This window comes from Drosophila montana, unplaced genomic scaffold (genome assembly GCF_035044405.1).
Source record: "Drosophila montana isolate Dmon_TW-CO22-7 unplaced genomic scaffold, ASM3504440v1 contig_3733_1, whole genome shotgun sequence".
NCBI classification, from domain to species: domain Eukaryota; kingdom Metazoa; phylum Arthropoda; class Insecta; order Diptera; family Drosophilidae; genus Drosophila; species Drosophila montana.
In genome coordinates this window covers 1,654,803-1,716,272 of record NW_026998620.1, presented here as the reverse complement: position 1 = coordinate 1,716,272, position 61,470 = coordinate 1,654,803, and the positions used below count along the sequence as shown (strand labels likewise).

The 61,470-nt window shown below is 42.8% G+C and overlaps 6 protein-coding genes across 8 annotated transcripts in view; 5 read left to right on the top strand and 1 right to left on the bottom strand.

The window, feature by feature from the left end:
- The first annotated feature begins 4,229 nt into the window (after positions 1-4,229).
- Positions 4,230-5,045, top strand: Vha14-2 (Vacuolar H[+] ATPase 14kD subunit 2). Its single transcript, XM_064694676.1, has 4 exons — positions 4,230-4,391; positions 4,470-4,551; positions 4,628-4,833; positions 4,896-5,045. The coding sequence occupies exons 1-4, from the start codon at positions 4,338-4,340 to the stop codon at positions 4,926-4,928; spliced, it is 375 nt and encodes a 124-aa protein (XP_064550746.1). The 5' UTR covers positions 4,230-4,337; the 3' UTR covers positions 4,929-5,045.
- Positions 5,046-36,046: 31,001 nt separating this feature from the next.
- On the bottom strand, positions 36,047-42,717 carry LOC135436447 (glutaredoxin domain-containing cysteine-rich protein CG31559). Its single transcript, XM_064694043.1, has 2 exons — positions 41,567-42,717; positions 36,047-36,698 (listed from the first exon to the last, which is right to left on the bottom strand). Exons 1-2 carry the CDS (start codon positions 42,533-42,535, stop codon positions 36,225-36,227), a joined length of 1,443 nt encoding a protein of 480 aa, XP_064550113.1. The 5' UTR covers positions 42,536-42,717; the 3' UTR covers positions 36,047-36,224.
- Positions 42,718-46,198: 3,481 nt separating this feature from the next.
- Positions 46,199-49,514, top strand: LOC135436302 (uncharacterized). Its single transcript, XM_064693875.1, has 5 exons — positions 46,199-46,824; positions 46,898-47,263; positions 47,329-47,817; positions 47,879-48,031; positions 48,090-49,514. The coding sequence occupies exons 1-5, from the start codon at positions 46,599-46,601 to the stop codon at positions 49,406-49,408; spliced, it is 2,553 nt and encodes an 850-aa protein (XP_064549945.1). The 5' UTR covers positions 46,199-46,598; the 3' UTR covers positions 49,409-49,514.
- A 3,696-nt stretch (positions 49,515-53,210) lies between these two features.
- Osi1 (Osiris 1) lies at positions 53,211-54,722 on the top strand. The gene is made up of 3 exons (XM_064694702.1): positions 53,211-53,661; positions 54,022-54,144; positions 54,206-54,722. Exons 1-3 carry the CDS (start codon positions 53,211-53,213, stop codon positions 54,607-54,609), a joined length of 978 nt encoding a protein of 325 aa, XP_064550772.1. The 3' UTR covers positions 54,610-54,722.
- Positions 54,723-56,788: 2,066 nt separating this feature from the next.
- On the top strand, positions 56,789-58,159 carry LOC135436121 (uncharacterized). The gene is made up of 2 exons (XM_064693603.1): positions 56,789-57,895; positions 57,961-58,159. The coding sequence occupies exons 1-2, from the start codon at positions 56,851-56,853 to the stop codon at positions 58,155-58,157; spliced, it is 1,242 nt and encodes a 413-aa protein (XP_064549673.1). The 5' UTR covers positions 56,789-56,850; the 3' UTR covers positions 58,158-58,159.
- Positions 58,160-60,808: 2,649 nt separating this feature from the next.
- Positions 60,809-61,470, top strand: part of NPFR (Neuropeptide F receptor) — a 7,427-nt gene continuing 6,765 nt past the window's right edge. For 2 of the 3 annotated variants that reach the window (XM_064694681.1, XM_064694682.1), the window contains exon 1: positions 60,810-61,155. In XM_064694681.1, coding sequence (XP_064550751.1) covers positions 61,153-61,155 — 3 coding nt within the window. In that variant the 5' untranslated portion in view covers positions 60,810-61,152. Of the gene's footprint in view, positions 61,156-61,470 lie in introns of all 3 variants that reach the window. The other variant, XM_064694683.1, reaches the window with a different exon arrangement.

Genomic DNA, 61,470 nt, shown 5'->3' with positions numbered 1-61,470 from the left:
ATAAACATTTGACATTCTTTAAGCTCGTCGAACACTGCAAGCAGAGTATTGCTTAGTCGGCTACAGTTGACTGCCACGTTCTTACAGACTGCAACTGCACCTACCCATAAGTAATGTCTATACAGTTAACTATACACACGCACACATACACGCACACACCGGATTTTTAGAATTGGCTTTAAAACGGTTTTTCCCTCTGCCACCTTTCCCCACTCAGCCAAATGTTGCATTTGTCGCTGTTGTTGCTGTTGCTGTCGGTTGTTGGTTTATTTTAATGTCATTATGCTAATTTTACAGTTCAATTGAATCGAACTACAAAAACAAAGCCGGCTGAATACTATATATATCGCATATAGACTCTTGCTGAGCTGCCAGGTGAATGGCAGGCCGGCATCTCCGTTCATATTGATGAGGCTGTTGTTGTTGTTGTTGTTGGAGCTAATGTCGCTTTGCTGTTATGTATTCTCTGTTCGGTGCCTGCATTTGACATTTTGCTCATTGCTTTCTTGCTAATGTTGTTGTAGTTGATGTTTTGCACGCCTCTTTAGCTTTCAATAAAAATTGTTGAATAATCAGCAGCAGCAGCAGCAGCAACCATCAGCAGCGGCAGCGTGATACGCGCATTGAAAGACTCGAGAAGAAAGCGTATTGCGAATTTTGTGTGACTTGATTTGCGTGATGTGCATACGACAACAACTGCGACAAAGGCAAAGGCAGAGGCAAAGGCAGTTGGCATGGCAGCAGTACTCCTATTATATAAGCCCGCAAATGTTATGCTATTTTCAAGCACTATATAAATAACAAGCGTGTGTGCCTTAAAAGTTCAAAAAAAAAAAAAAAAAAAGGAAAGGAAAGGGCGAAAGGCATAGATAAACAAGAGCAATGTGCCGGAATGAAGGCCCATACCTGACTGCATTGTATGTGGGGGGGGGGGGCTAACAGGTGGCTGCTTCAAAATGTTTAAATGTCTGCAACTGTTGGCAGCCATAAAATAAGGCAGAAAATAGTCTAACTAACTAACTCAAGCCAGTTTATGGCTTAATCATAAGCAGAACTTACTCTTGTATATTGGTGCGATCTATTACGAACATGCTTTATAGGACTTTAACTTAGCTCAGTCTAACTACTGAGAGCGAAGTTTGCAAACAACTTGAAAAACACACACTGAAGAACTAGAAAATTAAGCTCATTAGCTTTATCAGTGCGATGATTATTGCCTCAATTCATAATATATTACTTTTCTAAATACATTCTACTTCTTTCTTTACCTATTATGTATCGATATATATCGATTTATAATAACAATAAAACAAAATACTCTAAGAGATTAAAGAACTTCCATTAGGTATATATATATATGCCTCTTAAGACTCGGAGTGGACTTTCTGTTTATCCCGCTTATGCCTTATAAAGTCTTAATGCTTTCCGTTTGCCCGTCGATTAACAAGCAAATTCAACTTTAGTATTTCGATATATTTTATTTCAAGCAACATGGCCAGCCAAACATCCAAGTTAAGGTTCTACATCAACGTTTAGCACATGTTTATTCTAGGGAAAAAAGAGAAAACACCGACAACATGTTTTTGTCGTCACCCCTCGCCGCAGATTACTTCAGCCCCCCGCTCCAGCCCCTTGCCTGGCATATGCAGCACAATTTTCAACAATTTCGAGAGCTTGACCCAAAGCATTTAGCGCTTAAGAGGAAAATAGGCAAAACGTGCCGGGCATAAGTGAAAATTTTCTAGGCAGCACCATATTAGATGTCGCCATGACCATATTTAAAAACCAAAAGCCAGTAAAGTCACAGATTGTTGTTGCTGTTGTTGCTGTTTTTGTTGTTGTTGTTGTTCACTGCTGTTGTCAGTTAATAAACCAAAAACCGGTAGCATAAAATGCCGCTTGCTGTGCAGCAACAAAGTCTGGCTAGTTAGCTGAATGACTGGCTACTGCAACGTGTTGGCATATAGAAAGAAAGGAAGAAAAAAAAGGTCACGGGGCCAGCACTGAAATGGCTTTGGGGGCTAGAAATTGGGTCTTTCAATTGCTTTTCGCTGGTATTGAATTTGCAATGGCGCCGGCCAATTGATGGCAATTTTTGCGTCTGCCATAGAGATGGGCCTGGGCCGTGTTGCTGCTGTAAGCCTCTCCCACACGAAGAGCAAGATTCGTAGTCAGGTTACACTAATGTTAAGTTTTCAGACATAACAATAGGCTGTGATATCTGAGAATATTATAGAAGAGATATCCATCACAAATAAAAACAAATATATAAAAAGAGTGAGCAAAAACGATATTTATATTCTTAAAACTTCTCTCTCTCTCTCTCTCTCTCTCTCTGAAAAATTAAGTGCCCTGCTCTAGTTGAGTCGTCTCCCAAAACTCGGAACTGTCTCTAGTCTGCAACTTGGAAAGTCCATTTGCCGCTAGGTTAAGGCCCGTTGACAAGTCGAAAGGTTCAATGCACCTCAGGGCGCTGCATTTACTGCAAGCCATATCAATATATGTAAATACTCTATAGCCAAGCCATACTTTGGGCCAATTATTAATTAACTGTAAATGTCACGGGCTCACGGCGATACATTAATCATAATTAGTTATGCCACACGACAACGGCAAACAACACCAGACAGCAACAGCAAAAGCAACACCAAATTGGCCAATGATATGTAAACAATTAGAGCTGATTTGAAAAACCGATTGGAGTTCAAAATTTTGGAGCACAAAGTGGCAACAGAGGGCAAAGCGTTATTGTTGAAAGTTTGTACAACGATTAGCAAAATGTAGCGCAAAGGTTTTTCGGGTTTGTTGTGCATCTACGTAACGCAAATGAGTTAACAACAACAACAACAGCAAACATAAACAACAACAGCGAAAAGGAAAGGTATAATGGTGCACATAACCGGCTTTGGATTTTAAGCGATTCACTTGCCCAGAGAGACAATGCGGCGTATGCGTAATGTGGCTGGCTGCGTGTGTGTCTGTATGTGTGTGTGTTTGTGTTTGTTGTGTTTGTTTGTGTTTGTTGTGTTATGTTTAACCCTTTTGAGGAGTTATCTAATCCAATTAGGAGCTGTCGCAGCATTAAAGTTTTCGAGCGCAGCATTGCGTAAATAGCACAATGGGCGTGGCACGGGCCAGCGGGATTTGGTAAGGGTGAGACAGGGCGGGGGCGGGTGGCGGTGCGAGGGGTCATCGAGGGCAGCTGGGCAAAACGTTTTGGCACCAATTCGTTGTTGTTGCTGCTGCTGCTGCTCTCGATTAAGTTTTCGTGCACCAACTGACAAAATTCGTTATAAAATTGCATTGCAATGGACGTTGGCAGCAAACATTTTAAACAATTATAAAACTTGTTTTACGCTTCACAAAACTACACAAAAAAAATGTAATAAAAAAAAATGCAGCAGCTACAACTGCAACAGCTAAGTGCAACCAACGATTTGCCATCAAATGCGCCGCAGCTGTCAAGTGCAGCGACGCCCGCCTTTTTTTTTCCTTTCTGTTTTTCTTTTTTTTTTTTAATGTGTTTTTTGGGAAATGGCGCGTTTCGCATTTCGCTGGAAATATTTCAGAAATCAACGCTGAATAGATGCTGTTCATTTTTCAACATTTTGACGATGGCTGTCGAGGCGATTATTCAATTTATGTTTTTGGATTATGGCATTTGTTGTTGAATTTTAAGCAGGTTTCTGCCGAAAGCTAATAGTTTTATTGCGAATTATCAGTCTCAATTTTCATATGCTCTAATTGGAAACTCGTATTATGAGCTATCAAAAGGCGCGCTCAACAAATATTAAAAGCTGCTTTAAATATTTAATGATGCGGTTTTAGTTAGTGTATTATTATTTCTCAAATTGGAGCTATTTTATTATCAGAATAAACATAATTCTATTTCCTATAATATTATATATTATATATAAATATTATATTTAATATTTTTATAAGATAGTTTAATTTGTAAATTAATCCGTCTTCGATATATATTTTTTTAAATTATATTTTAAATCTTATTAATTCTAATTAAAAGCTTACATGAGAGTATTTTTTCTTTTATTTTCCTACTAAATATCTTGAAACGTAACAAATTTGATCATTTTAGACTTTATATTAATTAATATTAAATTAATAATAGTTAATAAGTTGTTCTGAAAAAGACAGTTTTGAGCATATGATTGAGCTTACTTTTTATTTTGTATAAAGAATTCCCACTTCCATATAATTATTTTTAGAAAAGAGAATTATCAGCATATCATTGAATTTGCTTTGAGTACAAATTAGTAAACATCTTATTTCTGGAAAAGCTATTTTTACGCAGTGCGCATATCAAAGCTCCAACTAAAATGTCAAATAGTTCTTTTGAAGAGGGTAAACTAATGGCTGTCATAGGCGATGAGGTGGCTGCACCCCAAGCGCGTTTGTCGCTTAAGATTTCCTAAATCGGGTTTTTTATTCTTATCTCTGTCTTCCTGCAGGACACCTGCGTTGGCTTTCTGCTTGGCGGCATTGGCGAAGTCAACGAGGAGCGTCAGTCGAACTTTATGGTTGTCGAGAAAGGTAACTTTGGCAGCAGTTGAATAATTTTCATTTTGAGTTTCCCAAGTAATCGGAAACTTGTTGTTCTGCCTGGCAGGCACCAGCGCCGCCGCGATAGACGAGTGCTTCAAGCGCTTTGTGGCACGCGAGGACATCGCCATTATAATGATCAATCAGATATATGCGGACATGATACGCGCAACCATCGACAGGCACTTGCTGCCTGTGCCCACCGTGCTGGAGATACCCTCGAAGCAGCAGCCATACGATGTCAACAAGGACTCCATACTGAAGCGGGCGCAGGTGAGTTGCATTTAATTCAAATATTCCCTTGGCCCAGGTATTAAAGCCTGCGCTACTCCCAGGGCATACTCAAGCCAGTGGTGCGTCGTCGCTAGGGCTGGCTGTATAGTGAAGCCCTGCACAATACGATCTCATGTTATACGAATTGTTGTATTAAATATGATGCATATAGCAGAAGCTTTGAAAGGCTTTTGTCATTGTTACAAACTCGATGCGACAATTGATTTGAAAAGTTTCGGAAAATAGAAAGAGAAGACAAGAAAAAAGGCAACGGGCACCACAAATATTTCGTGCAAGTTTTTCAAGTTTGCTTTTTAAGGAAATTGTCGAAAAGAGCATCAGGCAAAATGGCAAAAATCTGTGGCAAAGAAGGGCGGCGCGTTGCACGTTGTTGTTGCACGCTGCAAGTTGCAAGTTGCAGTGGCAGCCGCAAACAACAGCTCAAGCCACAACAAAAGTAACAACAAAGTGAGCGAAAACGATACAAATAAGCGTTGAAAATGCCAATACATGGCAAAACCTAGGGCGGAAACAAAAGCACGAGCAGACCAGGAGAAAGAGAGAGTGTGAGTGGGAGAGAGCGGGAGGGAGAGGGAGTGGCAACGCAACGAAGACACAACAAAAAGTTGCTGCAAACTCTTAAAAAAGACAGCGCACATTGATACAATTTACGTTGCAAGAGAGTTGAATTACTGTGCAATAGGGGCGTGGCTAGAGGGGGGAGGGGGGGGAGTTCCATACTGTTTCCTCGAGCGCTTAGCGCAACAAAAGCATGCGAAAACAATATTTGCGCAAAGTATTTTACAGCAAACTTTTCGCGCCAAGAAGTTAGCGCAGAGGCATTCAAAAAGTTGCGACAACTTTTTGGCGCCTTCTCTCAGTGGCATGTCGCGCGCCTCGCTGTGGGCGTGCCGGCAGCAGCCGCCCCGAAAGTAGGCAACGCCACGCGAGCACAATTCGACGCCTGAAAGTAGGCAACGGTAAATTCTAGCCAAGCAGCGTGCACATCATGCGCGCCCAGCACCGATAGCATCCATTGAAATTTAATGAGCCGTGCAATTTGAGAGCAACCAATTGGCCAACTGTCAAAAACCAGCGCTGCTGCAGGTACAAAATGCTGACAACAAAATGGCGTGCTACGTTTTGAGGGCCTAATTAACCGCACAGCTGTCACAGTCACACACACACACACACACACATACTCGCCCCCAGCCCCCAGACCCCACCCACTTGCCGTCCCGCACCACAAAGCGGCACGCGGCGCACGCTGCGTATGCGTAATCGCATTTCGTTTGATCTGCCAAATGCATTCGACTGCACAACTCAACTGTAAACGCCACACCAATGCGCAACCCCTCTCCCCCGGCTCCCCGCCTTCCCCCGCCCATGGCTCCTGCGAGGCGTAACCAAATGCCGGCAGATAAATAGCCTGTTTAACAAAGGACATTGAATCTGTGGCGCTTGCAGCGAGTCCTTGAACAGCAATAAAAACGCATTTCATACATGTCCCTGCTCCGAAATACAAATGATCCAATTTTAACTTAACGTTTCAGCGGGTGCTGCAACAACTTTCGATAGGCACTCGATATCGATTGTTTTTGTATCGATAATTATTCCAACTGCCGACCTTAACATAGCTATAAATATCGAAAATCTATTCAAAGTTATTGCTATTAATCATTTAGAAATTTTGACACTACTTAGTCCCAGCTAAAAATGTATTTGATATCAATTTTACGTTTGCAGTGTAAAAAATAGTTGGCAACACTTTGTTCTACCTTGACCTTTAAGATTCGAATATGGTGGGACTTCGAGGGATTTTATCTTTTTGAATTAATTGCAATGCAAAGGCCACTCGTCCCATCCAAATAAGAAAATTCTCTGTTTTCATGTTGGATTCAAACAAGAACAATGTTGGTTTAAGAAATAGTTACAAAGGTATCGTAAAAACACCTTTTGAGATTTATCGATAAAAGTAGAGGCAAATGCCACGGGCTGTGCTAGTTGCTATCGATTACTGAAATTATCGAGTGCAACATTCTTTTATTGATTTACATAAAACTATATCTTATAACATTTTTAGCAGATCAAAAGCTACGAGTTAAGTATCCCAATACAAATATTCCGGTTATAATAGATAACATTGGGAACGACTAACTACTGACGAAAATGTCGAGTGGATTTTAGAACAATTTTCCTTGTAAATTTTCTCCTTTTGGTAATAATTTTACACACAAACGACCTTTACTTTAGATTTAAATATGCTTAAGAAAATACTTGAAGCTGCCGTTAGTATCCATGCGACTTTTGAATTAATCGAATATATCCATTATCGATACCAGAAAAGGTCTAATTTGAGTTGAACAGAACTCCTGTAGGCACAGTTAACACCGTTTATTCTGCTTTGCTTCCAACTGCTTCAATAAAGTCGAGTGTTTGAAATTAAATTTGTATTTTTCACAATAGAAAGATAGCTAAGAGGTAAGAGGCTGGCAAGCTGGGTCTGAAAGCAAACAAATATCCGCACCTTTGGCTTGCAAATTATATTGTGTTGCAGGGGGCCTTTGTGTGTTGCACAAATGCTTGCAATAGCGTGCAGCCAGTTTTAATTAAAATACAAGCCGTGCCAGAATGCATCCACAATACACAATACACAGACAGAGGCATCAATTGGCTGGGCGGAGGATAACGGAGGGACGTATCACTGTACTTTTGACATATCGCAAGAACTCTGAAAGGCAGAAGCAGAAGCAAAGAAGGAAAGCTAAATAAATAAGTGAATGGCAAAAGTCGAGGCAACTCCAGGGCCGCATAGAGGTTGGGTGCTGGGAAACTTTTGCTTTTGCAGGAGAGGCTATGGAGTGAAAATAAATAAATAAAATTATTCAAAAAGTAGTTTTGAATTCTCATGACAGCGCTTAAAAACAAACAGCTGAATGCAATTTCCAAATGAGAGAATGAAAAGCGGCTCACAATAAAACTGGAAAACTGAAAAACTGAGACAGCGGCTGCCAACAAAGAGCCCGAGAAAATACAATACTTAGCCAATGTAAATGAGATGCATAGACCCGAAATATTTCTGAGCAGCTCGACGAGCACTTCAAGTGCTAATTGAAGCTAGCAACTGCAATGGGGAACCACATTTTCAACATTCCCCTGTCAAAGGAAACCGAGAAGTCCATTTAAACGAATAAAAAGTCTCTGGTCAGCAGAGCGTGACTAGCAAATACCCTGTACGCTGAGTACTAAGAACCATGGATACAAAACAAGCTGCGCTCTCAATAATAGAACGACCGCCAGATGGCGGTAACAAACATAACTTTATGACACAAAAAATACTAAAATCGCACTAGTTATTTTTCTCCTTATTTTCTTTTGATGCAAGAAAGAAAGGTTTCCTTTGGCACGCCCAGAATTATATACTGTATATATTAGGCAGTTAAAGCTCGTAATTGCTTAGTTTGTTCAAGGTATCTTGAAAAACAGAACATATTTCCAACAAAAGCTCATTTTATCGATCGACTTTTCATATAAAGCCAATTAATATATAAATAAAATCCAAGTTTGGTCCAGATATCTTCTTAAGAAGAAGGTATATATACACTCAAGAATATTTTCACTCTATGAGGTCGAAGATGTCGTCTTCTGTGCGTTTTTCGTCTCATGGCAAAAGTTTTTCTACCCTGCAGAATAAAAATGGATCGTTGCTCTAGCGACTAAAAAATCAGTGGTTCCAATCTTGTTTGCCTACAGATTCTTTGCTTTTACATTTATTAATACATAATTTGTATTGCTGGTCAACTGAAATTATTAATAATTTACACTTAATACATGAAAGCTGCTCGTAAACATAGTAAAAATTTACTTCTAAATTCCACTATGCAACTTAACTATATTTTGATTGGAAAACTGCGAGGCACGTTTTGATTGGGATAAAAACATGATCAGCGTAGGATATGCTAGAGCTAAAGTTCTCATAGCCTCTGAGGTTGGCTCTATTAAGCATGAAGCGATAAAAATGGATATAGCTATAATAGATCGCCAGAGTTTTTATATATACATAGGCTTACACAGTCTAATCAAACCCTTCATATAATAATTGAAAGCGTGTACAGGGTATTTAAAAGACGAGTACTTTCAACAAATTATCATACTGAAAATTGGCCACAAAATGCTTGCAATATTCGTAATGCAAATTAACAAATGAAATTGGCCCACAGAAAATTAACTGGCAGCTCTCAAGTAGATGGACGAGCAGCAGCAGCAGCAACAACAACAACAACAACAACAACAACAAAAAGTGGAGGAGCAGCTGGCAAGGAGGAGTCGTAAAATTATTGCGTTTGGACGTTGCCAGCTTCAATCAGTTGCACAGACAGCAGAAAAGACGCCCCCACACGGACAATTGCAGGCACTTGACACTGTGGCAGAGTGATAGCAAGAAGCAGAGCCAGAAGATGTAGGAGAAGAAGAAGAGGAGGAGCATAAACGAGCTGCAGGATTCGATGTGCTCGAAAACAAAGTTAATTAAATGATCTGATCTCCATTATTCCCAAGAGCTAATCTCAATTACAAAATTGAAATGAGCAAAAGCACACGAGTGCGCTGGACACTGACACACACACACACACGCACACACACACAAACAAAGGGGTTGGGTGGTTTTCCCTGGAGACTTTCAACCTTGCCTCCCACACACACACACACGAAACTTGGCCAAAATGTAACTCGAATGTCAAAGAAAACAAGGAAAGTGATATGAACGCAGAAGATTGAAGTGCAACTGCGCAGCCGGAGGCGAGCAGCATACCATATACATATACATGTGTGTGTGTGTGTGTGTGTGTGTGAGTGTGTGTTTCAGTTATACTTATGTGGGGGCTTGGGTTTGCCCGGGGGGGCGTGGTGATGCAATGCAATCGGCACAGCACAAAGCGTTTCATTAACAATTGCAAATTGGTATCAATTCATGACAGACATTCAAATGTCTCGCTGCGTTCGTGTGTGCACACACGCACACACACAAGTGCACACTTGTGTGTGTGCGTGTGTGTTGAACTCAATTCTCCGATTCAGTGAGCTAAACAAAATCATTGAAACTGCCATTGCCTGAGCTGTGCCTGGCAGCGAGGCCAAAGCTGGAGCCAGGCATCTGCCTGGTGTGAGATATTGATGCATAGAACTGAGCATTTGGTAGATGTTAAGACCTTTATGGGGCTGGGCCCCAGACCCACAAATTGTGCGTTTAATTAGCTTAAGCAGCGATAGTTGTTATCGTAGCCCCCCAATCAACATGCTGCACAGCACAGTGTATGTAGACCTATATTTATTCAGGTTAAGCTAGTTGACAGATGGCTTCATTGAGGTGCCTTAGCAGGCTGCCTGGAGGGGCATGTGTATTAGCAATTGCAGCTGCAGCTGCATCTGATTAATTAGTTTGAATTTAAATTAAGTCGATTTCGGCAATGAGAGCGTCGACAAGAATGTTGTTGTCCTGCGCATTGATTGGAGGCGTGTCGATTTGCTTCTGCATGTCGTGGGCGGCCCTCGCTTTAGCTAATTTGTATTCAAAACACAGCAGCAGTAGCAGTAGTAGTAGCAGTAGCAGTAACTGTGGAAGACACTGCCATGGCGTTACAGTTACATTTGATTGAATGCCTCCCTCCATGCCAGAACCAGAACCAGAAGCAGATCCCACCTGCTCTAGCCGGAGTCAAAGATTAGGCAGCAGCTGAGCAGCTTTTAACTGTGACGCGTGCTTGGGGCTTTCCAAGTAATTGACATCGAGTCCAGTTACGTGTCGCACGGATTAACAAATTAGATAATCTACTCCATTGCAACCAGCTGCAATCTTTCTGCCACGGCGGCTCTGGAGAGGAGCCAGCGTGTGTTCTCCTTGGATTTGCACATTAATTAATGTTGTGAATTGATAGGAGCTCGCAATATCCGTTCAAGATTGTTTGGCAAATATTTAATTAACATGAGACTAGAGATGGGACGAAATTCCTGCGGATTCCAAGTTTGAATTAACTTGGAAATTATTGAGGAAAATGGAAAACAGGTTGACTTTATTCATGTGAAAAAGACAGACGGAATGATAGGAATATGTTTGAATATTCTTTCTCGTGAGACATCGATGTTGAGAATCGGGGTTCGAGTTTGTTTTTTTTTTCTGACTTTTATAAAAAAGCAATATCTCGTTTAAAACCGACATCATGTTGAGGAACTAAAAGTCGAGAGCTAACTTTGCGGTGCCTTTGTAATATAATAGTTAATTTTGAATAGTTTGGCATATTAGTTTATGCATTGTGTTTTTGTTCTGTTGGCGCCAGCGGAAACCGCACTCAAGCGCTCCACTAATTTGGCAACCATTTCGAGTGCACCACCAACCACCAACACAACCAACAGCATAGCACAGCTATGAGAGACAAGAGGCAGGAATGCTTTTGTTGTTGCCGCAAGCCAAAGCGCTGTTTTGGTCTACTTCATATGCATAACAAATGAATGGCTTTTGCATTGTGTTCTGTGAGAGCTAGAGCCGCAAAAAAATAATAAAAAAGTAGATACATAAACAATTGAAATGTGAAGCATATAAATAGTAAACACAATTGTGCATATAGAAATAGATAAAAAATAAATGGTAAGAATAACAATTGCAAATATTTAGTTAAAATACAAATAAAAAATGCGAACTTTTTAGCCGCAGGCAAGACGCGGCGCCGCAAAAATGTGCACCAAATTTTTGTATAAAAATGCCTGTGTAATGTGTGCCACACCCACACACAGACACACTCACACACACACACATGCAGCACAATAAAATGGCGTAGGGGCGGCCGACGCCATCATTTTTCGGGGTAATGCAAAATTACGTTATAACGGCATAAATTTAAATAAATGCCGGTCTCGGGATTTTTATGCATTTTTACCGCATAACAAATACTTGTGCTGGCCCCGTGCTATCGCCCTAATGCGCCTTTGTTGCCTGACACGCCCCCTCCACACACCCACACACACACACAGAGCGAGAGACTGCCGCCCACACAGCTCCTAACTATTCCCATGACTGCTGCCGCTGCATTTGGCTAGTGAAATTTCCTTCCGTTTTCATTGGCGCACCCGCAATCCAGCCAAAGGCTGCTGCTGCTGTTGCTCTTGGCGTGTGTGTGTGTGTGAGTGTGCGGGTGTATTGCAGGGTATCGTTGCCTGTTATTTGTAAGCCTCTAAAATTATGCAAAGTAATCCTGTCCGCTCTGCTCTGCTCGGGGCGCTCAGCGCTCTCATTTCGCGCCGATATTCGCAATTGTTAACGTAATAAGCGCTTGCAAGTGTGAGCTGCACCTGTCCAAGTCCTCAACCTGCCCCACCCCCCCTCTCACTCCCTCCCTCTCTGTCATGGCGACTGCCTTCGTCTGAGTCGCGTCTGTTGCATGAGCAAATATTTGGGTACCTCAAGCGACAGCAGGCATCGGCTGCCTGCAGCGGTGCAGCACAAACTTGGCCAATTAAATGGGCAACCGCTGGCACAGCCTGGGCTAGCTCGGGCTGGCTCTCGCTCAGCTCCCAGCTGTAGTATTTCTTTGCAGTGTAGCTGTAAGCACTGTCTGTGCCACCTTTTGCAACCGCTGCGCCCACTTTTGCCTCACCGGATGTGGCTGCGCCATGCTTTTCGGTTTACGTAGTAAATTAACTTCCGTTTTATTTGTAAGATTTCCTTTCGCTCTGCTCGTTGTTCGTTTGCCTTTTTTTCCCTTCTTCTTTTTTTTTACCGCCCTGCTCCTGGTCCTGACCGTGGCCCCGGCCCTGGCTCTGGCTCTGGCTTGTGTGTGCTTTGTTACTTTATTTTTGGGCAATGGGTGCTGTGGGTCTGGCTGCTGCTTTTGTATATTTTTAAGCGCTTTTTCATTCAATTTGCGAAATTGAAGTGGGAATTGAGAAATAAATTCCGTTTCGTGTGTTTCGCCGTTTCCACATTTCCACGGCTCCCAGTCTCGACTTTGCGTGCCTGCACACGAATGCAGCGGATGTGGCCAAGGCCGGGTAGCGGGAGGCGAAGAGGGGAAGTCGACTCGACTCGACTCGACTGGGCGGAATTAGGTGAAATGCAAACGTTTTACTTAATGAAATAATTGAGGCATCTGAAGGTCGGCAACGGCCGGCGAACGGCAACGGCAACGGAAATGGGCGCATTTAAATGCTGCATAAAGCGCATTTCCGTTTGCTGTCCCTCACCTGCACCCGCACCCTCCACCTCCACCTCAACCTCAAGCTCCCTCTATGTCTATCTGCTTCAACTGTGCTCCACTTTTGGGCTGCACTTGAAATGCCCGAGCAAGATAAATAGCTGCAACCGCAAGTGAATCCTATGCAAATTTTCCTGCCTGACATTTATGCAAGCGGCAAAGAGCAAGGCTTGGAAAAGGCAACAGCGAGATTTGTATGATGCTTAGAGCAGGTTTATCTCCGATGCAGCAGACGAGCTGGCACATGGAGTCAGTCAGTCAGTCAGTCAGTCAGTACACCGATTGCCCAGTTACTGGTGAGCCATAGATACATCTGGGCACTCATTTGGGCAGCCATTCGTGTATTCATAGTGCTGCTGCTCTCGCTGTCACGGGCAACCTGCCTGCTTATCACAAGTGCGGCGTCTTGATTCTTTGTGAGCGCTTGCCATTTTTTGCTCCACAGCAGCCTCCTTTCGGGCTCCTCAAGCGTTTTCAATTTGTATTAAAAGCTTTTCGCAGTCGGTTGGCCAGTCGGGCCAGTCGGGGGCAGCTTAACATATGCATTAAGACGTGCGCTTCATGCCAAAGAAAGTAAGAATCTACACAGCCCACACTCTTTCCCTCTTTCCCTCTCTCCCTCTCGCTCTCTCGCTCTGCCTCTCGAAGTTGTCGTCCAATTTGGGTTGATAATTTCACGGTTTGTTGACAACTCAGGTGGACAAAACGTTGTGTGTCTACTGATGTTGACCCCGACTCAGATTTGTCTGGTTCATGGCAATGCGAGTAATGCTTTTGAGTGCTCTGACCTACCCCACACCCCCCTGACCTGCCCAGGAGCCATTGTCATGGCATTTACATGCACTACTGACTGCCACTAAGCACTAAGCCCCAACTATGCGTCCCATACTAAGCCATTAGAGCAAGTGAGACACAAAGCAACTATTTAGCAGGACCTTACTTTGATTCAAATAGCCGAGCTTTTGTATCAAATGATTGCCTGGTCAATTGCTTTATGGCTCAGCGTGCCAGCCAAATGGATTTGCAGCATTGAATGGCCCTCAAGTGTGTGCTACACAAATGCAGGTTGATCAGGAGAGCATGAGAGATTTATGTTGATAGTGCCAAGTACTCCCAAGTACAGGTAATAGAAAAGATTATTGGATATTAACCCAAGCAATTCACCGCAAGGATTGAACCATAAAACCATTTGCACGATATGACACGAAATCCTAGTATTTCATTCAATAAAATACTATGCCCCTCTTCTAAGATTAAAGATATTGTATTAGTATTGTATTTTTCTGTTCTTAGATAATAAGAAACATAATGACAAATATTTGATGAGCTTGCAAGGACTCCTTCATAATTTCAACTGGTCAAGAACTCTTTAAATCTCAACAACAATAACTAAATAAGATTAGTTAAATGATTCAATATATCAACCCTCTTTTTTTATGTGCTCTGAATTTTCGACTAATCTATCTATGCATCGGCTAATCCATCAATCTTGGACGCAACACCTCTTAAGTGCTCGGTGCGACAAGAACTCCTTGAAAATGCCACTAAATCAATAGCTCCGCTGTAAATTTCATAGACTTGCTCTCGAATCGCCAGTGTTGGGCTGCCCAATTTTGCTCCCTCCGCACACGATATCTCATTACAAGAGCAACATTTTTATTTAAACCGATTGAGTGATTTATTGTAATTTATTTCATTTAAATCGTTTGTCTGACACAGCGCACAGCATGGCCCATGAAAATAAGAGCAATATACAAGAAAAAAAAAACAAAATGTAAACCCACACAGAGTCAAGCCAACCCGCCAACCCGGCAACCCGCCAACAGGCGAGCCGAAAAAACGCGTGAAATTTACAATACATTTTACAGCTGGCGGTGGAGCACGCACCGCTGACCAGCGACAGCAGCGGTGCGGGGCGGGGCGGGGCGGGGCGGGGTCTGATACAAGTCCCAGGCCGGGCGCCCACTGTGCGCATTTAAATGTTGGTTGGCAACAAAATCAGACAAAAATACAAATGGAGAGAAGTCCAGACATGGACAACATTGGACATTCGGTCTACGTCGCTGCTGATGGGCCGATGATCTGTCGCTGGGCGACAACTCAGCTGTGGCTGCCATTGGCTACCCTGCAGAGCGTGTTAAACAGGGTATAACCAGTTAGATAAAGTTAATATGCAAAGCTATAGACAAAGCATTCAATGAATACAAGTTAAATGCTTAAGAGATGCCTAGTTTGACAGGGTATCTAGCAGTCGAACTATTTTGAATGATATTGTTTGCCTCTCGGAGCTGGACTCTAAATAGTAAGCTGCTTTAACAGGGTATCTTCTAGCTGCGCTGTTTTTATTGTTCAAGGTCTGCTGTCCCTTTTTATTTTTTGTAGATTTTTGCGTGCTCAGTTCAGTTGCTTTCGCTTGTATTGACTTCATTTTAAATTGGCGGTTAAATCTGTTTGAAATTGTCACGCAATCACACAGCAACACACGCGCACGCACACACACACACACACACACATACACACGCGCAGCCAGACATCAACACACACACACACACAAACCGATAGCGACTGACGGGCCTCAGCGTGAATTCTCGGTCGGCTGCTGTTTTTAGTGATTTTACTTTTGCATACTTTTTCCATTGCATACTTTCGTGCGCTCTCTCGACAGCGACTGCGACGCTGACTACGACGCTGGCTGCGACGACGACAGCAGCCGCACTCGGCGCAATCAACGCAACGAGGCATTAATTTGTTGTACACTGTGTGACATAATTGGGTGACAGTGCGGCAAAAAACAAGTTGTGGCCCAGCATTCTGCTGAGTGCCATTTCTGGCAACTGCATGCCCCTGCTCCCCTCCCCTCCCCTCCCCTCTTTCCTCATCCCCTTGCCCGCCCACTTACTCTGCCTGTGCTTTGCAATCGCATTGCTCGCTTTTGCTACCGCATTCAAGTTTATTAGCCTATGAAAAATTTGTTAGGTGCTGCGCTTTTCACTTGGCATTGCATTCAAATTTTTAATTAATGCAGTCACACGTCAACCCCCTCCCCCTCCCGCTGCTCTGCTCCGACCCAGCCGCCTACTGCGTGTTGGCTGGCCTTTTTGTTAGTTTTCGGCCCGAGCCTGAATTGATTTTGACACCTCGGCGTCGGCAGCTTGAAATGCAGCCGTCTGCCACTCACATTCTTATTTGCGTGCGTCGGTCAGGCTCACTTTGCGGACGTCTATATATACATATGTATATATATGGGTACATTTTTGACCCTGACTCGAACTGCAACTCGGACTCGTTTCTGGGCAACCGCAACAACATTCTTATGTTATGCCCCTGCCGGCTGTTGCTTTTGCCCTTTTGGCCAGTCTCAACGTTGCGGTCGTCAGGGTTTCGTTTGTGTGCTCAAAAGGCACATGCTGCAGCATATTCTCTTGCCTGTCCCAGTTCATCTTTTTTAATTTTCGCCCGGCACTCTTTGCGCTCTTTACTCTCACAAACCATTTGAGGTTTGGGGGAAATGAGCAGAGTTCTGTCCATGCACACTTGGTCAGGTAATTATGTTTTTTTTTTTTTTTTGTGGAATTCTAATTTTTCTTTGTGGCACATTTTAATGATATTTTGCCTTCAATGGTCCGATATAATTATCGCTTATTGTACACAATAAAACTTTAACTATTGCAATTAAAATTAATTTCAATTTTCAATTGTATCCTCTGAATTGTGTAATGTATGCGAATTCGTAAAATCAATTTCAATAACTACCTTAAATTAGAATTAAATAATTATTAAGTACTTCGCTCAAAGCTTTAAATTAGAACTATTTATTGTTCAGTATATGTAAAAAATATACAAGCTAGCGAATCGTTGAATGTAATTCAATTCAAGCCTCTTTAAATTTAATATTTTACAGTGCAATTTTAGCTAAAATGCTTGGCATAGTTTTATAATATGCTTTTAGCCTCAGATATGTTTTATTATTTATGATTTTTGATGTTATATAATTTTCTATTATTTTGGTATGTGCTGTAGTTTTATTGTTAGTTTTCTTATTCATCAATAATATAGTTCGTTTTTCATATATATTCAGTTAAAACTGAATGCTATTTGGATGCATATTTATTTCATTTAAGACTGCTCCTCAGTAGAAGTTTTGTTTAGCTTATTTGAATTATACTGCTTTAAGAGGAAGTTCAATATTTGTAAACAAAACAATAAATATTTCTTGAACTAACCTTCAGTAAATGAAACCTGTAAACTTATAAAAAAAGAAGTAACATTTGTTTTAAAGATTTAGGAGAATTTATTTGTTTGAAATTACTTCAAACGAATACCTAAAGCAACACTAAAAAGAATTTGTATACATTTTTCAAAAGTTTCTTAATTGTCATAAGTACTTAAATATTTAAACCACTTCGATATTCCCTCATCCCATTGAGTAGAGGTAGAAAGGTTATCATGCAAAAGGCACTTTATCGATCAGGACAACGAGCTGCGTCCATCTAGCTATTTGCGTATATCCGTCCATCTGCCTGTCCGTCTTTCTAGGAAATTACAAAAGCTTGAAATAATAAATATTATTTCCCCTATATGCAAAACGTGTTGTTCGTTTTTTGTCGATATCTCGCCCCATTTCCAAAATACATATTTATAAATAAAAATCGATGCTTTTCCAAAACTTATCTCTAAAGTAATCAAATTTTTCATGAAGCCTTTCGCACAGCTTAGACAGATTAAGCATACTTAAGATTTGGAATGCTAATTTTGAAGATTTTTAGAGCATTTGTTTCATGCACACATACGAATGGCATTTTCATAAAGATCGGACCATAAGCACCGAAGATAATTACGAACGCATTTTCGATAGCGTGAGACTAAGAAGGGAAGCATAGGCACAGCTACAGGGTGTGTGTATCATGTTCAAATACTCGCTGATCTATTCAAAAGCATGTCGTGTGGTTTTTCAAATTTCATATGCCATTGCACTACACCGTCCACTGAGGACTCGCAAGGAACTTGACTGGCGAGTGGAGTGTGCGTGGTATTTATTTATATAAAGTTATTATTGGTTATTGAAAACGAAATGAGTGCGTAAAAAAACCACAATAGAGCTGTGAATATTGGAAAATTTACACGCATTTAACGGAAGTGTGTGTGTGTGTGTGTATGTGTGTGAGTGCGGACAGGCACTTAGCCTGGAAACAATAGCCAACAAAGTGCATGAAAAACTAATTGAAATTTTGTGCAACAAAATTGAAGTGCAAACAATGCGCATGGAGAGTGCATATTAAAATAAAAATTACGCTGTAAATCGACCAGCAACAACAACAACAGCAGCAACAACAACAACAACAGCAACAACAACAACTATTTGACAGTTAAGGGAACAAAGAGCCCAACGGCAATGCCTGCAACAACACGCTGCATATTAAAAATTAATAAAATGCATAACTTTGGCCGTACATTTTATTATTTACATGCAATAAATAATTGATTGAAATTCCATAATTTGCGCGAGACCAAAAAAAAACAAAAAAAAAACGAGTACGTATACGTATATAAATATAAATAAAAATAAAAATGAGCGAACGAAATGTGGCGCCGCTTTTTATGGTCGCGCGTCAAGCGGAAGCGGCAAGTACAATATTTTAATTGTTGCCACGTTCATTGATTTAACATTTAACGGGGACTTTATTTCGTTTATTTTTTATTCAATTTTTTTGTTTTTATTTTGTATCCTCGTGTATGCGGCTAGCGCGCTAAGCAGCGCGAGGCGGAAACCGGAAGTGGCGAACGCCATTTGCGTCTGCTGCGACGCGTGTGTAAATCAAATGCGTTTGTGTGTGTGCCTTTGACTGTGTATATGTATATGTATATGTATATGTTTATATGCTGCATGACACGAGAGGCCATGTTGCTGGCCTTTATCTGCCGTTGGGCGCATTCGCTGCTGCAGCCGCGTAATTGTTTAACCACAAACTTGCGCTTTAACAGCGGGTTATTGAAAAGTATCAACAGCAGCAGCAGCAGCAGCAGCAGCAATATGCACTGTTGATATACACTACATAAAGCCGTAATGATGATAACAACAATTACAACAACAATAACAACAACAGCAGCTGCAACAGCAGCGACTGCATTGGCACCGTGTCGCGTGCGCAACAATTGAAAATTCAATTAAAAGTCTTTATTAAAATAAAATGCGCTATAAACTGCCTGCGGCCACGCCCAGGCTGCCCAAACGGCCTTTAAATGCCTTTGCTCCGGGCTCTTATAGACCCCCCCCCCACACCCTGCACGCCTCTGGCTAGCATTCTTGGCGGTTGCGCCTCTAGTGCCCACCTGCTGTGCCACGCCCCCTCCAATAATCCAGCCCCTTTGCCGACCCTAGCTAACGATGTGTTGTGGTTTCACTTCAGTTATTTTTTCTTTTTTGGCGAATCCGAAGCTGTTGCAAAGTTAATTTGGGTTTTTGTTGTTGCCAATTTTAAATGGTTGTTATTGTTGTTATTATTGCAATTGTTGTCGTTGTTGTTGTTGTTGTTGTTGTTGTTGATTCGGTTTGGTTTGGCCCGTGCTCGTAAGTGATTTTAATTAATTTAAATTCGAATTAAAGCGGTTTTTCCGATTAAAACTCAAAAACACTGCAACAATGATCGGCAACATAATTAAAATTTAACAACATTTCCCATTTGCAACGCCATTTATACAAATTGTGCATAATTTAAATTGGGCAATAAAATGAAAAATAAATAAAACCTGCAGGTCATTTCATTAATTGGCCATGCCAATAAAAAGAAACGTCCCAAAAGCAGAGCCCAATTGCATTCCAATGCAGTACCCTCTGTATACCCTATAGAAAGCTGAAAACTCATGAACTTGCTCATATAGTTCATTGTTTATAATATTTTATGTTATTTAAAGATCGTAAAATATGCAGAGCAATTGCAGTTAAGATTACAAATAGCGACTATTTCATTAGATTGGAGAAAAATTGTATTATGAATCACCTACAATATATTCTGTTTATAAACTTTAGGCTTCATCTGAACATCTACATATTTATTTGATGCAATGGGAGAGCGTATCGCTGTACTCCAGCAGTGCGGAGTCTAATTTATCTCTGTGGATGCATTGCAAACTTCACGACTAACTTATTATACTCTCTGCAGGTTCAATGGATTTGCACAGGACTCCCCAAAGCTCCGGCTAAGTCGTTGTTATTGCATTCACAAGATAAATGAGGCTCCATGCCAGTTGCTCCTGCTGCTGCTGCTGCTGCTGCTGCTGCAGCTCCAGCTCCGTGCTCTGAACACTCTTGGAGTCCGAACAGCAGCTCCGTAGCCTTCGTCCAGTGCCAAGGTAAACAAACATCTCGGATTAACAGTCGACGCTGGTCAGTGGGGCAGTCGAGACAGCATTAGGTCGGACGGGCAGTGCGGACCACCAGAACATGGACATGGACGTGCTGCCCCTCCTCCTGCTCTTGCTGCTGCTGCTGCTGCTGCTGGTGCTGTGTGCTGAGTACACCTTGCACTTGGCCAAGCGCCCAAAGTTGTTTACACTTTTTGAGCAGGACATAAGAGGCATGACAAAACACGAGGCAAACAAAACTAAAGCTGTAAATAGTGGACCAACAGCAGCAGCAGCAGCAGCAGCAGCAGGACTCGCACCCAAACCCAGATCCGGACTAAAAAACGCAACGAAAACTTCAGTCAGCTTCAGCTACAGCTACAGCTTCAGCTTCTCCATTAGCAGCGGGCAGTCGCCGTGGAGAGGCGCTTGACCAAACTAACTAAAGTTGACTAAAAGCAGTTTATCCGGGCAGGGGGCTGGCTGCCGGGCGGGCGACTGGCGACGGGCGACTGGCGCGAGTGCAAGGCGTGGCTGTGTACGTGCAAAGCAAAGCGCACGTGTATTTGGCACTTGGCCATTGTTACCTTTACCTTTGTCTCCACATCTTTGCTCTGTGACTGAGTGACTGTGTGAGCGAGTGTGTGTGTGTGTGTGTCTGTGTGTGGACTTAAAGAGTAGCTAAGCTAGCTTTTGTGGTGCCGCGTTAAACAAGAAGTGGACAAGCCAAGGCACTTGCCGCACGTCAGCCCGCCCAGGCGACGGCCATTGAATGGCAGCCGGGCCAAAAAACCAAAAGAGACGCCTGGCATAATCAGCACGCCGCAGTCGCGCGTTTTGGTCGTTGCAATTGCCATGGCAATATCGCATTTATAATTCGCCAAAAGCAGCCCACAGCAACCAGAACAGCAACAACAACAAATTACTCTAATCGGGATTGCACGACTAACAGCTGCTCTATGCCCATAACATACCCTAACAAGTTTTATACAGACACACACATAAACACACACACACATGGCTGCTGAAGAGCTTCTTCTTTTCCAAATTTCAGACTATTAGTGAATTAGTTTTTGATCATTTTCAAGTTATTATTTCTTAACTCGAGCTTAAAGCACAACATGCGAAACAGGAATAAATGGATATTCGACATCGATAAGTTTATTGATAAAATCGATTACTTAGCGATATCGCTCATAACAGGAATAAATCGATGATCAATATCGATAAGTTTATCGATATCGACATAGATAAGTTGATCGATTATATCGATAACTTATCGATGTCGATCATAACAGGAATAAATCGATGATCGATATCGATAAGTTTTTCGATAATACAGATGTCGATCATCAATTTATTCCAGTTTTAATTCGATTTATTCTTGAAATGTCTGTTATTGTATAGTTTATGCAGTTAACTTAAGATTATCGATAAGTTTATCGATAATTTCAATATTAATAATATTTCAAATGCTATTGACTCGTCGACGCACGTCCTGATCGGGCACATATGTGTTCCTGGCGGAGTCGGGATCCTTTTGCCTGTTACATACATTTGCCCTGCCGCCATGCAACCCTTTTTTTCCAATCCATTTTGAATGGGTACAACAAAAGGAGTCAAAGTATTGCTGGATTGCTGTTGGGTTTCTTGCGTAGCCATTAGACAGCTCCTGGCGGAGCTTCCGCCGCCGGCATAAGACTTTAGACAAGTTTTCACGGCTGGCTGAAGGCGAACCTCATCCGACACCCTGTCCGTCCGTCTCCCTTTGCCCGCCGGGGGTGGGGGGGTGTAATAGAAATGTTCTTTTCGTTGTTTTATGCCTATTTACGCTTCTAACAGGACATCCGGCAAAACGGGGCTACAACTTAAGCGGCTCCACGACTCTGGCTCCTGGCTCCTTGCTCCCGGCTCCTGCTGCCCCTTTGTTTTATATTTCTCACACGTTCCAATTACATATGAACGGCAGCCCAGCCCCCTCCCCCGGCCAATGCCTTTGCCTCGGCCGCAAAATAATAGCGTGCCAAAGAGCTACTTCATCGTTCAGCGGAAGTGATTGAAGGTGTGCCCGTGTGTGTGTGTGTGTGTGTGTTGGTATTTTCGCATACAAAAGTGCCAGGCCAAACGTGGTGAACTTTGAGTGCAGGTCGCTTGGGTCGCTCAGGTCGCATACATTACAGCAAATAGCCTCAACACCCAGCCCTCCCCACTGCCCCCCATCCCCCTGTAGCCGCTTTGCGGGGCAGCGTTTTGATTTCTTAGGTGGCACGGAGAGCGTCGAGCTAGACGACGGCCAGCCAAAGTGCTAAACTATGTTGCCCGGCTTTCTAGTGCGGTACTGGCACCTTTTTGCAACCCTCTGTTACGCATCCAGGCCCAGCGCATGTGTGTGTGTGTGTGTGTGTGTGTGTGCGACAAACGTTTTCAATTAGCAGTTCATGAATTTTTAAACCGTTAATGAAATATGCAAAGGCATTTTAAATGTGTGTGTGTTGTAAAAGTGAAAGTTGCAGCGCGCGCTGTTAAGTATGCAATGCCCCCAAAATGCCTGAAACTGTGGCAAGGCAAAGGCAAAGGCAAAGCCAGGGCAAAGGCAGGGCAAAGGCAGCGCCATGTCAAGCCGGAAGTTACTTCGATTGGCAACGACTTCCGTTTGACACGTTCCCCTAAACAGCTTGTGCCATGTGGCATGTTGTTGCTGCTGCTGCCTTCGCTTGGCATGCCGAAAATTGCTTTTGGCACATAATTAACGCTCTGGCTGCTCAGCTCGCAACGCAACTGCGACTGACAACAATTACAAATGTAATAAATGTAACAGCAAAGTGCAATTGCTGCTGCTGCTGCTGTTGCTGCTGTGTCGACAACTTGAAAAGTCAACGAACTACATGCAAAGCAAGTCACACACACACACACACACAGCCAGAGACACCTACACACCTGCATACCTTTGCACCTTGCCTAGTTAGAAGTTGCTGAAGTGTTGCTGCTATTGCAGTTGCCGCGGCACTGCAGCAATTGCTGCACATTTGTAGCATAGAGTGTATGTGTATATCTGTGTGTGTGTCGAGTCATACAATTTCATTTACATATTTGTGCTCGTTCTTTGGCCAGACGACGTCGACGACGAAGTCAACTTTTTCTTTATGTAACATTTGTGTTTGGTTTTGGTTGCTGCGGTTTGTTTTTGTTGCCACCCTGACTTCCCCCCTCGCCACCCTTTCACATACTCTATACGCTCTCAGTTCTGTGTGTTGTGGCTTTTCTACACACAGCACTAGCTACACACACACACACACATCCAGCGCTCATTTCATTTAAATTTTAATTTTAATTGTCGAAAAATGCCATACGGAAAGCATTGAGAGCTCGGCTCAGCTCCGTTTGGCCTCGGTACGCTTTGCTGCCTTTCAAAAACTTGAAAAAAAAATAAAAAATAATAAGTAAAGAAAAACTTCGGGCAGATTTCTTCGGGCGCAAATTTAATTCAAATTAAAGCCTGGTTCAAAAGGCGGCACGAAAAACTATGCCACACTGACATGAGACTGAAAATGCTGCATTCCTTTGCCTCCAGACAACAAGATTGAACAAAGCGAAAAACAACTTTACGTGCAAACACACACACACACACAGACAGGCACAACCTCGTTTATGCTTTGGCCTTTTAAATTGCAAAATTTAATTAAATCTACTACACACGACGTTGATTGCATGCTTTGATAATTCCCGAGCTGAAAGCCAAATATTTAATAAATTACAACAAAGTAGCCAGACCCAATTTCAGCAGGTATAAAGATTTATATAAGCACATATAAATTTTGATTTAAGCGGGTTAAGTGCGTCAATTATCACACTGAAATAAATTGAAAACAATTGAACCGGCCAAAAGAGTTTATAATTGACATTCGTATTTGCACATGCGATTAACTGGCATTACTTGGAATTTATAGAAATAAAAATAAAAAAAACACAATGTCAAATTAATTGATTTACAAATAGGTATTTGACCGACAGGATTTATTCATCAATAAAGTAATATTAATTGGCTAAAAATTGCATACAAACATGTAATTGTGATTGATTTAAAACAATTGAAACGGGTCCTTAAAAAATGCAAGTCTTGAAGGCTTGAAACACAAACTTAGATTCAAGATGCGCTATGTCTATAATAAAATCATATGAAGTACATTTTATATATATCTAATATATATACATCTATACTCAACTGAACTTATAGGTAAATACATCTCGAGAAAGCGTTTCTTGATATACAAAATATATATTGTATTGTAAAGTTGTAAAAACAGAATATCATTTTGATACATTGGCTCCTTTATTCTCCCAGTCTCCATGTGCTTGAGAATTTATGGGAATGACTGACAAGAAAAGTATACGAGTCTGGGTGTCAATTTCAGGACGTTCAGTCTTTAACAGATGACAATATTTAATGTTTCCATGTCTTTCTTTTACTGATATGATTTATGAGAGGGTTCCACTTATTATTATACAGGAATTAATTGTATATATTAAAATTAACAGGCTTATCAATTAATAGATATACCATAAAGCACCAAACTTATCCAATTTCTAGTTGTTCTCCCTATGCAAAAAAGATACTCACTTTTCAAAGAGCTTTAACAAAAAAAATGTTGAACAAAAACCCCGTTGATTTAACAATGTATTCCTCTTTTGTACTTAATGCACAATAAGCCACTGAATAATTAAAAATAATATCTCTTTTGTGCTTGTTTTCAGTAGCGGGTATATATATCTCTTGATTTCGTTCGTTTTTTAGTTAAATAGTTGTATATTCATTTCAAAATGCTTGTCCCTATTCAAGTATAAAGCAACATTATCATATTTCCGTAGGCCACAATTGAATTACATTTCATGAATCAGTTTTTGACTCGCTTATTTATATTTATTAACACTAAGGAAAGTTACATTTAAAGCTCCTTGCCTCATGTCTCGTTATATAAGAAATTATTTGATCCCTTTCAAGCTGTGGAAAATTTGTAATTTGTAATTAATTAACTTGCAAGGAATTCAAAGAAAATGCTACCTTTGAAATACATCTGATGGTATATGTATGGTATGTTATTGAAGCTCTGCAATCCAGGCTAATTTTCCTGATAAAGAGTTAAAACACGGAACTACCATGAAATCTTACTAATTGTTTTGATTATACAGCTTCCGAGTTGACTTCCCACTTTACCATATTGTTCAGTTTATTCACATCTAACATTTCGCTTTATGTTTTTGTATGTTTTAATAGGCCATTAGCTGGCCAGCAGTTGGAATTAAATGCTAATGTTGTTTTAGCTGAGCTTAATCTTGAGTTAGCTAAGCACTGCCTAATGCAGAGTTTAACGTAGAGTCTTTAAAAACCCAACACACAAAGACCAGGCCCAAAAAGCTTTTGGCCGACAGACAATGTGCAAAGAATAATGAATATTACATTCAAATTGTACGAGTGCCACTTAGGCACGCGCACACACACAAGCACACACATGTGTGTGTGTGTGTGTGTGTGTGTTTGTGTGTTTGTGGGTGTTGCTACATCTTCATATGTTGCAAAAGTCAGGCAACTTGCATAATGCCTCTTCTAGCCATGTTTATGCCACTTTATGCAAAAATAATTGCACAATTAGTTTGAAGCTGCCGGTTGCCGGGTGCCGGTTGCCACTGCTCGCTGGCTGAGAGAGGGTATCGGGCGTCGGCTGTGCCCCTTGTGCCCCCTGTGCCCCCTCTGACTTGCGCCTTGCGCCTTGTGCCTGCTGCATCGTGTGGCTGTGTGAATGTTGGTGCTGGTGCTGGTGCTGCTTGTTGATGCCGCACATTGTAAAATTGGTTCAAGCGTTGCTGCCAGCGCCGTCGGCAAGGTGATGGCAGGCGGCAGCGCTACCGCCCCCCCCCCCCCCTCTCACCTGTTCGACCTGCAGCTACCCCCACACACACATACACCCTCTGCTCATTAGTAAGAGTTCTGAATGCTATTACAGCGTCATCTACTCGACTAATGCCACTGCTTCGCCTCGAGCCCCTCTCACTCCCCCCACCTTTTCTTACTGTTTGTACACATGTGCATAAGTGCAATGCAAACACACACACACACACACACACTCACGCACACGCACACGCTCAGACACAGATACTTGCCATGGGCACTTTACTTTTTGCGCACACGTAGCTCTATGCTAGATTTTTGCCTTGTCACGCCCCACCTCTCCTCTTGGCCCACTGCAACAAGCACAATAACAATTGGGCGGCAAGCGGAGTGGAAGGCAAGACAATGCGCTTCAAATTGGTCAGATTAGCTAGAAAATTCGGCATAGCTGGCGCTTAGCCCAGCCATTGCTCAGCTGTGTAGGAGCCCTTTGACATTTGCAGATTTACCTGCGCATTACTAGCTGAACCTTAACATCTGTGACAGCTCCACAGTTGGGCGAACCCAGCAGCAGCACCCACCGATACCATCCCACCCAGCAACTGGCTTTTTAGCGACCGGGCAACAAAGTTGCTCTTAAGTACTCGCTCTTGGGGCTGACATTTAATTACTCCACTTAATATGCATTTTACAGCTGCAATCCCCAAAAAAGAATCCCCGCTTTATATGACAAATGCAGCTGTGGTTATTCTCCAAGTGTGACAGACGTATAAACTAAGCCCCATTTTGTGAGGTGTTGTTAAACGTAGAGTACTTTCCTGCCAGTTATGTATATGTGGGTTGAGATGATCTGGAGAGGAAAAACATCATAACTATCAAAAGATGAATAAGACAAAGCTGATTCGTGGCTAACCAGTTGAGCCAGTCGAGTTGGGAGCAGAGCAATATCTTCCCGAGTAGAAAACTTTGGTTGATTATTAATATTGTAAAATGTATTGTTTATAATACTTACTGATTTTCCAAATTCCAAATTTATTTTATGTATATCAAAATCTCTTTGCAGGCGAAACGTAGATATTACGTTAGAAGAGCCAATCGTAATAGCAGAATATTGGAATTCATTGATTCTTTAAAGGAAGAGTTTTATCCTCAAAATTACCCATGGAAGATCAGAGTAAGTTCAGGTCAACTCTTTATAATAAATATTCTCAAATGACAAATATGTACGTTGAGATATGTGGAAAATTAAAATTATTCGGAATTTATTTTTATGATGAATAATAATACGAGCTTCTGCTGAGCCAAATAGAAAAAAGAAAAATTAAAAAAACGTTCAACCATATTTAAATAGCAAATATTATTTCCGATTCGATCCAATACTCAGCCGGCTTGTTTTAAATTTTAATCAGAATGGTTGTAAGATAACAGCAATTCCTACAAGATTACTTACCATTGGGCCACAAATTTAAAAGATTAACATTCTTAAATGTTGCCCTTCTATGCAATTCTCATGAATGCACGTGAGGCTTACAAGTATTCATGGCGTGATGATAAGTGCTAAATCAGCAAGTTGTATTTCTATAGAAGCCAATTTATAAACTGTTAAAAATCAGATACATGATAATTAAAGCGAATTCACAGGAGATGGAGACACAGCTACAACACGACAGACAATCAATTTGTGTGTTGGGTGTAACTAATCAGTTGATTGATATTAATCAACAGCGCCCACATGTGGCACATGTAAATTCGGATCATTATCAACTCTTGTCGCAGCAAATCAATCAATAATCATATTAATTACAAAACGTGGCATTCGACATGCCCAAACAGAAGGCTTTTGTCAACACACTTGACATTTGAGATGTCACTGCCAAAGCACTGAGTACGTATGTCTTCATATATGTAAAGATATATATACACATATATATACATACATATATTGATGATATGCTGAGAAAACTGCTCTTAGGGATTCCATTTGGCCTTCTGCTCTGCAAGTTGTCAACAGGCGAAGGCAACGAGTATGACATGGCACTTATAGAATCAATTTGCGTAATATTTTCCATTACGACAGGTCGCACACACGCACACACGCACGTACGCACTGAAGCATTTGTGGATTGCATAGAGACAGACATTGGGTTTGTTTTGTGTCACAACCTCGTTCGCATGTGCTTGTGGCTGCTTGTAATTACTTTAAATTGATATAAACACTTTTGAAATGAAATCGATCTAAGCTTCTTGTTAACAGATTAACATGCACACTAGACAGGCGAAAGAGAGAGAGAGACAGACGGACAGACTCCCATTCAGAGGGCTTGTGGCTTCCAGTTTACAATTATTATTTATGCCCACAATGTGTATACATATGGCTGATATATACAGATCTGCCGCCCACTGTGTCTGCCTTTGTGGCAATTCATGTAATTGTATGTGCGCCTGTGTGTGTGTGTGTGTGCGGTTTGATAAGAGCTCCATCTGTGTGCGTGTGTGCGTGTGTGTGAGGCGCACACAAGTAATCCTTGAAACATGTTTTTGATTTGCAATTTAATCAAGATAATCAAGTTTTATGTGTTTTAAGAAAATTGAAAGTGTGCCTTGTGCCATGTTACACATTGTTTGCCTTTGCCTTTGCTGCTGCGGCCACTGCTGGCAGCTGGCAGCTGGCTCTAATCTTTAAATCGCCCATTAAATTTATTATTAAATGCATTTTAACAACCAAACGCCAAAACTGTTAACCACAAAGAGCGCTGCAATTAGTTAGCAATGGGCAATTTCTATCATAAATATAGCCCGATTTTAAGGGCCCGAATATGCCAATCAACTCTCCTTTAAAAATAATTTGTTTTCGTATTATATGGGGGAGCTATTAAATATATTCCTACATCTGAGTATACTAGACGAGAATCCACATGCAAAATGCCTCCTATATTTTTCGAGTTCGGCTTTAAAAACCTTTTATCAATATTATGGAAACAGGAAAAGATTTCGAGCAAAAAAACGGTTCCCGTATTGAATATACATATTTCAATTTTCAACTCTTCTGAGACGCGCTCACACAGCGGATGGAAAGGCGGATGGACTAGACTAGATTGATCAAAAATATACATTCAAAAAAGTCAGCTGCTAATTTAGCTTTTGTTTAAGTTATAGAATACTCTATGTAGCGCGATTGTGCAACATGACGGGAAGAGTATTTCATATTCCTCATTCGGGTGTCTTTCTTATGGTTTTTCGTTGTGGCATATGCAACGAGCCACAATTTTCACACATTGGCAATTGCGTTGGCATTACTTTTCATCGAAATGTAATAGTTTTTCATATTTTTCCACTTGACAAAGTCTTTATGCAGCTTGCATAATAGTTTTATGGCCATCAGGGGTAGAGCAAAACTTTGCTTTCTCGAGAAAATCTAACGTCCCCCCTCCCCCTTCCCCTTTCGCCATGCCTCTTGCAGCCCTTTCAATAACCATTCAATTTACCAGAGTTGCCCCTTCTGCAACAATCCGTCCGTCCGTCCGTCCATCCATCCGTCCGTCCGTCTGTTCGTTCGCCTGCTGCAATTGCAGTTGATGGCTTTGATTTTATTCGTGGATGCACTTTTCTTGTTGGCTGCCCCCTGCTCCCGCTCCTGCTCCTGCTCCGGCTCCGGCTCGGACCCGGTAACCAGGCGCATCTATTGTTGCCCTGGCTGTCCCTTTATGCGCTGCGCACTGCTGTTGCATGCTCTTATTATTAATATTTTTCTTTGCTGCGCATTATTTATTGCTGCTGAAAAATGTTTACCCACAACTCAGCGCAAACTTGACTGCAACTTGTACAGAAGACAAATTTTATTTTACTCGCTGCGTTCGCTGACTTTTCTTTTGGCCCTGTGCTCTGTGTGTTGGTGTGTGTGTGTTGCCAGTGCTGTGTTGGCCAGGTCATTATGTGGGCTGAGTGCACAGTGCGCGCTGAGTGCTAAGCTTTTAGCCATTGGCTAACGCGGCGTATGCGTAATCGTAATGCGCTTACGTGCCGCCCATGCCAAGCAGCAGCAGCAGCAGCAGCGGCAGCGGCAGCAATTTGCGGCATATGTAAATAGAAAATTTCTGCAGCTAGATTCAAATCATGTTTGTCCACAAATACAAGACGAATTCCAGGCAAAAGGTTTTCGGCAAATACCCAGCAGCCTATTAGGAGCCCAAACCGTTATCAAATATACGCAGCCAGGCTATCGCCGAATGGCAATCTAGACATGCCCCAGCTTTGGCTGTTGCTCCCAGCCTCTGCCTCGACCTCCGCCTCGCCCCTGCCACTCCGATTGGCAGCTAATATCGTTTAATACACAAAAGCAAGAGCTCTCCGAGAGGAACGGCCGGATGGTTGTACGCATGGACTCGAGCACTGGCTAATTTTGGCGCCGGATTGTTTGGCCAAATCTCAAGGCGCACATCATCTCATGTGTGTGCCCAGGCACACACACACACACGTATACACACACACACACATTTTGCATAAATCAAACAAGCAAATCGGCATGTAAACAACAATTTTTGCCAATTCAATTGAATTTCCAGTTACAGAAATGAAACCAAAACCCATGCACATGGGCCGCAAAGGTGGCTGGGGCTGCCCTAAAGGCTGGCCCGGACTACACGGCACAATCCGTACAATTTTCGGCCCGGCACGGCACACGTGCCAGCCGCAACAACAACAACAGCAACGACAACAACAACAACAACAACAAAGGCACGCACACTCAATTATTTGCTAAAAGCTTATGTAAACGCCTCCGTGTCAAGGGATTTTATTAACTGTTTCTTTTGGCCTAGCTACTAGCTGGCCTAGGCCAAATTTCGAACTAGCACACCTACGCCAACACACACACACGCATCCCACACACACACACCCTCACACACACACATACATGCACATAATGACAGTGGAAAATTTGCACACAAATCGCTCGGCAGCTGAGAAACGTCCTAGATAAAAATCGCAACAAAAAACGAGAAAAAAAGGAGAAAAAAAATGAGAAAGAAAAGAAAGCACAGGGAAAATGAAGGAAAAGTATTCAATACAAAGAAATTGAAAAATGCTACAAAATGAATCAAAGTGAAAAACGAATGTGCGAAGCGAAACAGCAGCCAAAGAAGCGCTGTAGGTGTGTGTGTGCTAGTGTGTGTGTGTGTGTGTGTGTGTGTGTGTGTGTATTGCGTTCGCCTAACGAGCAAATCGTGTTCAATAAATATTTGCCAGTCAGCCAGAGAGTTAAACAGAGACAAACTGAGCAGCAGATATAAAGCGAACAAGACAGAGAGAGAGGGAGAGGGAGGGAGAGGGAGAGAGCTAGATAACGAGAGCTAAAAGACAGCGTAAAGGAGTGAGGTAGGGCATGCGGGCAGGTGAGTCCGCTGAGGGCGCCTGCTGCCAAATCCAAATCCAAATCCAAACTCAGACGCAATCCCAAAACTGTCCGAGAGCTCCTGCCACGGAGCTAATACAGGCGAAACAGTTGGTTAACGGCTAGCAACGGCTTATGCCAGGGTTTGGGGAGGGGGGGTAGAAGGGCTGCCCGGACGGAGTACTCCCGGAGTATCTGCATCTGCATCTGCGTCGGGTTACGCATATACGCAGCGTATGAAATATTCATTCATTTGCAACTCCCCTCAGAGAATTGACTCATGTGCGGCTGCTCGCAAGTCGCGCTTCAAACTCAATTTATGAGCGCCCGGTGTGTGCTTTAATAGTTCGCAGCTGAATTAATTGACTGCAGCTGCGCAGGCAGGGGCAGAGGGAGGGATGGGGAGGGGGCTGAGGAGGCGGTTGAGTGGGCGGAAGAGGCTAGCATATTGACTGAGGATACATTTACCATAGATCTCTCACTTACCATTAAAATAATTTAATCAAAATGCTGTTTACCCAGCCGTACGCACACACACACACACTCACACACACACGCACAGGTTGAAAGGCAAACTTTGGATGGGCGGCGTCTTATATCTATATAGAAATGGTTCGATTGCGTGTGTCTATGGCTCTGTGTGCGGTTCGAGCGGATGAAGTGCATAAATTTTAATCAATTGTTTACTTACTTTCAGCTTCTTCTTTCTCTTTTTTTGCTTTCGTTTATTTTATTTTATTGTATTTTATTTTATTTACTGCGCGGCAACTTGTGAATTGTTTTGCACTTTCGGCTGCTCGCACTGGGTATAAAAACTGTCTAATGAGGTTCGTAACACAAATTGAACAGAAACTTACTCTAATATATTGGAGTAACTTCCAAAAAGTCTCAGAAATATATATGTACTAAGGGCTGTGGTTGTCAAATCGAGGAGAATGGGCACAGTATACGCCCAATAATAGAAAAAATAGTTAAAAATAAGGAGTAACAAATTAAGAGAAAAGTTGGAACGTAATGAATTTATAGGAATTTTAGAGTATTATAATAAAATCAATGACTTGACATTATTAAATTCTAAGTTTTCAAAACAATGAAGAAACTTTTTGTTTGGGTACAAAATATTTATTATAAGAATTTTTATAAGTCAAGCGTGAAATGTAGTCCATTGAAGTACCGAATTTCTTTGATGATGTACAGGACTCCAAGTCTTATATATTGCAGTTTTGGGGCTCAAAGAGAAAAGATAATGAAAAAACTTCATTTAAAGATAAATCAATTTTAGGTTTAACTTGAGTTTGATTCGGGTACACAATGCGTGTTTTTTCTCTGAATAATAACTTTAAATATTTATGTTCTTAACGAAAACCAATTATTAAACAGCAACAACTCAAAATAACTAATTATGTTTAGGGAGTGCCTTAAAGTCAAAGACTTTTGAAAGAAAGAAACTGTGAGATCTTCAGTGAAAAACTGATAAAGGAACCCGGGTCGGGCATATATCAAATACAAAATAGAAGCTTGGGAAACAACGTGTAGAAAAGCAAATGTGTCCCCAGGGCTCCCCCCTGCCATTGAGTGCATATCTTAACAGATGGTAGCCCTGGTGTGGTGGTATGTGTTAAAAGCTGCCATTATCGATGCCACAGGCTGTGTTAACTGAACAAAGGGCCAAGCACAACAACGTTTAGTCTCTTGCTGGCTTCTTGGGATTGAGCATTCGGGCTTCAGTGTGGTTTCCACTGTGGCCTTTTGTCTTGCAGCAGCAGCAGCAGCAGAAGCAGAAGCAGCAGCAGCCACAACTGCAGCATCAGTTGAACCACAGAGCGAACGAAGCCAACAGATTGTAACAAAGGCAGATTAAAACTTATGCACACACTGAAAGCATAAAAGTCTCTGGCTGACTGGGCTGTGCCATAATGTGAGCTATGTTAGTTTTATAGCAGACAGCAAATGGGTTAGGGCAGTGCCACAAGCAGCAACAACAGCAACAACAACAACAGCAACAACAACAAGAATGGTTTGACAATAAAAAACGTAACTAACCGCCGCTGCTGGCGGGGCCAAGAGCATTGTGAATGCTTTATGAGCCTTAGGAGTGCCATAATTTTCACTTAATAATCCGTTGAGTAGCTGCCCGTGATTTGTGGCCCAAGCCCCAGTTAATGTAATGAGCTGCTGGGCGCACGGCGAATGCCCAGTAAGTAGGCGGCGGGGGGCGTGGCGCATGGTATGGCATGGCAAAACAATTTCAAAGTTTTTGTCGAAAACATAATGTGTTCCTAATTTTATTTGTCGCCAATTGGGAGCACACGGCCCCCCTGGCCCCAGCCATGCCCAAATTTATAGTGTGCGGGCCGAACAAACACCTGCGCCGGAAAGTATGCAGCATTAACTGTAAGCTTCGACGTTTTGGATACATATTGGAGCCGCTGCCGGAGAGTATGCCAAAATAATAATAATGCACACAGCAGCTGGAAAAAACAGCAACAACGAGAACAACAACAACAACAATATTTAATGACCGAAATGCACATGAAATTGCGCGCATAAACTAATTACCGCGGATAAAGTTAACAATGGCAGCCCATGGCAAAGGTGGAGTCAATGGAGTTGGAGGAGTTCGCTGTGGCTGTGGCCCGTCGTCTGCCTTTAAAAGGTTTAACTGCCAGCAGTTGGGCGAGTCGACGGCGACAGCTACTCTGACTGCCGTGTGTGGCTGTCAGTCCAACGACCCCGCTGCCCTGCTGTGGCCACAAGCCGCTCATATGCTGCCGTTTGCCAGCATTACCGGCATTTACAATATTTATTTTAATATTGCACGATTTTTTTTTTTGGCAATCGCCCAACTGGTCCAACAGCCCGCGAAGCCATCAGGCAGCAGCTCCCTTCCCACTCACGCCCAGCGGCATATTCTGTGTGTTATTGTGCCAAATTGTTTATGAAAAATTGCGTATGACGAGGACGACGGCGACGACGGCGTTGCCGATGCCGACGGCGTCGCTGCTGGCGCATAAATCAAGCTGCCTTGGCTTGGAGGATTTGGGCCAGTCGCTCGACGGGTCGCCCGGACTGGGCGGGCTCTGGCTGGTAATTACAATGTAGCCGCCTGTGAGTTTAACGATCCGGGCCGCAGTGCCAACAGTCGCCAACAAGCAAATGCGGAACGGAACACAACACAACAATTTTTACCACCCGCTGGTGTAAAGGGTTCGCTGGTGGTTCGCTGCTGGCCCAGGGTCAGTTGGCCTGGTCAGCAGCGAGGGGTTGCGGGCTGTCAGAGTGCGTGTGGGCGGCATGTTAAACACAAGTGTGAGCCAAGTGGAAAATAACATTTAAAAATGCCATAACAATAACTAACAAAGACACCAAAAGCAAATGGCAATAGCAAATGGTTCGGCTGGGCAGTCCGAACAGGAGCAGGAGCTGAAGCCGGCGGAGGCTGAGGCTGGCCAGCAGGCCCAAAGGCCAGACGGTCAGGCTGGCAGAAATTAAATGGCGCGAGAAAATTGCACGGTCAGTGCGAAGTCTGAGTGGAGCAGGTTTACATAATTGCCAAGCAAAGAGGAATAGATGAGCAGAGGGAGATAGCAGCACTCAAAGAGAGAGAGAGAGCGAGATGGGGAGAGAGGGGCAGAGAGACTGCAAACACCATCAGACCTGACGAACTCTATTGTATGCACACCTTGACCCAGCACATAGAATAAAATTGGATTGCGAACTCGCACAGAAAAAGCCCGTCTGGGCAAAATAAAGCCTCAACATAAAATATCGGACAGGTTATAACAAATATTTACAATTAAAATGCTTTGAATCAAACTGTGAGATTTGTTTTTCAATCTCAGTGTAAGCTGGGTACGAATTGATCTTAAGATAATATTGAAAAAGTTCTTAGAAAGTGTGAAATGGAAGATTGAAAAACTGAAGAAATTTTTTTTGAGGTCTTCTGAAAGTTCTTAAAAGAAAGAAATCTGCATTTTTTTGGCTAACAGTTTTTAAATAAATATATATAGAAATCCATTCAAAAATTTAAAAACAAGCCCTAATTCATCTTAAAATCAAAAATCTCAATCTGCTGAAAGATCAATTAACATATTTCCTATGAAGCTCAAGCATTGAGATATTCTCGGGGAGTCCACCTATTAGAACCTTAAAAAAAAAACCCCTACATAGAAAAACTCTTAAGTTCAGGCATCAATTAGGTCTCTGGCAGATTAATAGCAACAATTGAAAAATTATTTGAAAATAAATAAATATTTGTAAAGCACATGTACTTATCAAAATATAATTAATCGGCATGCCATAAAATATAATACACATTATCATCAATCCACTAAAAGTCATAATAAAACGCAAACATTGCCATTTTGAAACTATTTACTACTTAGGTCTAGACTTGGTTAGTTAGTATGATCATGCTTGTTGTGGTTGTTGTTGTTGACTAAGTTAAACAGGGCTTAGATTAAGCGGTTATACAAAATGCAAATATACAAATATATGTAGGGTCCAGGTCCTCACAGCATCTACGTTCATCCCGTCAGCAATTGTGGCACTTGACCAGCCCCACCTCGTCGCAGTTCATGCATTTGAGCGCGACAAACTCGGCCGTGAAGTGATTGCGATGCACGGACTTCTTGGAGCCGTTGCACGAGGGGCACGGCAGCAGCCGATAGCCGCCGCAGGTCTGGCAGGTGTATGTGCTGGCGATGGACTTGTAGGGCTTGAGCAGCTGGCGCAGCTCGCCGGACTCGTTCATGCGCTCGACGGTCTCCGCGTCGCCGATGAGCTGGCCCTCCACATAGAGTTGGGGCACGCGTATCTGTGAGGTCTGCATGCGCTGCCGCATCTCCGCCTGATACTCCACGCTCATGAAGACGTCCCGCTCCTCGAACTTGACCAGCAGCGTGCGCAGAATCTGCTTAACATTGGCACATTTCGCATAGGTGTCCCGTATGACGCCCATGCTGGTCGTATACAGCACCACCTTGCCCAGATCTTTCTCCATGTAGCACTGCGAAACAGAAGAGAGAGAAGAGAAGAGAAATGAAGAGAGGCAAAAGATTAGACCAAGTTTAGTTCCAGTTCTCCAAGTGTCTGCTGCAAAAGCAGGTCACCAAAATAGTAAAAGAAAATAGCTTGAAATTGGCACAGAATTCGCCACAGTGTTCAGATTTCGGTTACCGCTACGAACATGACCGACGCCAAAGAAGATCAAATGGGGCTAAAACAAAGCCATGACCAAATATAAGCCATACAAAATGCAGCGACATTTTCCGCTTTCCATAGCAAACAAAAATTGTATTCCAATTTGGGGAGAAATCTCTGGATGACAGAACCAACAAAAAGACAATCAACTTTGGTATGTGTGAACACAATATGAAAAGACTTGGCTTGGCTCGGCTTGGCTCGGCTCGGCTTGGCTGAGAGTCTCTTTGGGCATTCGATGGAGTGTTTACAACAGGTTGGGTTCATTAGCTTTTGTCGGGCTCACGTAACCAAACGACTCTGCATGTCACTCAAAATCCTATTAATCAATTTAATTAAGCAATAATGGAAAAACTGCTAGCCAATTGGCAGCAGCTGTGACTCCAGCACACACACACACACACACTCGCTCGCACAATGGAAATGCGACGTTTTTCCGACTATTTATGATGGCTTATTTTGTAAGGCCCCCCCCGGCGAACCGGTTCGGGTTCACTCATTTCATTTGACAATTAACATTTCCGTTAGTTGGCCAACTTTGGTGCCGTCTGCTTTGCTGCTTTGGCTAATGAACCGCTTTCCAGCTTTCCAGCTAGCCAAGCCGAGCCAGCCGGAGCCAGCCGGAGCCAGCCCCAGCCAAGTGGTATCAATGAACTGTACAAGTGCAGCCACAACCGTGCGGATACTCAAAATAAGTCGCTAATCCCCCGCTTCTCAAACCGGTGTAACGAGAATTCGCCAGCTAAATGCATTCAGCTCGAGATTAGACCGTTAGAGCACATCGCACTTGATCAAATTCGAGCTGCAAGTGTGCGGAGTGTTAAACTGGGGAGCACACAGAGCTGTGGGCAAGACCTGTTCTCCCATTGGAGAGTGTGCTCCAATTGAGCGTGTTTCTCCGCGTGACACGAACAGACACGAGCACGTTCAAAAAATATACCCTCAAGAATTTTGATTATGAAAGAAGGAATGTTAGGGTTAAGATGTAATTAGATGTGACATTTAGACGGAGTTTATGTTAAGCCTGATAACATTGTGGTTCCTCTTGAGAGATCGTGTTCTTCGTGTTGGTGAGATATGCACGGACCCGTATTTATCACGCACGAGTGTGTGTGCCCATCCCTAATTTCTATTATGTATTTGAATATTTTCAAAAATTCTACTAGCAAAAAGGCGTAGTTGAACCTCAGCTACCCTGTTGCATCTGAAATTTAGCGACTCTTTTCAATACTGTGCGACGTGATAAATATTAATGCGGGTTGTGTGAAAAACAAAGAAGTTCAAAGACTCGTAACACTAGCCAAAACAAGCTGCGGTCAAATGGAAAGTCAACTTTTGCGACGCGGTGAATGTCGTCGCTCTGTGAGATGTCGCCTGGCGGTTTTTCCAATTCCATTTGCCGCAATTGTCCCTGGTGAAAACACGAGGATGCCCCACCATCCCACTCCTCCTCCCTCCCAGATGCACCGCACTCCGCACACCACACATCGCTCACTTCTCCAGCTCTGAGGCTGATTAACGCTTTGGCCTGCTGCAGCTCATTGTCAACCAAGACTTTTATTTGTGTTTTGTTTTGTGTTTCGTTTTTTTGTGAGTTGCCAAAAAACATAGACATAGACAAACAATTAACACACGTGATTTGCACGGCTAACCTCGCAGCAGTAGCTGTTTTTTTTCTCAGTGTATGTCAAGCTGCAGCCGCAGCAGAGACGGAGACGGAGACGAGACGAAGACGCAGACGCAGCCGCAGCTGCATGAATTGGTAAAAAGAGAAAGCAGGTCACTTGTATTGGCCAGCAAGCAGGCAGGCAGGCAGGCAGCAGTCGGTTCGAGTGATTGGCAATCGAAGACGAAGAGTTGAGCAACGCCGGCTACGAGGCTAATGCCAATGCTGACAGCAGTCTCTTCATGTCTCCAGTTATTATTGTTGTTGTTGTTATTGTTATTGTTGTTGTTGCTGCCTTCTCGAAGGTGACAAAACGAAGGCAACATCTTTGATTGTTGATTTTCATTGAATTTTTATTTGTGGCAACAGCAACAATTTGGCAGCAGTTTTGCTCTAATTATGGCTTAAAGCCACAAGACATCAATCAAAGGGCCCGCAAAGCCGACTAACTGCCTGCCCCCGTGCTCGGCGCATATTAAATCCTACACTCAACAAAAAAATAACATACAAAGGCCAGCCTATTTTCACTTTCGATTCAGTCCGAACTGACCTGCATGCTGTGGCTGCATTGTAATTAGCAGCATCTGAGCTGGTTTTTCTTCTGTTATTTTGTATTGTTATGCAGACGCGATCGCATTGTTAGCCTTAACTCCTCGACTTCTTTCGATTTGGCTAATTTGCATGAGCGCCGCCGCTATAAGGCCACAAAACACATTTCTTTTCTTTGGCATTTGGCTAATTTATGCTCTTCAGCATTCCATCAAATTCAACATCAAGCCCACAGTCAAGCTCTGTGGCTTTGAAAGTGAAAAGCAACAACAACAACAACAACAATTAAACTGATCTCGAATCTAAGCATTAAAATAGATAAAGGGAAATTTCCTGGTCTTCTGTGGAAGTGAAATGCGCGCAACTGACTAGCTCAATAATAAAAGTTAAAGAGCATAAAAAACAACAAACCCTAAAACTGACTATATTCATGTGTCCATAACATTTATATGATTGCAGACCAAACCGAAAGTTTCAACAAGTTCATAGATGAACTGATTTTTATGCTCGATAAAATGTAGATAACCGTTAACGCAAATATCTCTGGTATGACCAATATTTATAATGATTGAAAGCAAACTTGTCTTGAAGTCTTGAGAAACTGTGCTGATAAATGAATATTTTTTTGTAACGAAACAATTACAAGAGGTGCTCGACAACCGGGCCCAAAATAAATAATACTTACTTTTATCTATATTCAAAATAACTCTATTTTAGAAAAGACAAGTTTTAAATAGTGAACATAAAAATGGGTTTAAATTGTTATGTTCTTGGAATATATGTTCTACAGAAGAGAGATTAGAGATTCATCTGCTGGTATATAGAACAGATACTTAGTATAGATTTAACTGCTGGTGGACCTTGATAAGCTCTACAATAAAGATCAATTTTGAAATCTTGGCATTGGAAATGGCATCTGCGAAGTCTTAAAGTATTTATATTCTTCATCAACATCAACAGGCGAGTTGATTAAGTCATGTTCGTCTTAACTTCCGCCTTGATCTGAAAGTTTTCTGCGAGAAGAAGATATGTCTGAGTCGACCTTATCAGCTGACTATATATATAACATATAGCAGCCATAGGAACTATTAGTTGATAACTGAGATATTGAACTCAATTTGTGATATGTTAAAGATATGTTAGATATGGGACACTGGCAATAACGAGTTATACTTCCCATTTATAAGAACTTATTTATTCCGAGGCGTGCATATATCATATAAATACTATCCAAAACTAGACTCTCAGTTTTTGTGTCGTCGTGTATACAAACTTATCTCAAATCAATCTAATTTAATTTATTTCTTCTTCGTACAATATATATACCGGTTTCTTTTGTTAACTTTACTACATTGTCTAGATATGTGTGGGCATATTATAATAACAATAGATCTAAAATCTAAGTTGCCTTCGAAGTCAGGGAAATATGTGATCATAGTTATGCGATATTTTCTTTAGTTTAATTAACCTGATGATCACTTCGAATGGGATCTCAGCACACGCCCCGAAGCAAATGTGGGCAATTCCACAAACAGCTTCGCTGACTTTCTATGATTTATTTAGCTGTTGTTTAAGTTTTCTAACTGCACAATCTCGAGCGAGCTGCGATTAGTAACTCAACAAACGGCTCAAGCTAAATCATTTATCTGGCTGGGAGCAAAGAAAACCAACAAAAAACAAATGAAAAAAAATGGAAAGAAAAAAAAAGTGGCCAAAGCACAAAACCAACCAATATCTAAATAAGCCAAAGCCAAGCGCTGTGTGAGTGGCGACAAAATAAGCCACTTAACGGTATTTCATTAAGCATGCGAGTGTGTAATTGCACGCACACACACACACACACACATACACAGAGAGAGAAAAACTCACACACAAATGGGCAGCACTGGAGAAAAGACGCTGTGTGTGCTTAGGCTGTTTGGCAGTCTGGCAGAGACTTGCGGCTCATTAGATTACGAGCAGCAGGCGGCCAGACATAAATACCAAATGTGAAAGATATTGAAAAGCAACAACCAGAGCAACAACAACAACAACAACACCAACCGCAACAACAACAGCATCAGCAACAACAACAACTAACGGCAATTGTTTGGCAGCACTTTCTCCCATGGAGCGTGCAATTGGTAAACAATTCGCCAAGATGCGCGCCACGATTGCATAATTTGGCCAACAAGTGACTCAATGGAAGGTACCAGACACACTCACACACATACAGACGCACAGAGAGACACTCACACACACACATGGATAGAGAGGAAAGTTCATGTTGCCACATTGGAAGTGCAACACCTTGCAACACTTGGATTACCATCACGTTCGGCTGCTGTTGCAGCTGCCAGAACGTGGCTATTCCACACACAGACACACACACACACAGAGAGACACACACACACACATGGATAGAGAGGAAAGTTCATGTTGCAACATGGGGCAAATGCACGTTGCAACACCTGGCTTACCTTCACATTCGGCTGCTGTTGCAGCTGCAAGAACGTGGCTATTCCATTGCGCACACGATTCTTGACGCCTCGCACGGTTCCCTTGGCGGAGCGTATTGTGGACTGTGTGGAGCTGGCGCTGCTGCGCACGTCCCGATAGCCGGCGAACACGTCGTGATCCTCGTGCATCGCCGCCTCGTCCCGCTGCCCGTCCCGCTTCCCGTCCCACTGCTCGTCATGCCGCGCAAAGCTCCTGAAGTTCTCGTGCTCGTTTATGTGAAAGCTGTAGTACTGATCGTCCGCATACTTGTAGTTGCCCCCGCTCACGCTCCCCCCGCTCCCGCTCCCGCTGGTGGCTGCTGCAAGTGGCGGCGGCTGGTCGCCTCCGGTTTGCACAAAGTTGGCCCGCTGCACCGCGGCGCGCAGCTCCTCGATGCTCGCCTCGTTGAGCGACTCGCGCGACAGGCGCCGCGACATTGGCCTCGGCTCGGACCCGCTCGCTGGCTGCCGGTTTGGCGGCTTGTCCTTGACCGCGACTGCGTCGGCGACCGCGTTGGCGTCGGCGACCGAGTCGGCGTCGGCGTCGGCGACGGGGCTGGTGAACTGCACCACGTACTCGGCGCTGCGTCTGTCGCGTATGTCGCGCAGCAGCGAGTCCGGCAGCAGGTTGCCGAGCATGCGCAGCGATTTGTGGCGCTGGCGCAGCTGGCCGCTGGGCTTGGCCGCCGCCTGACGCACGTACTCCGTGCTGCTGCAGTTGAGGCTGTCGCTGTTCAGGGAGGACGGCTCGCTCTCCTCGCTGTCGTCGGTCAGCAGGAGGGCCGCCGCCTGCACGGGTCCGCCGTTGCTCTCCAGGTCGCTGCCATTGCCGCTGTCCGCGGTCTCGCAGTGTGTGGCATATTTCTGATATTGTTGCATGTAGCAGTTGTCGGGGCTGTCTGCCACGGCTGCAGCTGGCAGTGTGGGCGTGGCCGCCTTTTGCACAACCATCTTTTAAGCCAGAGAGTTGTAGCTCAGCTTGGCTAACACTAGGTGCCACACGCGGTCTTCAAGTCTGAAGATCTGAAGTTCGTTTCTAATTTTTTTATTTATTTATTTATTTACTCGGTTTTTTTTTTTTGGTTATTTCTTTGTTTTATGCGCTGCGTTCACTGACTTTAGCGGCCGTTGCACCCGTCCTCGCATGTCTTTATGCTTCAGCTCTTGTCGTTAGACTGCGTTGCGTTTTTTTCTCGCTGCTCTAACAAAGCTGCCAAAGACCGCAGCCACAGCCACAGTCACAGCCAAGCAGCTAAGCAGCCCAGCAAGTAGCGATCCAAGCAATCGCTCTCCAGCTCTTTCAGAGCCACACTCTCTCTCTCTCTCTCTTTCCCTCTAGCTGCCTCTCACATTTCACCTAGTTATGCATCGCATTCAGCGCTGAGATATTCAGCAAACGCTCGCAACTGCTTTCTTTTCTTTGGAGCGCTTCCCGTTTAAACTTTTGCAATTTCGCGCCCGTTTCTGTTGCTGTTTTCTAATTGCTGGCCATTAGCGTCCCAAAGAAGCTTCTGGCTGCTTCTAATGGCATCGAGAACAGCTGCTGCCACGATCGGCACGAAATCTTTATGTCAAAGTAAATCGACCAAACTGCAAATGCTGCTTACTAAGAACAGCAAATGACAGTTGCCAAATGTTGCTGCTAAAATAATCAAACGGCCAAAATAATAACTGTTCATTGCTCCAAAGAACGATTTTCTTGATGGAGATTTACGCGATTCTGAATTTATTAGTCGGTTTGTTAAAGCTCAGCTGAATTTGGCGTGATTGTGTCTGTTACCTTAATATATATTATGTATACATTTTTGTACACATTCACATGGGTTGGAGTCATCATCCAAGCAAGACAGCTCATATAGACATATTTATCCTGAGGATAAAGCCTTTTTCGTTTACTCATATTAATTGTGGGGAACTATTAAGGTGTTAAGTGTGTAATTTTAATTGTGAATAAATAAATTTATTATATTTGTTGAAGGAATCATCTAGACATGAAAGCTCATACAGGCATATTTATCCTGAAGATAATTTCCTTTTCTCCTATTCAACTACATTTTAAGGAATTGTTAGTCTTGACTATACAATTATTATTGTGAATTGTGTTAATATACTTTTGTGTTAATTTTCTTGTAAGCATCATTTAAACAAGAAAGACATATTTATCCCGAGGATAAATTCAGTTTCGATTAATAAATTTCATTGAAAGAAACTGTTTAAGTCTTGAATATGCAATTTTCATTGTAAATTGTGTAAGTGTAATATAAAGTTGTGTTAATTTTCATGTAAGCAACATTGGGCTAATGTGGATATATTTATCCTGATGATAAATTTATTTTTATTTATTAAAGTTCGTTAAAAGGAATCCTCCTAATTATACAATTTCAATTGTACATATTGACAAGATGTCTGGTAACATTTTCAGTTAGCTTGCCAGTCAATTTGAGATTAAATAAAATTTGACATCTATTAAAAACGCATTAAAAAATTGACACGAAGATACAGCCCTGCTTCTGGTTTGAGTTTCAAGTTTAAGCGCAGCTCTTAAAACGCAAATTGTTTTATTTGAAATGTATTCAAGATGAATTCGCCGGCTAGCTGAGGCGCTAAAAGCATGTCCATTTATTGCATGTTTGTTTCTTTGCAAACTGGTATCGATCTTTTTTTTTTAAAAAATATGCAGACGAAACTTGCTGCTGGTGACTTTTTATTGCAGGTAATACGTCAATGCAGTTTTATCAACATTTGTCACAATATTAATTGCTGTCATTGAAACCAAAAAAACTTGTTGACTTTAGGAAAACCCACTTCCCCCCTGCGTTATAAAGCGAGTATATTCACTTTATTATTAAATATTTATATTATGATTAAAATATACTTTATGAATATGCCATACCCCAACATGAAGCATAATTCCTATCTTCCAAGTTCTTGTCTCTTTTATATGTAAAGTCTACCTCAAGGTAAAACCAATTATCTATCTCCGCATCATTCACGTCTCTTGAGCTATAGATAAAATTGATAAGCAAAATTAAAGCGTATCTATACATTTTGCTGAATGAATGCGTTGGGCACTTATCGGCCGGATATTAGAGAATTTCCATTGCCGATTGCACGAAATTCATTCAGCGGTAAAAAAAAGTGCTCGTATGTATTTATATATACATATATAAAGTATATATACATAGCTGAAATTCAGGTAGTTGTCGGGTGCTGGGTCGAGTTTATTGATACGGCATGAAACGCGCAGCAAGAGCAAAAGAAACGAGGGCTGTCTGCGGTTGGGGGCGAGATAAGAAGCGTTCGAAGTGCTCCACAATCAGTTGGCAGAAGTGCGGAAAAGATAGTCGGATAGTCGGATAGTCTGACTACAGACCAAATACTAAATACTCACCACTCACCATTCGCATAAGCCATCAACTTTTGCACAATTTGTGCACAATCAATGCAAATGCCAAGTTCGGCAGCAACTGCGGTGCTTGCGGCAACGCCAGCAAATGCGTCGTCGTCTTATCTGGAATCTCGCGGCGTTGCCAAAATCAGCCAAAAATCACGTAGCACGTGCCGCAACAAGATTCTCACTCTACAAACAAGCAAAAGACCAATCGAAGCAAATCTAATTGACTAAATGAAAACTTATGTCAACAGCTGCAAATCTGATGATTAAATAGACAGCATCATCGTGTTTTAGGCAAGGATGATTCTAAACCTGGCATTTGAAACATTTCGATTGATTATACGCAGAAACTCGACCCGTTCATATGCTCAAATGAAAGTCGAAAAGGATAACTAAGTCTAATCATATTTAAATATTTTTGTTTGAATCATTTATTCTATTGTTTATATATTCTAACCATCAGAAATGGTTAAGAGGGGTATACTCATTTTGAGCAAGTGTATGTAACAGCCAAAAACATCTCTCGATTAGGACGACGAGTCTGTCTGTCTATGTGAACTTCGAAACTACAAAAGAAACTTGAAACTTTTTTTATTTATATTTTTTTGTTTGTTTTAACTCGTTTTTTATTTGTAATCTGTCTTAGGCCAATAAACAAATTGCTTAGCAAGTAAAGATATAATAACAGGATGAACTCATTGGAACTCAAACAATATATATGACGTTATAGTTTGTGTATTTAACTTAATTTATGTGTGGAAGATCCGGTACGTGTAATTTTTTAATCGTCGTGTGTCCAAACTACTGTCTAAGAGATCCAGAGCCAAGTTCTTTTGTGATTGTGTAACCTATTTATACACCTCACAGTCCTTCGACATATTTCACTTCTGACAAAGGGCATGTTTAGGTCTTTATGTATATGATAGTTGCTCATATACCAGGGAGCACCTGTGAAAGTTCATAGGGTCATAGACTAGTACCTTTGCAGGATTTCTATGTTGAGCATAGCTCAAAGATTATGGGAGCTAAGCACCATATTTGGTGCCAACAATGTTAAAAAGAGATTGGAATATAAACTATTAATTTAATCCTGACTGCGGGAAAGAAAAAGCACAGTCGCTGCGTAAAGTAAACCTGTGCTTGTGCTATACATGTTTCGAAGAAGGAGCAGTCGGGCACTCCCGACTAGAGTGCTCTTTTTATGCCCTGTATTGTTTTATCTGTTCTGTCATGGCGCTAAGTTTAAGAACATGTAGTATTTTAATACTACTAATTATAATAGATAAAATATTTGAAAATATATAATCAAATGAAATGCGACTAAACGAACCACATTTTCTGGCTTATTGGAGTTGGAGAAACTAAGCCCGAATCGAACCCAATCCGCAAGATAATCAAACTAATAAGTTTGGGCCGAGATGGCAACAGTCATGCACAACATATATCTACACACGCACACACAGCTCGCTGGCGTTGATTGTGCGTCGCGATTATCACGTGTTGACAACAATAATTTTTGGTATCTGCGACGGCGCCATGGGTCACGCTTTGATATAAAAGAGCAGAATGCATCTCGAGTTGCATTTAGTTTCGATTCGAGTATTGCACTAGAACACGAGCATGACTGCGATGGGAAATAGGAGACAAGCATGGCTGCTGGCTCTGCTTGCTTTGACTGCAACTGCAACTCTGACTGCAACTGCGACTGCAGTGGATCACGAGACGATGCTGTGCGCCAATGATGACACGCCCATCTGCGGGCGCAGTCAAGGCGCGTATTTGCTGTTCAAGAACGAGTGTGATTTGAGAAATGCGCAGCGCGAGAATCTCATGGGCGGACCACTGTGTAAGTGACTGGGACTAGGATTGGGATTGCCAATTATATAAACTCGATCTCTATATAAACAACTGACCCTTAGTTGATGTCGCGCTGCACAATTGTGTGCCCGGCTGCGACTTCGAGTGCGATGCGGCAGTTCAGCCCGTTTGCGGTGTGAGCGTGGCTTCGGGCGAGCGCAGGAGCTTCAGGAATCGCTGTGAAATGATGCGCGCCTCGTGCCGCAGCAAATCCGACTGGCTGGTCCAGATGTGGGGCGCCTGTCCCCGCGGCCAGCGGCAGCCCAAGCAGCCGGCGCACACGGTGCTCGTGGGCCAGCGCAGGCGTCGTCGCCGGCCCATACCCTGCACGAACGTGTATCGTCCGGTGTGCGCCAGCTATGCGGGCGTCAAGTCGACCTTCTCGAACGAGTGTCTGGTCAACGCGGAGAACATACGCACCAGAAGAAGTAAGCCCCAAGCACACATAACCTAACTTACCAGCAGCACTTACGACGGCGTTGCGCTCTTGCAGATTGGCGCATCATCTCGGAGGGCATGTGCGGCGAGGACAGCACCAAGATGAAGCACAATCGCAAGTGGAAGCCCAAGGCCGAGGCCAAGGCCAAATCCAAGTCCGAGTCGCAAATGGAGCGCAGCAAGCGCAGCCACAACCAGCTCAATCAGCTGGAGGACGACTTCGAGCTGGCGGAGGATGCGGTGCAAATCTTTGCGCCCTCCACATTTCACACGCAATTCATCAGCAACTCAGGCACCATGGAGAAGAGCTACTCGCTGCCCGCCCGCCAGCCCCATCCAACAGCCTGGCCCAAGGCCGGCCGTCTCTATGGCAGCACAGCTAAAATCCGCAATGGATATGCTAGCGCGGCGGAGGGGCAGGAACAGGCGAGTTCAAAGCCGTGCGTGTTCAGTAATGAACCCGTCTGCGGCAGTTTCAATGGCGAGAGCCGCACGTTTGCCCATGTGTGCGCTCTGATGGAGCACAGCCAGGCGGCGGGCAATGGTAAGCACTGAAGCGTCGAGGCTTAGCGAGCGGCGACTGTAATTAAAAGTGTTCTCCACAGCATGGACCGTTCTCTATGAGGGCTCCTGCCGGCGCTGCGATAAGCCCTGCCCCACCGTCTACAGCCCGATTTGCGCCAATCGCAATGGCATTAGCTACACCATCATCAACGAGTGCTATCTGGAGCGAGTGCGCTGCAAGGACCCAAATAGCGGTAGGTTTAATGCAACAAGCGCCACAAGCGAGTCGCCTCACCCTCCGCTCATTCACAGATTGGAAGATCACGCACAAAGGCGAGTGCGCACTGCCCGCCGAGGAGGTGGCCCACAGCCTACCCCCGCCCAGCCCGAAGCCAACAGCTCGCATTCCCCACATGCTCTACGCAGCCAATCAGCCAGCCAGCAGCAGCAGCAGCAGCTCGACCTCAACCACAACCTCACCCAGACCAGGCGCATTGACCTGGACAAGCACAGCTACTCCACGACCACATCGCCTGCTGAGGAAATTCAAGCGCCCGACGCCCACGCCCAAGGATCTGAGCAATCGCAAGATACGCAAAATCGAGCCACACAATTTCGAAGGCTTCGATGCGAACAGCTACGGCAAAGATGCGCAGCCCATTAAGGCGCCAGCTACAAGCAAACTGTGGAGCTCCAAGGATAGCTGGCAGGCGACAGACAATCTCAAGGACACGTTAACTAAGAGAGTCCACCACAAGAAGGCGCACGGCAGTGAGAAGTATTCGCCTTACAACTGGCCTCTGCCTCTGGCCACGCCCCTGCTGCTGGCCACGCCCCTTCCTCTGGCCACGCCCCTGCCTCTGGGGACGCCCATGCTCCTACCCACAACAACGACGCCGGCACCACTAAACACCCTGGAGGGCATTTCGGACGCGCAGTTGCTTAATTTTGATCTCAGATCTGCGGCCGAAATCTTTGGCGAAATCGAGGCCGACACAGAAATACTCTTCATGATGGACAGCACAGCCGCAACAGCGCGAGCAGCCGCAACGGAGGCCACGACAAGTGCTGCAGCAGCAACAACAAGCACAGCTGCGCCGACGACCGCATCACCCGCAACAACAACTACATTTACTCTGCCCGCGACCACAACAACAGCAAAACCGACAAAAACAACAACAACATCAACAATATCAACGACAACAACAACAGTTGCACCCATCAGCTCTGAAGACACAACCGAAAACACATCCCAAAAAGATACGGAGGAAACTGTTACCAACATTTCCACCAGCAGCAGCCTTGATGAAGCCACCAGCGAGTTCCTTGATCCAAGCACAGCGAATGACACAGCGGCAGCATCAACAACAGCAGCAACAACAGCAACAACAGCAACAGCAGCAACAGCAGCAACATCAGCAACATCAGCAACATCAGCAACATCAGCAGCAACAGCAGCAACAGCAGCAACAGCAACAACAGAAACAGCAGCAACAGCAACAAATACTGCAAGCTCAAGCGAGAAATCAACCACTCCAAACTTAGACTATTTGTCGATATATGGTCTGGATAAGAACTCGCTGATCATGAAATTGTTGCGGGCGAGAAGTGGTAAGAATATGGTCCTGTAATCGACCTGTTAAACATTTTTAACTGTAAGTTAGCTAACAATTTTTAATGGAGTCAGTGATATGAGTGCTCTGTATGTTTTCTAGATTTAATAAATTATATAAGCAACAATTAGCTTAAACAATAAATTGTTATATTTTACCTAAACTCGACTGTTAAAACATCTGCTTGAATTCAAGCCGAGTAGCCATCTATTGCCCATAGTTGTATGGTTGCTGCATACGCTCATATTATCAATTTCAGCAACCATTCTACACACTTAACGATGCATACACTTAACGAGTAATTTTAATAGGTTCCACAAATTGACCAATATTCGGACTCAACTTACACTGTCATCTATTGTTCGATTTTGAATAGCTACTGCACGCACCATGTTTAGCATTTACAGCAACCCTGCTCCTCATTGAACGATTTGTATTACCCTTGTCAAAAAGTGCTCCACACTTATCGTAAAGATTGAAATATAACGAAAGTGTGCAACACATTTGCTCCTCACGAAAAGACAATTTCTAGCAGTCAAGACACGAACCAAGCATTATTGCTGCTCAATTCTTAACAAATTAATAATTTAAGTTTTTATGTTAGAGATGGTTTTGGCGACCTTTCCCTGGCTCGAGGTCCGGGTTTGTTAAAATAAAAAGTTAAAAACAATTTAATTTAATATTTCGCTTCCAATATATTTCGGTTGCACCTCGGCAAACCGTCTTCAGGGCACTTACACCAGTAACAAAAACCAATGAACATAAGAATACATTAAGTGAATACTTAGTTTATATGTTAGTGTAAAAGACACTACTCGACGCAAAAAAAATCTAATTAATTTGCAAATAACCTATGCTACTTAATTCGAATTTCACAGATAAAAATTCAGCTGTTTATTTTGAAAATAAAATAGTTGGGTTATTCGAAGCCTCTTATATAAAACAATACACAACTAAAAACTATATTAATGTAGACATTTAAATTTTTATACTAATCCTATATAGTATTTGCAATTGTTTTTAATTAATTTCGTAAGAAAATATGGGCCACAAGATCAAATCTAAAAGGCTCATAAAAATGGGCTCTGATAACCCAGTATATGTTTTATAGATGATGTTTTATCGTGATCACGATCCTTACTGGATTTAGAGATAAGTCGAACAGCAGCTGCATGTTAAATGATCTTAATATTGGAAATTGATGACTGATTTAAATCACACGATCATTCGATCAATCAAACACAGGTAAGCAACAAATTTCACTGCTGTTCCATGCCGAAAACACACATATTTAATAGCCAAACTCTCGTTAGCGGAAACACTAATAAGCCCCCAGCCGCCCCCTGGCAATATAATAAAATGCCTATCCGGTTGCTAGTTGGCTGGCTAGCTGACTGCCTGGCTTCGGGCCAAAGTCCTCTTGACTTTAATTTGTTTAATTGTGCATCTGAGGCTCGTAAAAGTAGTTTTGGGCGGTCTTGACAATCCACTCCTCGAAATGCTCGCACGTTTGCGTGTGCCACTTGATTTGATATGCAGCCGTCAGGCAATCGACTTTGATCTCGGGCCCAATCATCATTGTTGGCTAAGTTTCGGCCAAGCTGCGGACAAGTGGCTCAAATAGCTATTTTGCGGCTGGCTAAAAACAATGTTCACAGCAATTGCTGCTAAACTTTCTACACGCAGCTGCGACATCCACTCCAATGTGGCAGAGGTAACAAATTCGCATATTCTATTCCAATCCAGGGATCGCCTGGCCTGCATTTGGAATTACCTCATGCTTATTAGAGGCGAGCGTAGACGGTGGCTAATTAATTAGCTGGCTGAGAATGCGACACATTGTTTAAAGCCACAGGCCACAAGATATGCATAGCATAGAAAAAGTCGACAAACTGCGCCAATTGTTACTTTCACTGGTCAATAATGCAACAGGGGCAACAGCGGCACAACTCGCAATTGCAGCAGCACCAACAGCAACATCAGCAGCAGCAGCAGCAGCAGCAGCAGCAGCAGCAGCAGCAGCAGCAACAACAACTTTCGCGTGGCAACGTTGCCAGCATTGTAATTAAGACGGTCAGAGATCCGATGACTCGAACTCAGACTCCAACTCCGATTCCAACTCCGACTCTGACTTTGGCTCGCATTCACACTCGAACTCGTACTCACATATAGAAGTCGATTCATAATTCGCAACAATTGCAAGCACACTTTTTCGTACAAATATGCAAATTACACGCCGATGCAGAGCAAACCGCACAGTCGCACATCTGTGAGACGCATACACTCAGAGAAACAATTGAGAAATTCCTTCTATTTCAAGAACTTTTATTCAAAATACCGAGATAACCAACAACTGAACTAAATATAGGAAATAGTTAACATGTAATGAATAAGCATGAAAATTCTAGTAACAAGTACAGTGAAACCTCAATTAGCTGTGAACTACCCCTATTATACGTAATTGATAAAAAAGAAAAGAAAAATGTTTTAAATATTTTTATTGTATTTATAGGATTCACATCCTCTTGTTTCCATATATATAAAACTGATTGTCCCGACTGACTGACTGATTGATTGACTGATTGACGATCAACGAACGGACGAAAACTTAAGAGCTAGGTAGCTAATATATTCACTTCCTTTTGTTCCTTTTGTTATGGAGATTTATGTTTTTGGGCAAAACTTTTAGAAGCATTTCAAAGATCTTCCCATTCATTTGAGGGGTATCTCACACTTTTCGGAAAATCGATTCCTCCTTGAAATAATTAAGGGTCAAGGATTTGGTGCGTGAAGTTGCGGGCTGTAATTTATTGCTAATAAATAAAAATATTGAAATTTTTTAAAATCTTTAAGCCGGAATATTTGACAATACGTAAAAAATATGAGCCCAAATATCACGGATGATCAAGGATCAACTCTAGTTTCCACTTAATCCAATTCTTTTAATCAATTTATTTATTAATTTTTAATTTCAGTTATTCTTTTACAATTACAATTAAATTTGGCTCTGAATTAATAACTTTTCAGAGGCATATTTGAAATTTAAAGAGGAAAATGATGGCAATGCTAACTCGCTCAGACTAGAAATTAGTATGCAAAATTTCTCGAAGTGCATTTGTATCTGAATATGCGTTTAATATGTGCACATTTATAGGCTGCTGCTGCGGTACACGGGTTAATCTCACTTAAATGCATTCGCACTTATTCTGATTGCTATCATTTACAATGCATCTGCGCAGCCGCAACTCGTTTTCTGTTGGCCGACGAGGCCTGAATGGCGCCAAGGCGTTTCGTTTGCCCGAGTAACTGTCAGATACATGGGATTCACTTTCGTTTGGCGTTCACGTTTGCGGCTTTTGCTTTCAGTCTCACGGCTGGTCGCTGGCTCATAATCCCGACGACGACAACGACGACGACGACGGCGACGGCGACGGCAAATGCGATTCAATTTGCCTCAAAACATGCTTCGCGCTGGCTCTGACCCAGAAAGCGACGCACTGGCATCGACTTTGACTTTGACTTTGAGTCGGACTCGCCAATGCAGCTGCTGGCGAGGCAGGAATCGCAATTCCGGTGCTTGCAGCATGCTGCATGCTGCATGTTAGATGTGGCTGCAACTGTGGCCAAGTCGCCAAGCGACTAGCTCGTTAGACGGCACATGCGGTTGAGTTGTGCTTTGTGATAAAAGGAGTACCCGGTCGCCTTCAGTTTCCATTTGTGTTTCACTCGGCCAGCCGTGCGGTGCTTAGCTTATAGCTTAGCTAGCTCCGCGAGAATCGTCGCCTCTGTTTTAAGTTCCAACACAAGTGTCCGAAGCAATATGTCTCTCTGGCGTTGGAGCATAGCTGCCTACTTGGCATTGGTCTTGCTGCTGCTGTTGCGCCTAGGCAGCGCTCTGGAGGAGACTTCTGCAGCAGCCGCCCCCGTCTCAGCCAGAGTCCCAGTTCCAGCCGCAGTTCCAGCCGCCACTCCGCAGCTGCATATTGAGACGGTCCGCTCCTTGCCACGCGCCGGCGGCTCTCTGGTCGCCCACAGCGATGTCTACATAGCGCGCAATCAGCGCGAGTGCTTCGAGACGCGCAACCTGGTGTCCTGCATCAAGTACAAGGCAACCAAACTGATCTGGAAGCTGGCCACCAACGGCATGGGCTTCTTTCCCAACGAGTACGAGCGCTCGCTGGGCGAGCAGAAGCCACGCTGGCTGCGGCTGGTCCAGCTGGGCGAGCCGGCCGATGATATCGTCGTGTTCAACGATGCCAAGAGCCTGGCAGGTGGGTCCAAGTCAGGTCCGCGACTGAGTCGCTTTGATTGCCGCTCGAGTGGGAAAGTGGCTGACCCAGCCAATTAGCAGCTGCGCTTTATGCGAGAGATTGGCCTGCTGGCTGGCCACATGGTTTTCACCTGCCTTTTTTTTGTTTGGACTGCAGAAATCTAAAAAAAAAGAAGAGAAGTGATAAACGACTGCGGATGTTTATCGCGCATCTAATTAATTAGACTCAACGGAACTTTGGATTATTTTATATGTGCCTCAGTTTTTATTTATTTGTCTTTGGCCAGCGCAAACAGCTCTTGGCTAGATAAACACACCTTTTTTTACGCACCCATCTCATCTCATCTCACATGCTTTGCAGGCGACAGCGAGCTGGTGAACATATTCAAGTTCCTGCAGCGGGCCGTGGAGACCTTTGGCCGCAATCATGGCGTGCAGCTGGCGCTGCCCAAGGAGACAGGTGCCAGGGTGCTGGACGAGGCGGGTGAGTACCACGACGAACTGCAGCCGGGGTCAACTTAGCTGAACTGTTCGATTCGCAACAGAGAGTCGCGGTCATCGCAAGAAGAAGAAGTGGCTCATCATATTGCCGCTGATCATACTGATGAAAATCGCGCACCTGAAGATGACCTTGGTGACGCTGCTGCTCGGCGTGCTGGGCATGAATGTGCTGCTGGTGGGCGGCACCGGCTGGCTGATACACTATCTGAAGTACAAGACGCTGTGCAAGATCCATCCGCACCTGGTGCAATCGCACTCGCACGTCTACGACTCCGATCCGTCGGACTACTCGCAGTTCCTGGGCAGCAGCTACTCCAACGGCTACGCCGGCTACAGTCCCTCCAGTCCGCACGAGGTCAACGCGAATGGCTACAGCAAGGACTGGGCGACGAGTAAGGCCTATCATGGCCACAACTACCTGGACACCATCAGCAAGCGGCTACAGTAGAGCTTCTGCGCGTGAACCTGATTCGTGCCAGGAATGCGCCCGCCTCCTGCTCCTAGTAAAATTATCGTCATCGTTGATATTGCTTTTAACTTAACATTAATTTACATAGGCAACCCAAGTATTTAATAAATGAAATGTTCGCAACAGTTGCTCAAATATTTTGCGGTGGTGCGGTGGTGCGGCGGTGCTTTGCGTGTGTTTACCTAGGCCTTATCAGCTGCACGCTTTTGTTTACCAAACAATTTGCTTTGGCTGCCGAAAAAGTGGCCGCCGCCGAAGACTTTGCTCTAATTGTTTGGCCAGCGAACTACGCACCAGCGCCAAAATCAATATGTTTATATCATTTGTATCATTTGTATAAATATAAAAGTTGCAGCCAACAGCCCAACAGGCGAACAGCCTGCCTCGACGCTATCTCAGTACATGTGTAAATGGTTTAGTTGAGCAAATATGATTTAGAAGGCGCTTCTCCTGCTGCTGCTGCTGCCATCGATTGGATGACGAGCGAGCGGGTCAATATCTCCTACTTCACTTCTGTTTGCGCCCATTTATGGCCCCCATCAAAAGCTGCGCAGTTAAGCGGCCCGCAAACACAAACGATAAGCCCCCCGTCGGAGCTGGCCCACGTGTTAAATGATCCCGAGCAGCGGCTAAATTTATGACAGCGGCTGTTACCAAGGCTTGGCAAGGAAATGCGTTCGTTCAATATAAATATTCGCGTAATGTTATCAATTTTTCAAATATATTTGAAAAATAATTTGCAAGAAAGGCAATGTCAAAAATGATTCCAGTTTGACATTCTTCGCAACAGTTTAAAAAAGTATGTTGAATTGCGAATAGAATTAAAATGGCAGCATGTCAATAAAGTCAAAAAATCATGTATTATTTGCTTAGTTAGTTGAGTTCAGCTTTGGCTAAGTTATTAGAAGTAACTTAGAACATTCTCTTGATATGTATTTTTTATTTGATTTTTATTTTTAAATATTAAATTAAATATAAATTATTATTTGTAATTTTTTGCAGGCATTCTGACAATAGTTATACCCAATGTTGATATCGACAAGAGTTAGGTCAAGATGTATATATATGGATATTCTCGAATTAATTCAACAAATGTTGGTGCTTATAATATTTAATGTATAATCCATTCAGGTGAGTCGACAACTTTATCAATCCCATCCATACCTATCTACACCTTGCCTCTCTACCCCTACTCACCACTCAAATATGTAAATATAATACATTAAGAGATAGAGGGGGAATATCCCTTTTTTTATACCATAATTTCTCTATTTTTTTTTTTGTTTATTTACTCTGTATTCCTATACTCTTTCTCAATTGCTTTCTGTTCTCCCTTTTCTCTGTACATTTGAAGTTTAGATAGATAATTTTTACAATCTAAGATAAAAGTTCTTGACAAGTTGGACTGACTATGTTTATCTAATCTGTGTAATTAGACCTTAGGTAAATTGCCACGCTAGATGCCAATTATGACATCTATTTGGTCAGTTTCTAGAGCGTTAGGGCAAATTCATTAAATATGTATTTTTATTTAAGTAAATAAAAATAAATAAAATAATGCAGTCGCAAACAGCCCCGTTTGGGTATAGTGTTTGGGAGGAAATGTGTGTAACAGGCCGAAGGAAGCATTTTCGAACCCATAAAGTATATATATATATATATTTTATTTTTATCTCAGCCGAGGAGCTGAGTCAATCGAACCATGTCGGTCTGTCCGTCTGTGGGAAGAGGCTTCAATTTTTTGTGGGTATTGTTGTACCATTTTATAAACATCTTTAAATATCGATTTAGAGACTCGAGTACAACATTAAAACTATGAGAGTTGGATACACTAAGTTTGGTATGTAAGGTTTCGTATAGTCACCAATCCCTTGGAATATTTCAATTTTTGGATATGCTAGAACATTTGTGAGGGTAGCTCAACGCGGAGAATATGGTATATCCCAGACAGTCGTTGCCGTCTAGAGCTCACTTAATTGTTTAATTTAGTTAGTTTATACTCTATACGACCAGTCATATAGATAGTTAATTGACATTAGCGCCACACTTTAGAGGGTGCTACGTAATAAGTATCAAGATGCGTTCCCACACCGAAGTGACGTGATGTGCTAGTTAAGCGCCTTGGACCGTCATTATAAGTATTAGGTGGATCGCAGTCGAGTAGAGTCTCAGTTCGAGCGCATCAACCAAAGGCAAACCAACTGCGAATAGTATAACAAGATGCAGATCTCCGAGTTGCCCACTTGGCTTACCAATGACTACATGCAGTCGCAGCTTCGAGCCTTCCACAAGGATACGCAGCTAAATGTGCTCAAGCTGTGGTCCAATGCGGCCACGGGTAAGGGTGAGAATTATGTGGGCATCGTGACGCGCATTCATGTGGAGCTCGAGGCGGCGGCGACGGGTGGTGCAGTGGCGCAGCGCACCTATCTGCTGAAGGAGGCATGCCCCAAAGATGCGCCACAGGCGGGCATGTTTGCAGAGTACGATGTGTACGCACGCGAGATGGACATGTATGAGCACGTTCTGCCCAGGATGACGCAGCTGCTGCGCGAGGCGGGCATCGGGGATAAGCTGCATGCGGATGCTGTATGCATCGACCGGGAGCACGGCATCATGTTGCTGGAGGACTTGACGCTGCTCGAGTATAGAAATGCCGATCGTGTGAAGCAATTGGACCTGGCCCACACTCACATCACTCTGCAAATGCTGGCCAAGTATCATGCATCCGCCATGGTCCTGAAGCAACGGCATCCCGAGCTGCTGGCCAGGCGTTTTCAAACCAGTTTCTTCACTCGTGGCCCCAAGGGCTACGCCGTGCTCTTCACGTGCCTCTTCAGGGGACTCATCCGCTACGTCCAGACGCAGCCCAAGCTGAAGGCGCGTTACCATGCTAAGCTCACCCGTTTACTGGACAATCTCATGGAGTATGGCGCACGTGCTTTCGATGTGACGGATGACGATTTCCAGACACTGACCCATGGCGACTGCTGGACTACGAACATTATGTTCCAGTACGACGGGAAGGGCCAGCCAACCACTGTGGTGCCCATAGACTTTCAGTTCAGCACACGCACCTCTCCCATTCTGGATCTGCATTACTTCTTCAGCACCTCGCTGCAGGATAATGTGCTGGCCAGGGAAACGGAGCTGGTGCAATATTATTTTTATGCACTCAAGCGCACCTTGTGCCAGTTCAACTACAAAGGCAAGCTACCTAGCCTATTGGAATTCCAGCTGCAATTCGAGCGTCGCAAATTTCTATGTAACTCTACATTTTATTTACAATTGGGAATCGGTTACTTACACAGGCTCTCTTACATTTTCCAGGCGTTGTAATAGGTTTGGTATTTCAACCTCTGATGATTTATACTGGCGATGAATCTCCGGACTTTTGGAAGCTTTATCAGGACACGGCGGAGGCGATTAGTTTTCAGGACTCGGTATACGAGAGTGACAGGGCACAGAACATTGTGGCGCAATTGCTGCCCATATTCGATGCCAAGGGGCTGCTCGATGAGCAGTAAAATTAAATAAATGCCGCCATTTCCTCCTCGTGGAACTTCACTCAAAAATATAACACTTCAAAATCGACCCCGACTTGTCATGTATCCAATTTTGACATATTTTATCAAAATTTTTATACATACATATATATCCCTTTTTTTTGTAGTGTAAAAGGCATAATTTTTGCAACGTTATTATTTTTTTTAGTTTTTTCTCAAAATGTCTATAATAATAAAAATAAAATTAAAAACAATATTAATAATAATAAAAATAATAATAACAATACAAATAAAAATAGTAATAATAATAACAATAACAATAATTTTAATAGTAATAATAATGTCAGTAATAATATTTGTAGTAATAATATTTGATGCCATCTAGAAAAGCTTTTGTCCCACTGTATCCCACAAGCGCTGACAGCTTTTTTGGGCAGCTCCAACCCCAAGCAGCAGTGATAAGAAAGCTCCGGACAGCTGTTGGGCCAAACGAAATCAAAAGCATTCGCCTTTGAGCTGTCTGTGTGCGCGGCACGTTCAGTTGCAACTTCGGGCTCACGCAGCGTATACGCAACGAGCGCTCTTTGGTGCTGGTGCTGGTGCTGGCGAATTGCCTAAGGGCCAACACTATAAAAGTAAGGGCTGTGCGCTAAAAGCCAACAGATGGTCGCCGGCTGTTAACGCGCCGAGTTATCGGGATCGTTAAATCTGAAATGAAACGCTTGCCGCACATTAAAGTTATTATAAAAAGTGCTCCAAACAATTTCAAAATCAAGCTAAACAAATAGCAAAAAAACCGAAAATTTAAATAAATAAAAATAAATAAAATATTTGCAAAATGCTGAATATTCATAAAATATTCTGATGCGGCGAACTATGTTCGCAGTTGGAAAATAATCATTTTGCAAATCAAAAGGTAACAACAGAAAAGGTGTGGAAAATGTTTTTCTTGTTTGTTTTTGCGTGCGTCGCCATTAAAAAGTTGAAGGCGTGAAATTTTCACAGAATCCCCCAACTGGTACGCGGATATTTGCTAATAACGTGCCGGACGCCACACTTCCAAATTGTGAATTTGAATTGTGAATACGGTCTGTGTATTCGTATACGAATCCGTATTCGTTCTGCCCAAGTGCCAAGTGTGTAATCAAATTTGGAATCTGGCGTAATGCGAGGCGACGTGTGCGGCAGACAAACCTCATCATTACGATTCTAACTATCTGTTCGCATTGGCGAAATAGTGGAAAGTGCACAAAATAATAAAAATAAAAAAAAAACCTAAACAAAATAAGAAAATAAATCTCAAAAGGAAGTTGTAACTCAAGCGGAATAAATTTTGAGTGCCGGAATTTGTGCAGAATGCTTAAGTTTCACCGCATGAAGGAAAAAAAAATAAAGTGTAAGCGTATTTGGTTAATGTGGATTTGCGGAAATGAAGAGCGGAAATCCGTTTAGGTGAGAACTAAAAGCATTTTGGTCACGCAAAAAAATTATGAAAATCGAACAAAGCGCAAAGAATAAAATGCTTTTAAGCACACAAAAAACTAATTGGGTAATGAAATGTGAATAAACACAAGATCTTTAATATCTGATATTAATGTGCATTTACTCGGATGCATAAAACATCATATTCAATTAACTTGCACACCATCGAAAAGTTCATCAGAAATTGTTTGGCTGAGTTTGTGTATGTACAGAAAAATTATCTTTGAAGTGGTGCAGAAACAAACATATACAAATCAAATTAATTAATTATGAAATATTCATTAAAGTTGTTTAAAACTATTTCTAGGGCAATCATTTGAAAAATTAAGAAATTAGTATATGTATCAAGGATTAAAAACGAACAGGCTTGCAATTAAAATTTATTTTTCTAATTTTTCCCCAAGTTCACTAAAGAACAAATGAACCTTATGTTATTTTTTAAACATTTTTGGTAGATGCCAATTGTGGGCATATATTGAAAGGGACATATGCACTGAAATTGGCAGCTACAAAAATAAAATTGTAATTGCTTAATGAAGATTTTGAAATATATATGACAAAGTTTCAACTAAAATCTGAGCTCAAGCCTGGAAGTCGATTCGAAGCGTAAGCCGAATTATATTTAACGTCTAGATATACTCTTCGTTAGTTTAAGGTTGATTTGTTACATAAGCCCAACTTGAACATACCCTTTTCAGGTATTTTATTTTTTTTTGAGCATAGGGCATAAAGTAGGTTTGGTAAGAGCTGCAGCTGTTAATTGACATTGTGCTGGGATAATTGCATGCAAATGTGAAATATGAAAAATTGGAAGTCTGACAGGATTTAAATTGGTTTAACTCCCTTCGCTTGCTGCGCTGATGTAAGTAATTTTAATTTAGTCTGACATTTGAAAGCAACGCGTTTTCCAGTTTGTTAAATTGGTGCTGACTGGCAGCAAATTTTCCAGATCTGCCAGTCAGCGGTGCAGCCAGGCAGACATGAGTAGGTGGTGCGAATAAAATGCGCAGATGAATGTATGCAATAAAATATGCAAATAAATGTATATGCAAGGCGCTGCCATCGCCTGCGGCAGCAGCTGGAAAGTAAAAGTGTGCAAACCTAAAGCTAAAGATATTTAAAATATATGTACTTGTGCGAAGTGTTTTTACTAGTGTAGTAAAGTCCTTTGCAGCAGCCTAAGACTCGCATATGCCGCCAAAGTGCAAGGATTTATTTGGAATGTTTGATATAAATTTATTCGCAACACAAGTGCCATTCTGTGTCTTGCAGTTGAAGTAAAATATTGTGCGACAAGGATTAAGGAAAAAATGCACAAGGAGCCTGCTGCAACAACAACAACAACTTCATATAAGTCCCTTGAGTGCATTTCATGTTGCAAGTTGAATGAATGAACTCGAACAGATACAACAAGTGCTATAACTACAGAGACAGTTCCAGATACATAGTTATAGCTACTTACGACGGAAAACTGGAGAACAATAAGTGCGACACATAGCTGGCGGCAAAGGGGCCACACAAACAAGGGCGAGGCATGGTAAGTCTGATTGCAATATAAATACTCGAAAGTGTCTCGTTGTTGTGCCAAGCAACCTGCCCAAATGAGATGTTAACTCGCAGTAAAATTACGTTAGTCCTCAACTTTGTTTTTCGCTTTTAAGCAAGAAACAAAAAGTTTCCACTTGCTGGGTAATTTATTTGCTTGGCTCCGTTGTGATTCTTGATGGCGCATCCCAACATACTTGGCCATATGGCAGTTGGCATCGTTTCATTTTACATTTATAGAGCCTCTTATGAACTGACTGCGCCTGACAGATGAACAGCAGCACGTACTGGCCCAAGCAACTGCTCT

What these genes read in the sequence shown, in the direction of transcription:
- Vha14-2 (XM_064694676.1), top strand. Translation starts at nt 4,338, where the DNA reads ATGTCAAATAGTTCTTTTGAAGAGGGTAAACTAATGGCTGTCATAGGC. An exon ending in TGGCTGTCATAGGCGATGAG is followed by an intron (nt 4,392 to 4,469) that starts GTGGCTGCACCC and finishes GTCTTCCTGCAG; the next exon opens with GACACCTGCGTTGGCTTTCT. An exon ending in CTTTATGGTTGTCGAGAAAG is followed by an intron (nt 4,552 to 4,627) that starts GTAACTTTGGCA and finishes TCTGCCTGGCAG; the next exon opens with GCACCAGCGCCGCCGCGATA.
- LOC135436447 (XM_064694043.1), bottom strand. Translation starts at nt 42,535, where the DNA reads ATGGTTGTGCAAAAGGCGGCCACGCCCACACTGCCAGCTGCAGCCGTG. An exon ending in AACAGCAGCCGAATGTGAAG is followed by an intron (nt 36,699 to 41,566) that starts GTAAGCCAGGTG and finishes TCTGTTTCGCAG; the next exon opens with TGCTACATGGAGAAAGATCT.
- LOC135436302 (XM_064693875.1), top strand. Translation starts at nt 46,599, where the DNA reads ATGACTGCGATGGGAAATAGGAGACAAGCATGGCTGCTGGCTCTGCTT. An exon ending in TCTCATGGGCGGACCACTGT is followed by an intron (nt 46,825 to 46,897) that starts GTAAGTGACTGG and finishes ACTGACCCTTAG; the next exon opens with TTGATGTCGCGCTGCACAAT. An exon ending in GAACATACGCACCAGAAGAA is followed by an intron (nt 47,264 to 47,328) that starts GTAAGCCCCAAG and finishes GCGCTCTTGCAG; the next exon opens with ATTGGCGCATCATCTCGGAG.
- Osi1 (XM_064694702.1), top strand. Translation starts at nt 53,211, where the DNA reads ATGTCTCTCTGGCGTTGGAGCATAGCTGCCTACTTGGCATTGGTCTTG. An exon ending in CGATGCCAAGAGCCTGGCAG is followed by an intron (nt 53,662 to 54,021) that starts GTGGGTCCAAGT and finishes CATGCTTTGCAG; the next exon opens with GCGACAGCGAGCTGGTGAAC. An exon ending in CAGGGTGCTGGACGAGGCGG is followed by an intron (nt 54,145 to 54,205) that starts GTGAGTACCACG and finishes GATTCGCAACAG; the next exon opens with AGAGTCGCGGTCATCGCAAG.
- LOC135436121 (XM_064693603.1), top strand. Translation starts at nt 56,851, where the DNA reads ATGCAGATCTCCGAGTTGCCCACTTGGCTTACCAATGACTACATGCAG. An exon ending in CGAGCGTCGCAAATTTCTAT is followed by an intron (nt 57,896 to 57,960) that starts GTAACTCTACAT and finishes TACATTTTCCAG; the next exon opens with GCGTTGTAATAGGTTTGGTA.